At 35.9% G+C, this 59819-nt stretch overlaps 4 protein-coding genes and 1 pseudogene across 5 annotated transcripts; 3 read left to right on the forward strand and 2 right to left on the reverse strand.

The window, feature by feature from the left end:
* The first annotated feature begins 7921 nt into the window (after positions 1 to 7921).
* On the forward strand, positions 7922 to 11909 carry LOC147293465 (uncharacterized). The gene is made up of 2 exons (XM_086231076.1): positions 7922 to 9664; positions 10041 to 11909. The coding sequence occupies exons 1-2, from the start codon at positions 7922 to 7924 to the stop codon at positions 11907 to 11909; spliced, it is 3612 nt and encodes a 1203-aa protein (XP_086087202.1).
* Positions 11910 to 13403: 1494 nt separating this feature from the next.
* On the forward strand, positions 13404 to 19370 carry LOC147293466 ((R)-mandelonitrile lyase 1-like). The gene is made up of 5 exons (XM_086230631.1): positions 13404 to 13533; positions 13833 to 13969; positions 17219 to 17878; positions 18024 to 18870; positions 18998 to 19370. The coding sequence occupies exons 2-5, from the start codon at positions 13870 to 13872 to the stop codon at positions 19050 to 19052; spliced, it is 1662 nt and encodes a 553-aa protein (XP_086086757.1). The 5' UTR covers positions 13404 to 13533; positions 13833 to 13869; the 3' UTR covers positions 19053 to 19370.
* Positions 19371 to 21028: 1658 nt separating this feature from the next.
* On the reverse strand, positions 21029 to 23738 carry LOC147293467 ((R)-mandelonitrile lyase 1 pseudogene; annotated as a pseudogene).
* Positions 23739 to 32438: 8700 nt separating this feature from the next.
* On the reverse strand, positions 32439 to 37217 carry LOC147293468 (1-deoxy-D-xylulose-5-phosphate synthase 2, chloroplastic-like). Of its 2 annotated transcripts, XM_086230418.1 has the most exons (10): positions 36964 to 37217; positions 36326 to 36523; positions 35998 to 36162; positions 35722 to 35872; positions 35133 to 35404; positions 34350 to 34623; positions 33722 to 34029; positions 33320 to 33601; positions 32814 to 33098; positions 32439 to 32720 (listed from the first exon to the last, which is right to left on the reverse strand). In XM_086230418.1, the coding sequence occupies exons 1-10, from the start codon at positions 37078 to 37080 to the stop codon at positions 32568 to 32570; spliced, it is 2205 nt and encodes a 734-aa protein (XP_086086544.1). In that variant the 5' UTR covers positions 37081 to 37217; the 3' UTR covers positions 32439 to 32567. The 2 variants fall into 2 exon arrangements, with proteins under 2 accessions (XP_086086544.1, XP_086086545.1); XM_086230419.1 differs by lacking the exon at positions 36326 to 36523.
* Positions 37218 to 53852: 16635 nt separating this feature from the next.
* LOC147293469 (uncharacterized) lies at positions 53853 to 56008 on the forward strand. Its single transcript, XM_086231077.1, has 2 exons — positions 53853 to 54819; positions 54954 to 56008. The coding sequence occupies exons 1-2, from the start codon at positions 53853 to 53855 to the stop codon at positions 56006 to 56008; spliced, it is 2022 nt and encodes a 673-aa protein (XP_086087203.1).
* Positions 56009 to 59819: the final 3811 nt, after the last annotated feature.

The raw sequence follows: 59819 nt of genomic DNA on the forward strand, positions 1-59819 counted from the left end.
TTTTGACAAAATTGCCCTTGAGGCTTTTATATGATCTTGAAAATTTGCTAATGTAGTCTCAACTTCACATTTAGTTGTGACTGTACGACACTCACAATTTCAAATTTAGTTGTCACTGAACGACAGTCATATCTAAATTGTGAGACAGTCACAGTTAAGTTATGACTTAATTAAATTTTTTTAGAGAAATTATACTACATTATAGTATAAATAGAGGTCAAAACAATACTTTTACTCAAAATAATATATAGTATAGTGGTGTAAGTTGTCTCTTTTAATTTACCAAGACAGTCACAGTTAAGTTGTGACTGGATTGATTTTTTTTTTTTTAATACAATATAGTATAAATTAATGTAATATTTGTGATGTAATATTTTTTTATTTTTTTATTGTAGTGGCATGTGATGTAATATTTGTAATTTCTAATACTTTTTATTTTATTAATTTGTTTGACTTTCAACTAGTACCTAATCTAAAATGCTATTTAATTTTGGTACATAAACTAAAAAGTTATTGAAATTTAGTAGTTAAAATCAATGGACCTAATATTATTTTGTTTTCTCTTGGTTGCCATATGTTTCAGTATCTATGTGACAGTGTCTATTTCAGCATCTGTATCTGTGTGATAATGTATGTTTCTGTATATGTGTGACACTGTCTGTTTCAGTATCAGTGTGACAGTGTCAGTTTCAGTATATGTTTAGGTTTTTACAATTTCCAATATCCAATTTCTTGTTAGTGTTTAACATGTTTCCGAAACTGTGCGACAATTTCCAATTTAAAATCGGCATATTAGACACTGTCTGACAACGTTTAATATGCACACTAGTTGTCTGACAGTGTCTAATATGCACACTGTTTGACAATGTCTAATATGCACATTGTCTGACAGTGTCTAATATGCATATTGTTTGACAGTGGCTAAAATTGATGTTAATTAACTAATTTGGATCGCAATTAGTAAAATATCCCTTTGTGAAGTCAACAATACCCATTGAATTTTTGCTTGAAGTTTTATGCACTAAAATGATAAGTTGACAAATGTCTCCTATATAAAATTGGGGTGTCCAAATTTTCTAATCTTTAATCTATCTAAAATCACAACAACATAATAAGCACTTTTGAATAGGTGATTGTCACACAATTATTGATTTCGAATAAGTGATTGTCGCATAGTATCTGTGTGACAATATCTGTTTCAGTATCTGTGTGACAATATTTATACTGATTTTTAGTATCTGTGTGACAATATCTATACTAATTTCAGTATTTGTGTGATAATATCTATTTCAGTATATGTATGACAGTATTTGTTTAGTATATGTTTGACATTATCAGTTTTAGTATCTGTGTGACAGTATTTGTTTAGGTTTTACATATACTGATTTTCAGTATCTCTCACATAATTATTGATTTCGAATAAGTGACTGTCATACAGTGTCTAATATGTTTTCGAAACTGTGTGACAATTCCAATTTAAAATCGGCATATTAGACACTATCAATATATTTCTGAAACTGTGTGACAATTTCCAAATTAAAATTGGCATATTAGACACTGCCTCTAATATGTTTTTGAAACTATGCGACAATTTTCAATTTAAAATCGGTAACTATGCGACAGTTTTCAATTAAAAAATAGTGTCTAATATGTACATTTTAAACCCAAGATGCAAGGAAAAAAAGGAGAAAAAAAAAAAACCATTACACGTTGCTGCAAGTTAAAAAATAACAGAGAAAAAAAAAATCTTACATGTTCCTGCAAATAAAAAGAGGAGAAATGAGAAAAAAAAATTACACGTTGCTGCAAGTAAGAAAAGGAGAAAGGGAAAAAAAAAAAAGTTACACGTTACTGTAGATAAAAAAAGGAGAAAGGGAAGAAAAATTGTTGTTGACCTTTGCTTTAGACATGTGTCAGCTTCTGGTTAGTTATTGACATTTTTGTAATTTTTAAAATTATGATATATTGTTGACATCATCGATGAGTAAGCATTGATTAACCTTTTTGTAATTTTCAAAATTAGGATATATTGTTGACATCATCAATGGGTAAGCATTGATTGACCTTTTTGTAATTTATTAAAATTTTCATACGTTAATTAGTGATATTAGTGGCAGTAGTTGTAATTTATAGTTTTTGTTATGTCCTCTTTTGTAAAATGCATAATCTCATTTATTACAAATAGGTTAATGGTGACTATTTTGGGATTTCAAAATTATTCATTGACCGATTTTTAATTTTGAAATGTTTTATTGATTTTTTTTTGTAAATAGCCCTTTATTATTTAATCCATTTTTTTTGTAGTACTTTGATTTGTTTATTTATTTATATTTTAACAAATAAGATGCACTTATATTAATACTTTTTACTTGTCAACTTCCCCATAAAATTTCTAGATTTCCCAAACTTCCTCCAACTTCAGTTTCTTTGAATTACAACACCCCAAATCGGTTTCTTAGGCTACTAGAAACATGTTTGAAACCTCCCAATCCATTACCCAACCTCAAAATAATCTAAAATTCAAAATTAAAATCAAGAACACAAATCCCAAAATTGAAATTATTCTCTACACCCAACCGAATTCTCCTTCACTTCTCCTCTAATTGCTTTGGTGCTTGTGCTCCTAAAAAGATCTCTAACAATTATATAAACCTCACCAAAACCAGAAATGATCACCAAAATCAAAGTTTAAGAAAAACATAGAGTATATGAAAAACTATTCACACACACCTCTTCCACCGCCCTCTCACTTAACCCCAGCCACTCACAAGGTTTCCTCCCTAAGGATGAAAGTTAACACACACCAAAAACACACCGCACCGCACATCACCTCTTCCATAAACCAATCAAAAGTTTTACTCTAATACAAACTAAAGAAGTGTAAATGCTTGTGAGTATGTCTCATATGTTGTATACAACAAAGGATATATAGGTAGGTTCTAGCCTTTTTTGAAATATACAATTGTGTTTTACAGTAAATACTCAACTACACCATGACCGGGCCACTACATATGTTGCTCAACATGCCACTAGAGCAACATATGAATAAAAAAGTAAACTGAAATTGAAAATAAATATACCTTTTTAAATATGCGTGAAAAAATATTCTGAATCACAACTAAATTGTAACAGTCACAACTTCAGAGTTAGTTGTGACTACAAGATAGTCGCAACTAAATTGTGAGATAATCACAGTTAAGTTGTGACTAGATTAAATTTTTTTAAAGAATTTATACTACATTGTAGTATAAATAAAGGTCAAAGTAAGAATTTTACACAAAATAATTACTAGTGTGGTGATAGGAAGTGTTTTTTTCAACAATCACAACTAAATTGTGAGACAATCGCAGTTAAGTATAGTACAGTTAATTGTGAGACAGTTACAATTAAGTATTGAATTTTTTTTTTTTAATTGTACTACAATATAGTATAAATAGATGTCAAAGTAGTGCTTTAACATAAAATAATAACTAGTGTACTGGTGGGAGGTGTCTCTTCCTTTTACTTGAGATGGGTTTGAATCCTTTGTATACCAAATTGATTTTCTGTGTGGCTGGCGGCCGGCCATGAAGGTAGGTGGTTGGTTATGTTTTATATTTTTTATTGTAGTGTCTTGTGATGTAATATTTGTGAATTATAGTACCATTTATTGTATTATTATTTTTTTTACTTTTCAACTAGTACCTAATAGAAAATACTATTAAATTTTGGTATTTAAATTAAAAAATTATTAAAATTTAGTTTCTAAAATCAGTGGACCTTAAAATATTTTATTTAATGGACCAAGCATAAAATAAATAAAAGCCTAACCCATTCACTGAACCTATATGGAATAGGGTAGAGCCTAATCTAAGTAAGCTATAGATAATCGCTTTGTCATGAATTATTATACACATGTGGATATCATATCTCTTTCCTCTTCTATCTTTTCTCATATCTTGGTCATTCTGCAATGTAATCTTATGTTCAAAACTGTTCATTTTCTATGTCATGTCTTAAATATTATCTCTACACAAAATTGAAAAATTGTTTAGTGCTCGAGATGAAAAAGCCTCTAGCTAGCCATGTGTCCCAGCTAGGATTCATTCCATTTCATTGGTTTTTTTTATTTTTTATTCAGGCGTGCCACCAAGTAATGTTCATACTTGGACGATTACAAAATAACAACAAGGAAATAAAAATAAAATAAAAGGAAATCAAATGATTGTTAGCCAAGAGAAACCAACTCAGCTAGGGTTCTCTAATCTTGCCTGGGCATTCCAGGACTTTAGTGCTCAGTTCTAATAGTTATGGTGTTCGTGAAGTCAAATACGTGACCCGTTGGACTAATAGTAAAAGGGCTCAAGTAAAAACAATATATCTTGAAAAAAAAGAAGTAAATCTAATTGCATTCATATTTGGCTGATACAAGATGGTAGTTCTTACCACAAATCTAGCCATGAGTATGAATGGAGAATCATGATAAACTGATGATAACTAAAGAGAAGTAATAAATTGCTAGTAATTAATGTAAAGAAACTAGATCTCAACTTGATTAAACTCGGAAATATAGGCAAAAAATACATCTTAAATGGAACTGAATACAAGCATTAAATAAACTCTAAAAAAAACACAAAACACAAGAAAACAACAAACAAGAGGTAGCAGAGCTATAGTCTCACATATGTCAGTGTGTCAAGAGAATGGGCTATTAGAGCCATCCTTGCTTGTCTGGACTTTAAATCTTGAACTGGGCTTGAGTTTAGGGCTCAACACTAGTGCCATGTAGCACGTTTTAAAATGGGGTATAAACATTTAGTAATCTATCAATAAAATCAGAAAGTTGTTTAGTAATCTAACTGTTATCAATAAATACACAATTTTGGTTAATGTCAAATTTACAGTATAGAATAAAAAAATAGTGGGCCCTCCCTAATGGTAACAACAAGGAGAGAGAGAGAGAGAGAGAGAGAGAGAGAGAGAGAGAGAGAGAGAGAGAGGGAAGAGGGGCTGGTTTGGGAGGGGAAGAAGGTGGTGGCTGGGCTGGGGAAGATGGTGGTTTGTTTTAATTTTTAAATTTATTTTTGTTTCTTTTATTTTATTTTATAATTTTTTATGAGAAAATTACATATTTTCCCCTCAAATTAATGATATCTATCTGAAATAGACGGAATGGACCAAAACCGAACAAGTTAGATAATAAGTAGACCAAAATTGAACTTAACAAAAATTATGGAGCAAAACTGAACTAGCTATAAAATAAGTGGACTAAATCTGTAATTTCCTCTAAAATTTATTTATTATACATAGTCACAACACGTTCACATTAAAATTTACTAAACAATTTAATACTAATTGTTAAAGTCAGAGCACTCTGAAAACATAGTTCAACAAATACTAAACTGTTTTGTTTCACAGCTGATTGACAATATCATGCTTTCATGATCATTCAACGAAGGCTATACCGACAAAAACTTTTATGCATACAATATGTTTTTTTTTATGTTGGGCAATACGATATACATGCACAGACCTATTAAGGGGCTGGAGTAAGCTGTTGGTAGTATATTTAGTTCAGCCTTACGACAACAATAGCCCAATAAGGCAATAAGGCAATAGCCCAATGAGTAAACTAAAACCAGCCTTATGACCAGGCACGGACGCACAGCCCCTTGACTTCTTTAGACTTCAGTTCTTCTTCTGCTCGTGAGTTGCTGCCCCCAGCCCGCCGACATTGAAAAAGATCTTATTGATACTATTAGTTATGATTATGTTATTAATAATTTTTATATTATGAAGAATTGTAGGAAACAACTTAAGTAGCTATATTTTTTGTTATTTATTAATATATGAGTGTCGCTATTTGGACCCAATTTTTTAATTAATAACTCTAACATATTCTTTACACCCACATTTATTTTTAAAAATATTAAAATTTATTGGTACACCTAACATCATTTCCTAAACTACCCTTAATTACTAAAACCCAACAACTAAACTCAAAGTAACACCTATCGATCAATTCTAATTAATACACCTAACAAACACACTCCCAACGAATATACACCTAACAAACACACACCCAACGGGTTAGTATTATATCGATCAAATACAACTGTCCCATATGAGTCACGTACGTAGCGGCTCTCCTCCCGCTTTTGTAGGAGTTTTTTCAACCTAACTTCACGTTAGGGTTTCCTGGCTCCTTGTGCCAGTTTTTGTTCCCTCCGGCGGCGGCTTTTCAGTGTTAAGTTCTGAACCCAACCTGTTCTTGGTCATCGGGGAGATCAGTGCCATGGATTCCATTGAGTCTGCCTTCTCCAAACGTTTAACTCTGATTGAAGGGGAAGAGGAGGAGATTCCGATTCGCAAGCTGGGGGCGGAAGTTAACAAAGAGGTTCTCCGGAAGAGCTTGGTGGCGAAGGTCCTAACACCCAAGAGCTTCAATCGGCCTGCCTTCAAAAACACGATGCTGAAACTCTGGGACACTACGAGGAATGTTTCCGCAAAAGACCTTGGACCAAACCTGTTTCTCTTCACCTTTTCTTCCGAGGGGGATAAGCAACGGGTCATTAATCAAGCCCCTTGGACTTTTGACAAAGCTTTGGTTGTTTTGGAGGAACCTAATGGTACAGTTGCCCCGAATGCTATGGCTTTGATACATGCCGATTTCTGGGTTCAAGCACACAATGTGCCACTATTATATATGACGGAGGAAGTGGGGATGCTGATCGGGAATGGCCTGGGGACGTGTCTGGAAGTTGGGGGAGGATATGAGCACCACTTGGTAGGGCAGTTTCTTCGTATTCGGGTGCGACTCGACACCACGAAACCACTACCTCGGATTAAAAGACTAACTCTGGAAGATGGGGAAAGGGTTGGAATACAACTGCTCTACGAACGGCTTCCAATCTTCTGTTATGTTTGTGGAAGGATTGGACACAATTTCAAACAGTGTGATTGTACCACGGATTCTGACCGTGCCGACCCCGGAAAGCAATGGGGGAGTTGGCTGAAAGCGGAACCAGCATTTACAAAGTATCGCCCTGTTGAGGCCAGCGGGCAGGAGGCTGAGGACGAAAGAGAAGAACACACGGTCCAATTGATTGGCAACCAGGGATCCATTATACCAGCTTTTAAAGTGACACAACAAACACGTGTGTCTCGGGAGGAGCTTGCTGCTATTGGGGAACAAAGGAGACAGCAGGAAGAGGCTGCACGGCTGAAACGGATAGACGCTTTTAAGAAAACTGAGGGAAAGCAAATGCGACATGAGGAGGAGGACGTAAGAGGTCCGATGGTCGATGTAGACCTCATTGGGGCACCACCAGGGGGAAAACGAACGGAGAGAGAGGGGGGCTCTTCTACGTCGTTGGGCACGGAGTTGTTGTTAACTCAAATTGAGACCTCTGAGAGCTTAACCCAGAGTGTGGAAAAAGATATTTTCAACCTTGCACCCCTAATCACCTCTAAGGAACCGCAACAAGCCTTGGCGACACGGAACTCGCCCTCCCAGGTACAAGTTCAGGACCTGGGGAATCTTATGCGTGACACTTTGCATGGGGCGACTCCTCGGAAGCAACATTCTAAGGCCAAACCTGGGCCCCGACAAAGAAAAGACAAGAATGATTCCAGTCCAGCTTCTATGGATTATGAGGCGGCTAGTGTCTTGGGGGGTAAAAGGAAAGATATGCATGGGGAAAGAGACATGATGGTGGGGTCACATAAGAAGGGTCGCTCTCTCCAACCGTCTGTTGATACCGGAATTATAGCAGGCTCGCCTAGGAGCAAAGTGGTGGGACCGGGACAGCCGGCCCACCACAAGCAATGAAACTCTTAAGCTGGAATGTTCGAGGTCTCCGGCATCCTCGAACATTCGCCTCTCTCAAGCACGTCTTGAGAGTTAATATGCCGGACGTCATTTTTTTTAATGGAGACAAAAATGACGGAGTTACAAATGGAAAAGCTTCCAATTTTTTTGGGACTGAAAGGTGCTATGCGTGTGGGACGACGGGGGCTGGGTGGTGGTCTAATTATGTTGTGGCGGCATGGCTGGCATCTTAACCTCATGTCTTATTCCGTGGGTCATATTGACATGTTTATTGAACAACCATCTGGCTCCACTTTTCGTCTCACTGGCTTTTATGGGAACCCGGTGACTAATCATAGACATCATTCGTGGGAGTTGCTGAGACGACTGCATGGGATGAGGACGGGTCCTTGGATGGTTTTTGGGGATTTTAATGAAATTGTGACTGACTCAGAAAAAATTGGTGGCTTGGTGAGACCCCCAGGGCAAATGGGGGCCTTCCGGGATGTGCTCCTAGAGTGTGGTTTATCAGAGGTCAGTGTTGCTGGCGATTTATTCACTTGGGAGCGATATCAGAATGGGGAACTTTGTCTTCGGGAACGCCTTGATCGCTGTGTGGTTAACTCCAGTTTCCGGAATTATTTTGAGTATATTATGGAGCATCATCTTCAGATTCCTGGTTCCGATCATCTACCTATTCTTGTTGAGGTGCAATCACAGTGCACTTCGACTAGGGGGCTTCCTCCCCGACGCTTCCATTTTGAGCAGCGGTGGTGTTTAGAGGAGGGCTGTGAAGAGGTCATCCGTGATGCCTGGAATTTCTCTCTCCCACGCAGCAGCTCGGTGCCACAAGGCCTGCATCACTGTGCGTTACAACTTAAAAAATGGAGCTCGAGGCTCTATGGGGGGCGACGGATACAAATTAAAAGGCTACAACTTGAGCTTGAACAACTAAAGAAATTCCCTCAACCCAACGAAGATCCTTCTCGCAAAAAGGAGATCACACGAGAACTTGAATCTCTAATTGAAACCGATGAAATTTATTGGAAGCAACGGTCGCGAATTAAATGGCTACAGGAGGGGGATAGGAATTCACGGTTTTTCCATGAATCAGCAAAAGAGCGGGGGCAGCGAAATTATATTGCAGGTTTGTATAATAATCAACAGGTGTGGGTCACCGACAATGCTCAGCTGGGGGCTCTTTTCTGTGATTTCTTTACTAATTTATTCACCAGTACCGGTGGGGTGGATATGGACAGAATTCTTTCTTTAGTGGAGCCCAAAGTGACGACTGAACAAAATAACAATCTTATCCGGGCGTTCACTCGTGTGGAAATTGAAGCTGCATTGAAGCAAATGTACCCCACCAAAGCCCCGGGTTTTGACGGGATGCCTGCGATTTTTTATCAAAAATACTGGTCAATTGTAGGTGATGAGGTTGCGGACTTCTGTCTCAAAATTCTAAATGGGCACGAGAGTGTCCGCAGTGTCAACCACACTCTCTTGGCCCTTATCCCGAAGGTGGCTCTTCCTCAAAATGTGGGTGATTTTCGGCCTATCAGCCTATGCACCGTTCTTTATAAGTTGGTCGCCAAGACTCTTGCCAATAGACTAAAGCAAATCCTCCCCCAACTCATTTCGGAAAACCAAAGTGCTTTTGTCCCGGGGCGCCTGATTCTGGATAATGTTCTTGTGGCTTTTGAGACGACCCATGCAATTAAGACCTTGCCTGCGGATGGCACCCCGAAAATGGCCCTAAAGCTGGATATGGCTAAGGCGTATGATCGTGTGGAATGGGAATTCTTACGGGCGCTAATGGAAAAACTGGGTTTTCATGAAAAATGGATCTCTCTGATTATGGATTGCTTGACAACGGTGAGTTTCTCAGTCCTTTGGCGGGGTGCCCCGCTGGGGAATATTTTACCTCAAAGGGGGCTACGGCAGGGATGCCCTCTATCCCCATATCTCTTCCTCTTGTGCGCTGAAGGCTTTACCACCCTGCTTAATAATGCAGACCGCCAGGGAGTGATAAAAGGAGTGAAAGTTGCCCCCAATGCCCCAGAACTGACACATTTATTCTATGCAGATGATAGCTTACTCTTTTCTTGAGGCCACACCAGGAAGTGCCTGGGCGATAAAATCCATGCTCAATATCTATGCCGAAGTGTCTGGCCAATTGGTGAATTTCTCTAAATCAGCGGTGTGTTTCAGCAAAAATACTGACCATTTAATTTCCACTATTATCTCTCAGGTTCTGGGGGTGCCGAAAGTGGAATGTCATGAAAAATATCTTGGCCTCCCCAGTGTGGCGGGGCGAGAGCGAAAGATCATTTTCCAATCAGTAAAGGAGCGTATCTGGAGGAAATTAAGTGGCTGGAAAGAAAAGTTTCTCTCTAAGGCGGGGAAGGAAGTTTTACTGAAGGCAGTGGTTCAGGCTATTCCTACCTATTATATGAGTGTTTTTCGCATGCCCAAGGGTGTCTGTAAGGAGATTCGTGCGATGTTCTTTCGGTTTTGGTGGAGTAGTGGTGTAAAGGGGAATGGTATACATTGGCTACGATGGGAGAAATTGTGCACCTCCAAATTGGATGGGGGTTTGGGCTTCCGAAACTTTGAGTATTTTAATAAAGCCCTCATTGCCAAGCAGGGCTGGCGTCTCGTGCACTCCCCTGATTCTCTGGCCAGCCGGGTTTTGAGAAGCAGATATTTCCCTCACGGCTCTTTTATGAATGCCACCATTGGCCAGCGACCCTCACTTATTTGGAGGTCTCTCATTTGGGCCCGTGGTCTGTTAAAGGATGGCATCAGGTGGCGTGTTGGTAATGGGTGCAACATCAAGGTATATCATGACAAATGGCTTCCAACACCTGTCACTCTTTCGGTGCAATCTCCACGGCCCCTTCCCACTGACTGTTTGGTCAACGACCTCATCACTCCGTCAGGTGTCTGGAACAATGAGATGCTTTACAACTATTTTTCGATGGAGGAAGCCGACATAATTGCTAGTATTCCCCTTGGCAGTTTGCATCACCCTGACCGACAAATCTGGCATTATACTAAAAATGGGCTTTGCAGCGTTAAGAGTGGGTACTGGCTTGCCATGAATTCGGCGACCATTTCGACCCTCCCCAGCTGCTCCTCTCATCGGCCCAATCAGCAACTCTGGCGCACTTTATGGAATTTGAGAATCCCGGGCAAGATCAAACTCTTCCTCTGGCGCTGCTGCCAAGAAATCCTTCCATGTAATGTCAATCTCTTCAATCGCAAGATCATCCCTCGGCCTGTCTGTCCTCGGTGTTGGAAAAAACCAGAGACGGTCCTTCATGCTGTTTGGGGATGCAGTGCTGCAAAAAATGTTTGGCACTGCTCTGTTCTTGGTGAGCTAGTGCGCTGGTACAGGGAGGGAACCTTCACTGATTTTTTCCACTCAATTCTACTTGTTCTCTCCAAAGCCGAGCAGGAGGAATTTGCGTTTATCTGTTGGGGCGTTTGGAATATGAGGAATGATTTTGTGCATACTGGCGTGGTTGGAGATGGATTGCATCAGTATACCCGCATGATTACTTTTGCTACTGAATACAAAGAGGCTTGGCTTCGCCTCCAACCGAGCCCCATGATGAACAGACCTGTGGAAAAAGGGCAGAAGCCTGCGGAGGGTGTTTTTAAGATCAATGTGGATGCAGGTGTTTCTACACGAACTCGGGCGTGTGGTCTGGGGGTGGTGGTTCGGGACAGCTGTGGGGAGGCCCTTCTCGCTGCTTCCAAGCATATCCCTGGCACCCATTCGCCACGCGAAGCTGAACTCATGGCGGCTATCATGGGGCTGCAACTTGCTTCAGATCTTGGTCTTCACCATATTGTTTTGGAAATGGATGCACTGGATGCAGTGAACTGCATCAATGAACCTTCTAGCTGCCTGGCAACTGATGGGGTCCTTGTTGAGGATGTCAAACTCCTTTTAATGGGCTTCGCATCGACAACCTGTTGCCACTGCCGACGAACCAGCAACAATGCAGCACATCACCTTGCCAAGTATGCTGTCTCTCATGTTGGCTCTCTTATTAGTCTTAATAACTGGCCAAATTGGCTTGCTGTAATTCTGCATAATGATGCAACTTGAATAAAATTTACAGCCTTCTTCTCTCAAAAAAAAAAAAAAACACACACCCAACGAATATACACCTAACAAACACTCACCCATTGACCAAAAAAAAAATCAAACACACACCCAACACCAACCAACGACACCATCACCGTCACCACCACCTCCAATAGGTGCAAATGAGTGTTTTGGGCAGTGAGTGCTTCTCATTGCATTGAGCTGATGTTAGAGAAGAATATTGGGATGATTGGCTCCAATAGAGAAATATTAGACAAAGCCAAGACTATTACAAAGTTCATTCATGGACATGGAACAGTTTGGGAGCTTTTGAAGAAACATACTGTTGGTAGTGACCTAATTAAGCCCTCCAAGATAAGGTCAGCAATGCCCTTTATGACTTTAGAGAATATTGTATCAGAGAAGCAGAAATTAAAAGACATGTTTTCCTCATCCCAGTGGAAACAGTCAATCTGGGCTTCAAGGGCGGAGGGCAATTAAGAGGGTAATGGATATGGTGGAGGATCAGTCTTTCTGGACTGGAGCTCAGACGGTCTTGAAAGCATCTATGCCGCTGGTCCGTGTTCTAAATTTGATCTTTGAGGCTGATAAGCCACTTGTGGGGTACATATATGAAACCATGGATCAAGTGAAGGAGACCATTAAAGAAGAACTGAAAAGTAAAAAAATCCCAGTACATGCCTATCTGGAAAGCTATTGATGAGATTTAGGACAATCATCTCCATATCCCTTCGATCTCCATGGGGCTAGTTGGTTATTTAATTTTTTATTTAAATATTTATCTTAAATAGTCAATTTATATTAGGATAAATTATAAAATAATAAATCATTAAACTGTTTGAGCTAATAATTAAAAAGTTGGGTTTGAAAAGGGGCACCCTATTTGAATTTGGGAAATGTTATAAAAAAAAATGATATGTTGCCCAAATATATTTTGGTAGTCTTAAAGTTCAGCCCACTCTATTTTAAATTCTTGGATTCATTCTTGACGATATTGAAGTAGGGCTTACAAAATTGACGATTCGGATTTTGAGATTATATTGTGCAGTGAGCCCAACAGGATGATTAGCTTTATATTAGCTTACTAACCATTTAGTTTTAAAGAATTTTTGTATATATATAGTATGTTAGAATTGACAATATGAGATGTAGATCCGTGGTGACAGTTCCCACATCCCGATCATGACTATCTGTCGTTTTACCACATTAGTCATGCACGTTGCTAATTAAATTAAAAGTCATTATTGACGGATTGATATTTTGAATAATTGGTCATGACTATCTGTCGTTTTATCACATTAGTCATGCACGTTGCTAATTAAATTAAAAGTCATTATTGAAGGATTGACACTTTGAATAATCGGGAGACATCAGGCATAATTTTTCCATATATAAATATGCAGCACCAGTTGACTAAGAGGTTTGACAATTATTAACACCAGATGACTAAGAATAGGCACAGACCTTAATTATCTCTAAAATTTTAGAGAACAACTCAGAGCCCTTGGATATTCAGCAACAACTCTTATCTCTTTTGCAGCTCTTTGGCCTCTATATATAAGGTCTTGTTGTTTGTAAGGACCAAGGAGTTCTATACCATACGTACTGTTTAATTTGGTCTAAGGTATACTCGTACTAATTGTTTATTTGCTTTTGATCTCGATCAGATGTGGTCCATAATCAAAAAGAGTTTCCTACTCTTTTATATGCATGTGATCTCTTGTTAATTTATATCTCTACAGATTTAATTCATTTTCGATCTTCTTAAATGGTAGGAAGTACACATTGTGGTCTGCCACAAGAAGAATTTTATTTTGTTTGGTACTCTGGTGCTTGTCCATAGCTTTTCCAAACAAGAGTCTCAGTCCTTCCTGATATCTTATTTCTTACCCTTGGACATGAAAGTGTTTTTCAATTTTTCAGGGAAAAATTGTTTATCCAGCTCTGTGGCTTCAAAAACATGGAGAAATCAACAATTGCTACTATGCTACTGTTCTTGCACCTTTTTGTCTTCAATCCTCAATCAAAGGTTCACTCGTTCGCCACTTCATCTGATCATGGTAAATTACTTTTTGCATAACTAAGAGTAGTGCTAAACATCCCATATTTTTATACCACAATTTCTATGTGGCAACTTATATAACATTCATATATTGGACACTAAAAAATAAAATCAAAAATTCAAAAAAATAAAAAAAAAATTTGTCTAGTAAAATAATGACACGTAAAATGGTATAAAAATATAGTATAAAAATATAGTAAGTATATGATTATTCCATAATTAATGCACCTTAAATTTAGTAGTTCCACCAAATAATGACATGAAAAGTATTAATTTATAGGACTTTTTAGTTTTATTTTTTATAATTATACAACATTTGAGTTACACGACAAAGTGGCAACTCTCCCTCAACAATACCATAATACGTTTCTCTAAAAAAAAAAAATTAAAAAAAAAAAAAACCATAATACTACAGTACAAGAACAGAAAGGGTCATTGAGTTTCTCAGCAACCAAATTAACATAGTACACAAACAAGATCAATCAAATCACCAAAAGAAACCATCTTTACCTTAAATTTCTCATTGCTTACTCGGCTCTTTGAAACTGCAGCTTTAAATTCCCAACCACTTTGAAACTGCAGCAGAATCCTCACCATCGCCCTCCTTTTCCCCAAACAACGATAACAACAAAGCTCCCCGTGGCTTCACCCACTAAGTCTTTCCAGCCTTGACGGGCTCAGTTTCGACCCACACTGACTCCGACTGGGTTGGCTCAGAATTCAGAAAGAGAGTGAGAGAGAGAGAGAGAGAGAGAGAGAGAGAGAGAGATGGGACGGAGATGGGGTGGGGTGGGGTGGAGGGTTGCCGGCAGGGGTCGCCTTCCGGTGGTCGGAGATGGGGAGGGAGGTGAAGGCAGGAGGAGGGTCGGGGGTGGTAGGTGGGGAAGTTTCTAGATCCATTTTGTTTTTTTTTTCGTTTTGTCTGTTTTCTTTGTTTGATTCCTTCTGTTTATTCTTTTTGTTTTATTTGTTTAATTTTATAATTTTTTTTTTAGGACAGGAGAGGGGGATGAGGAGGGTTTAAATTCGGGTGTGTAGGATTGTAGGAATGAGCTATTGTCCTCGGCCAATTAGGCCATCTATGTCAACCCCATTTCACTATAACTTTTTGTTTAATTCATTTTTTTAATTATTTTTTAAGTAAATAGACAATAGTGTCCTTAAAAATTGGTTATATGCGTGCATGTGACCAATTTTTAACAAAAAATGTAACATCATTAGTAAAAAGTTCTTACTTGACACAAAATGAAAGTCGTAATCCTTAATTAACACGACATTAAATTTATATCCTAAATAAGAACATGGGGTAAAATTAAAATCTTTTATCTAAAATTTTCCCTTCATTTCTAACAATTATGCAAGCAGCAATACTTGTATATTTGGTGTGGAACATATATAAAATTTCATATTCCTCTTATATTTTATGGTATTTTGGAATAATTGTTTGATGTGAGTAGGAAAGTTTGTTTAGTGTTCAGCATCATTGACAGTTTCAGATTTTTCCAATATTAATCATGCCAAAATATTGGACAAAATTCATAAATAATTGAATTCATATTTAATTAAATGTATATTATTTAGAATAATAGAATAGTTAAAGAACTAATAAATTGTGAATAGGCAACCTGTTGTCAGCATGACTGTATAAATTTAAAAGAGACTTAGAGTTTAGTCCATTTTATTAGTCTTTTTTAAACTCAGACTGGTAGTGATTTAGAGTTTTTAATTAAATCCTTTTATTTTTCTTCTTTGACAGCTTTATGTTAGGTTTTAACTTCAAGATTTGGGCTCGAAGTTAAAACATAACATGCAGCCTCTACAAAGCCCACTCTACACCCAAGGAGGGGAATTATCCTTGAAATTGGGAAAAGACTTTATTATGAATTAAAATGATTTTCTTAAAAATTAAAAGGACTTTATTATGAATTAAAATGATTTTCTTATAAATTATTATGAATTAAAATGATTTCTTATAAATTTTAAAACACTCTCGGTCTCCATCTAAAAACTGTTTTTCTAAAAGATCTAAGTCTAATTATCTCTAAATTGAATATGGTACTCACACATGTCACTATTTAAGTTTTTGTGGGTTAGGCAGCAACTATAATAGGCTTTAGTTGTAAGGAAGAGAATCACAGTACGTACGCTAGGATGAAATAAATTGCAATAGAAAAATCAACTATTACTGCAAAAATAGTATTAAGCTACCAAATGAAAAATGATTGTCCATCAAAATCTAAGGAGAATTGGCTAAAATTTGTTATGTATAAAAAATGCATCCAAATACATCCAAATCCTTAACTAAATCTATGAATTTTTTAAGACACCTGAATTTCATTGGAATTCATTAAAATTTGAGTTGAAGATACCTAGATTTCATTGAACTTTTAAAATCCAAATAAAATCCAAGTTGGGGACACCCCCCTAAATATACATCTAGTAATAAATATATCAGTAAATGATAAATAAGTTCATTCTACACTCTTTAATGTTAAATCAATCCAGTGATAAATAAAAAATGTTAAATCAACCCCCACTTGTTTTGGAATGTTAAAAAGGTCACAAAATGACAATTAAGCCCATGATTTAAAAAGGAGATGTTGGAATTGACAAAATAAGGAGAAGCTGAATAAACATGAGGCATTGTACTGAGCCGATAATTACTATTCGACAGTAACTCTGCAGTAACATGTCATTAATGTTACTGTTAAAATTAGGGGGAATGTGACCTCACAAACTTGAATTTTTGAGTTTTATGATGGCTGGTTTATAAATTCTTACATTTTATGTAAGAAAATACATAAGGTATATCTGTAAACATCAATTTTTTATGCATCATTTTATAGTCACTGTTGCAAACGACGTGCGTTTGGGTTCCTTGCCAAGCGCATAGACCAGCCTATAACTGTTTTTTGGAGGTGGGCCGGCCTATTAGAACTTTTTTTTTTTTTTTTTTCGGGAATTAGAAAATATAGTTGTAGCTAAAACTTTTAGTCGCAGATGTTGCAGATGTTGTTAAACTAGCATATTTAGCCACGACAGTTGTCATTAGAACTTTTAATTACAGGGTTTTTAGTTACAACACAATCATGACACTTAGTGATTTTACATTTAGCTATAAAATTTTATTCTTACTTACAAATTTTGTTGTGACTAACCTTTTTTTTTTTTTTTTTTTTTGTAGTGGTTGCACAGTTCTTAATGTATATATACTTAAAGTTTCCTTCCTCTCTTCATATTTTTTCAGATTTTAGCTACATGAAATTTGTTTATAATGCCACTGATCTACCGTCAGAAGAAGAATATGATTACATTGTAGTTGGTGGGGGAACAGCAGGCTGCCCATTGGCGGCAACTTTATCAAAAAAATACTCAGTGCTTGTTCTGGAGAGGGGCAGTGTTCCTACTGCATATCCAAATGTGTTACGTGAAGAAGGGTTTCTGACTAGTCTCCTGCAAGAAGATGATGGTAAAATACCAGTTGAAAGGTTCACGTCAAAAGACGGAGTTTCTAATGTAAGAGGCAGGGTCCTAGGTGGGTCAAGCATGATCAACGTTGGATTCTACTCCAAAGCTGATAGAGAATTCTATGAGAAATCAGGAATTGAATGGGACATGGATATGGTTGATAAGGCGTATAAGTGGGTTGAAAATACTGTTGCCTTCCGCCCAAATTTGGCACCTTGGCAATCTATAATGAAAGAAGCATTGTTAGAGGCCGGCGTTGGTCCCGACAATGGTTTTAATTTGAATCACATTCCCGGAACTAAAATTGGTGGTTCAATATTTGACACACATGGAAGGAGACATGGAGCTGTGGAACTACTGAACAGAGGAAACGCAAACAACTTGCGAGTTGGAGTTCATGCCATTGTAGAGAGGATCATTTTCGCCTCAAATGAATCAAGTATGTTCATTTGTGATTAACAATTACATTTGACCTTGCATACTTTAGTGTCAGTTTCAATTTGGTATGACAATTAATGTGACACGACTCAAACATGTTTAGTTCCAATAGTATGTTATTAATTATAAGCTATTCGCAAATGCAGGCTTGTCTGCAAAAGGGATCATATACAGTGATTCTAACGGAAGGTCTCATCGGGCATTTGTACGTGGTAAGGGAGAGGTTATTCTAAGTGCTGGGGCAATTGGGAGCCCTCAACTTCTGCTTCTTAGTGGTGTTGGCCCAGAGTCCTACCTATCATCTCTCAAAATACCAGTTGTTCACCCACAGCCTTACATTGGAAAGTTTATGTATGACAATCCTCGTAATTCCATTAGCATTTTGTCCCCAATTCCGGTGGAGCCATCAACTCAACAGATTGCTGGAATTACAAGAGATTTCTACATAGTGCCCATCTCATATAACATGTCATTTTCTGCTCCACTATTTACTCTTTTTCCCGATCCATACAATCCGCTAAAAATAAATTTTAGTGTGGTAGTGATTTCTTCCAAAGTACCTGGACCCTTATCGCATGGTGCTCTTCGGCTGCAGTCGTCTTTTGACGTGAGAGTCAGTCCAAATGTCAGCTTCAACTACTTTACACACCCAGTGGACCTTGCTCGTTGTGTTAGTGGCATGAAGAAGATTGGTGATTTACTAAACACAAGCTCATTGAAACCATTTCAGGCTAATGCTTTTACGGGCACGAAAGGTTTCAACTTTTTGGGGCCATCTTTACCGGTGAACCAAACAGATGATGAATCCTTGGAAACATTTTGTCGAAGTACAGTATCCACAATTTGGCACTACCATGGAGGATGCGTGGTGGGAAAGGTAGTTGATGGTGATTTTCAAGTTATGGGGATCAAATCATTGCGTGTTGTTGATGGATCCACATTCAATTACTCACCAGGGACCAACCCTCAGGCCACCCTTATGATGTTAGGCAGGTATGTCTATTAAATTGAAATCACAAGAAACTCTTGGTAATTGTTTGGTTTTACTGGCTTGTTTACAATGAGATCTGTGACATATTGTTGTTTATTTTCTCCCTCTAATTTTGTGTTCTTTGGGCAGGTATATTGGCCTTAAGATGCTAAAAGAAAGATCAATTTCCCAAGGACGTTCATAATTAATTCAACATTTTAACTGTAAATGTTGGATGTCTTTAATTAGAATAAGACGAATTCATCAATTTGGTATGTTTATCCAATTTGGTATTGTTCTGTTGTGGAAATAATCATTTCAATTGTGTTGTACGTGATAATATATAATCAACTTTGAAATAATGTAGCTAAATTTGTTTTAAAACTGTATGTGTTTTAAAAAGTACCGAGTATAAAAAGCAATATATGTCTAAGTGTTTGTTAAATTTTAGTATTGAAATATTGTGACTTCTTATAATGACTAAAATAAACATGATGATGTCGAAGGTGCTTTTACAATTTTACTCATTTGTGTTCAATGTACTTCAATTTTCATTTAAGCTTTTTTCTTTTTTGTAACTTTCGCTTGGCCGAAAAGATAAGAGGTTTTCACAAATCGGCTTTAATTACTTAAAAAGCTCCCATGGCTATGTTTTGGGGAATTCAATGAATTCCTGTGGCCGCATGAAAAGGAGGGTGGGAGAATTGGGAGCCTAATAAGTGACGCTTTGTTCCTGGATACATGGATGCAACTGAACTACTGGATATCGGCTTTAAGGGGGAAAAATTTACCTGGAAAAATAATTGGGAAAATTGGGGTTTCAGGAGAGTGGTCAACCAAAGTGGCTGGAACAATGGTCGGATATATAATAGTCTTCACTTCCGCATGTTGGGATCAGACCACTGTCCTTTGGTCATTGATACTGACCCTCCTCTTGTGCGAGGCCCAAAGCCTTTTGATTTGAACCATATTGGGCTGATACGTACTTAGTATAAGAGCTTTATACTAAAGAAGCACCTAAAGCGTTTTCAAGTACATTTACATGAAAGACTTCCACGTATTGTCCAATAAGCTCCCAAAAAACTTAGTTACACATCCCATTTGGTAAAACAGGGGATATATGCTTTTTATGAAAAATCACAGCCAATTCAATGATATGGTTGTGGATGGAAGCAGGGGCTGGCGTAGCCAGGGGTGGCTAACCCGTGCTATATAGCCCACCCAATTTCAGCAGATTGTGGTGTATTTTAGGTAAAATTTGGAATAAATTTCTGCTATATAGCCCACTCAATCCAGAAGAAAAAATCATTTTCCATCATTCCAGCCCACCTTAAATTTTTGGGCTGGCTCCACCACTGGATGGAAAAGGCCTTTCTCTTTGAGATTGGAGCTTATAGGACAATAATATGAGGTGTTGTCATGTTGTAACAATGTAGATCAAGAAGTGTGTTGAGGAGTCTGTAAACAATTATCACTCAGATTAGTAATTAGGAGGATGTAAATTTTAGGAGGAAGGAAACCTAGCATGCAAACCAAGCTATATAAGGTAGCTAATAATATTGTGCATTAATTTGTAGGCATGTTTTGTATAATCAAGATTACTTTCTCTTAATAAAACTCTCTTCCTGTCTTTTTGTTTTGGTTTGGAGTCTTGGTAAAAGGTTCCAAGATTACAAGATTACAAGAATGAACAAATTAAGGGTTTAATTTTGTAGAAGCATGTAGGAATCGGGAAAAAAAAAATATATATATATAATTAATTGATTTTTTTTTGCAATTGTTGGATCAAATTTTTCTTAAAACTTCTTATAATATACGATTTAACAGTTCATTTAGGTTAAGGTGAAGATTGAAGGTCATCAAGAAAAAAAAAATGATGGTTGAAGCAGGCTTATATGATAATTGTGTTGCACAATCTCTATGAACATGGAAATTATGACAAGGACAAATGAGTAAAAACACTTTCCATCATGTCCAGTTTATTCATTACAAACAGCCACAACGTATACTTCAACATTAAAAAACACTTGTTTTTGATACTCTAAACACTTCTATAAATACAGTTTTATCACACAATCAGCTACCTTAAAGCTGCTTATTTTCATAACACAATTGAAAGTTATTATTCCCTCAAATACAGCACAGGAAATACTAAACTTACTGGAATAAACATACTATAAACCAAGAGACGAAATAGTCGGATTTTACAGAAATCCAACATTTACAGTTAAATTTTCAATTAGAACATCCCTCGCAAGTTGATCTTTCTTGCAGAATCTTGAGGCCAATATACCTGCCCAAGAAGACAAAATAAGAGAAGAAAACAGCAATTAATACGTCACAAAGTTCATTATGAACAAGCCGGCCATTAAACCAATCAATTATCATGAATTTCTTGTGATTGCAATTTAAGTCTATATATATAACATACCTGCCTAACATCATAAGGGTGGCCTGAGGATTGGTCCCTGGTGAAAAATTGAATGTGGATCCATCCACAACACGTAAGGCTTTGATTCCTATGACCCGCAAACCACCATCAACCACTTTCCCCACAACGCATCCTCCATGGTAATGCCAAATTGTGGATACAGTACTTCGACAAAATGCTTCAAAGGATGCATCGTCTGTTTGGTTTACTGGTAATGATGGCCCCAAAAAGTTGAAACCTTTTGTTCCCGAAAAAGCATAAGCCTTAAATGGTTTCAATGAGCTTGTGTTCAATAAATCACCAATCTTCTTCACGCCACTAACACAGCGAGCAAGGTCCAATGGATGTGTAAAGTAGTTGAAGTTGACATTTGGACCGACTCTCACGTCAAAAGATGATTGCAGCCAAAGAGAACCATGGGACAAGGGTCCTGGTAATTTCGAAGAAATGTGTGCCACGCTTAAGTTTAATTTTATGGGAATTGATGGGTTAGGAAAAAGACTAAGGAGTGGAGTAGAAAATGACATGTTAGAATATGATTCAAATTAAGTCCATTGTCCGGACCAACGCGAGCCTCTAACAATGCTTCTTTCATAATAGATTGCCAAGGTGCCAAATTTGGGCGGAAGACAAGAGAATTTTCAACCCACTTATATGCCTTATCAACCATATCCATGTCCCATTCAATTCCTGATTTCTCATAGAATTCTCTATCAGCTTTGGAGTAGAAACCAGCATTGATCATGCTTGTCCCACCTAGGACCCTTCCTCTTGCATTAGAAACTCCGTCTTTTGACGTGAACCTTTCAACCGGTGTTTCACCATCATCTTCTTGCATGAGACTAGTCAGAAACCCTTCTTCACTCAACACATTTGGATATGCAGTAGGAACACTGCCCCTTTCCAAAACGAGCACCTTATAGTTTTTCGATAAAGTTGCCGCCAAAGGGCAGCCTGCTGTTCCCCCACCAACTACAATGTAGTCATATTCTTCTTCTGACGGGAGAACAGTGGCATTATACACAAATTTCATGTAGCTAAAATCTGAAAAATATGAAGGGATGAAGAAAATTTAAGTATACATGAAGAATGTACTGTGCATTAAAAAAAAAAAAAAGTTAATTAGCTGAGTTAGTCACAACAAAATTTGTAAGTAAGATCATAAAATTTTGGGATTAATGTCATTTTGCTCCCCAGACTATTACACATGTATCAGTTTGCTCCCCAGATTTCTAATTTGAAAAATTAAAGACCCTGACTTTTTCAATTTTGCCAATTAAGGTTATTCCGTCAATTTATACATTTTTCATCTAAAATGTCGAGATGATCAAGCAAAATTTAGCAAGAAATAAAAGAGAAAAAATGATAAGATCTAATTGGAAGTGACCATTTTGCCCTCAAAGATTTGGATAAAAAATGTGTAAATTGACAAAATAACCTCAATTGGCAAAATTGAAAAAGTCAGAGTCCTTAATTTTCCAAATTAGAAGTCTGGGGAGCAAACTGATACAAGTGTAATAGTCTGGGGAGCAAAATGGTATTAATCTCTAAAATTTTATAGCTAAATGTGTCATGACTGTGTTGTAACTAAAAACCCTGTAATTAATAGTTTTAGGAACAACATCTGAAAAATAATTTTAGCCTTTTAGCTACAACTAAGGTTTTAGTAAAGAAAATATAATTAAGACTTTTTTTTTAGGCCCCAAAATAAAAAAATGGTCAGATATATAGGCCGGTCCACCCCCACAAAACCAGTTATAGGCTGATCTACCTGTAGATTCTATAACTTTGATTCTATAACTTTATTCTCTTTCTTTTTTTTCTACTATTTGTTGCTGGAAGTTTTACCTATTGTAGATTTTTGCCCTAATACAGCAGCAAGACAGCAGCCTTATGGTTGACATGTCTCTCTTTTTTTGAAGGAGCTCTCTGATCCATTATTGATCTGAGTTTCAAACTTTTTGTGGAATGACTCATTTTGATAAAAATATTATGTATGTCCATTATACGGACACATGCTTTAACCAATCCACATATTATAATGAGTGAACAACGAGTTTATAATTGTAGGATATTGTATTAATAAAATAAACTCATATTATAATATGTAAATTGTGATTACACTATGTGTCCGTGTTACGGTATATAAAATAATAATCCATTTTCTTTTCTAATATTGTAAGATGCTTGCTTTGTTTATATATACCTTCAATGCTAAAATATAAAGTTTAATTCTTACTCTATTTTGAAATTCCCTTTTTGATTTTTTAATTTATTTTTCATGTCATTATACCAATTAAGAATGGGTGGCTTTAAGATACATAAACTAAATACTTTACCATGTTCAGTTGGAGTGGCAAACGAGTGAACCTTTGATTGAGGATTAAAGACAAAGAGGTGCAAGAAAAGTAGTATAGCGACACTTGTGGATTCCTTCATGTTTTTGAGATCTGATAGTCGTTTTTCCCTGCAAAATTCAAAACAATAAATGTTAAAAGCCCCCTACCAGACTTCGTAATGAAAAAATCCCACGTTTTGAAAAAATTTAAACCAGTCCGGTTTTGAGTTAAGTGTTCAAACTTCTTGGAAAGTTGGAATTTTTAACGTGATTTTTTGGGAAATCAATTCCTTTGCATTTTTCAGGGGGAAGAAAATGTGAAATTTCTTTTCCTGTGTTTAGTAAGTTTGGGAAGGTAAATTAGGAATTTGAAGCAATAAATGCTGTGTTTGGTCAGTTTTCCAATTGTATCATAATCTATTATTTATTTTAAAATAATAGCAGGGTTAGTTTTGTTCAAAAAGAAGCAATAAATGCTTTCCCGAGAGGGGGAAATCAATTCCATTGCTCCAACAAGGGCATCAGATTAATTTCTTAGGCCAGGAATTGATTTCTCTTCCCTATATTTACCAAACATGGGAATGAAATTGATTTCTCATTCTCAGGTCTCCAAAACTTGAACCAAACAGGCCCTAAGTGTTCAAACTTCTTGGAAAGCTGAAATTTTTAACGTAATTTTGGGGTTTTCCATTGTTTGTTAGTGACAATAAGCTTATCTGCTTATGAAAATTAGGGAATGCTCGTTGCTAACATTCGAATGCTCGATGAAATTGTTCCCCGAACACTTAATTAAAAGTGGACTGGATTGTGCTGTTTTTTAAGGGGTAGACAATTTTTCGTATGGACTCTCTCTTTGGACCTATTTCTCCCTGACCCAATTTAAAAACACTTTCATGTGCTTTTATACATGGTATACCGTATATATGACTTTTTTAATTTTTTTGCTATCCTTCATAGAATTTATAGTGGATGTACATGAGAGTGTAGATATATATAGTAAAGTTTTTTTTTTTCTAAGAAATATACAAACTTGTGACCTATCCAACTAAACCAAAAACTAATTGCTCAGTGAATTTTATTTTGCTATTAATATTTCAACAATCGCATGAATTCCCAAAGTCAACTTTATAAATAGAAGCCTCTTAAAATAGATTACTTCATTTGGTTAGTCTAAAAGAGTGGTTAGTTTTGTATTAACTTATTAATCAGTTAGTTTCAGAAACTCATTTATAAAACAATAATGTATATATATATATATATATTTATATATAGGCCCCTTCAGATGTGGGATCTCACATTTGTGAGATTCCTCATGACCACTCCATATGGTATTTCAACAATCCAAACCGTCTATCTTTAAATATATATTCAAATATCATCCTTACAAAAAATTAAGCAAATCAGAAACTATTAAGCTATCAAACTTAGATCAAATAAATAAACGAACAAAATATTTTCGATAAATACTTGAAATGGTGATCATTTAATCAACGGTCAAATAGTTTCCGATTAACCTAATTTTTTACAAGCACGATCCTTCAATAGAAACCAAAAAAATAGACGGTTCTAATTATCAAAATACAATGTGGAGTGGGGCCCATGAGGGATCCCACAAATAACCCTAAATGTGGGATCCCACACTTGAAGCTCTCTATATACATATATACTTGCTCTTATCAAATGCTTGCAACAAAAAGTCATGAAAAGGAGAAAAGATTGCATCTCAATAATATTGGATTATATTCCTATCCGAAAAAACATATTTTAAAATATTTATGGACCTCAATCGGTGGAGATCATAAGCATATAAAGGAGTTAAGAGTTTACCTTAGACCAAAACAATACGTAAGTGCGTTTTGTATCGTCAAGAACTCCTTACACACAATGACGTAAATCTTGTGCAAGTCTTCAAATACTTATATAAAGGCCAAGTGTACGTAAGAGATAGAGTTCTTGATAAATATCCAAGAGCTCCAAATTGTTCTCCTATGGGTGCCTAAACTTTATGCGTACATATGTACTGGAGATAAGGTCGGTGCCCTGAATTCTAGGCAAAGTCTTGCCTTAATTACCAAAACCATGTGGTCCAACATTTCACATCTCAATCGTTTGGCAAGTGGAAAAGGGAGAACATGAGAAACAATGAGCGCACAATTCATAAATTTATATGTTGATATTTGGGTAACTTACAATTTAATACCTCAACTTTATCTCGAATTTCAAGTTAGTACCTCAAGTTCAAAAAATTGCAATTTCATACCTCAACTTTTATTTTGTTTCAAGTTAATACCTCTGTTAGTCTTGCCGTAAAAAATGCCGTTATTTGATGACGTGACACACCACTAAAAGACTTCATTTCAATTTAGTACTTCAACTTTATCATATTTTTCAAGTTCATACCTCAAGTTCAAAAACTTGCAAATAAATAAATGTTTTCCAGTTTTTATCTCAACTTCACCCCAGTTTTTTATCCATCAAATCTCTACCAAAATTATCAATCTTATACTCATTTTGAAGCTATGAATCTCCTCTTTACAACCATATAAAAATCATGAAAAAAGGAGTTATGAAACCCAAAATAATTGGTCACAAAGTAGGCTACCCGAAAGTGCCAAATTTTCCAAACAAATTGACAATTTTGGGTAGCCTAATTTGTGACTACTTCTTTCGCGTTTCATAGCTCTTTTTTGAATTATTTCTATATAGTTATAAAGAGGAGATTCATAGCTTCAAAATGAGTATAAAATTGTTGATTTTGGTGAAGATTTGATGGGTCAAAAGTTGGGGTGAAGTTGAGATAAAAACTGAAAAACATTTATTTATTTGCAAGTTTTTTAACTTGAGGTATGAACTTGAAAAACATGATAAAGTTGAGGTACTAAATTGAAATGAAGCCTTTTAGTGGTGTGTCACCTCATCATATAACGGTCTTTTTGACGGCAAGACTAATGGAGGTATTAACTTGAAACAAAATGAAAGTTGAGACATAAAATTGCAACTTTTTGAACTTGAGGCACTAACTTGAAATCCGAGGTAAAGTTGAGGTATTAAATTGTAATTTACCCTTAATATTTTTTCTTCGTAATAATATAGTATTAGTAATTTAGTATCAATGAATAACGAAATGATAGCATTTTTCAGTATTTTATGATTTCAAATATAGATCTATTGATTTTAACTACTAAATTTCAATAACTTTTTAGTTTAGGTATCAAAATTAAATAGTATTTTAGATTAGGTACTAATTGAAAAGTCAAACAAAATAATAAAGTAAAAAGTATTAGAGTTTACAAATATTACATACATGCCACTACAATAAAAAAATAAAAATAATATTACATCACAAATATTACATTAATTTATACTATATTGTATTAAAAAAAATATATCAATCCAGTCACAACTTAACTGTGACTATCTTGGTAAATTGAAAGAAACAACTCACACCACAATACTATATATTATTTTAAGTAAAAGTATTGTTTTGACCTCTATTTATACTATATTGTAGTATAATTTCTCTAAAAAAAATTCAATTAAGCCACAACAAAATTTGAAGTTGTGAGTGTCGTACAGTCACAACTAAATGTAAAGTTGAGACTACATTAGCAAATTTTCAAGATAATATAAAAGTCACAAAGCAATTTTGTCAAAACCTTATAAATTTTAACTAACACCTATTATATGTTGGCCAAAAGACAAAAATGTCAAATGAAAAAGGCTCAAATCAAAGGAGCCAACATGTTTGTGACATAATCTAAAAAACTACATTTAAATTTAATAGTTCAATTGAAATATTATATGGTCCTCATGCTATACCAAAAAATTATTAGGATTTGGTATTTAATTCTAATTTTCTATTCAAATATTTGGTTTTCGGATTAAAAAAAAAATGTTTACCGAAACAAAACCAAAAAAGTCGGTCGAAAATCAATCCATTAGATAAAAACAATAAAAAAACAACACCCCTATTTCAAACACATTACAATCAAGCAAGTACCATCTTAAAAGACATGTTGTATATGACAAAAAGGTTGAAGTTGTTTTGCATGACTCACCAAAGTGTACTGCCTAGAGATAAGTTTCAAAACTTAAGGCAATTATTGGGAATCAAACAGGAAGGCATTAAGGGGAAGTGTTAAACTTAATCCCTCTCCTTGTTATTAATTGCTGTTTCGCTTTGCTGTCTATCCAACACTTGGTGGGGTAAATACTACAGCCACATGGTTAGCTGAGATTAACTCTGATCTTGTTGTCCTAAGCAAGTTATCTATTGGAAACTCTATATCTAAGAAACTGGCAGCCCGTATTCGATCTGTATCGTCCTTTTTGACTCTTCATGCAACTCTTCTTCTGTGAATGCATGAATGTTTGAGTTCAAGTGAATGTTCCAAGAGTCTTATGCGCTATTAAGAAAAAATAAAATATGAATAGTAAGATATGGGATCTAGCCAGTCGCATATTATGGGGTTAATAGTAAGAATGTGTGACAGTGGCAATTTGCCCCTTTTAAAAATAAAAAACTCCCGAGCACTCGGCGCAAAAAACAATGAACAAAACATAAAGTGGACTTTATTTTTACAAAGTGAATTTATTCATCATTTTAACTTTTTAGGTGAGTTAGTTTATCATTAAAGGAAGCAGCAGCAACATTGGCCCCAACGTGGAGACATGGGCCTTGCGACAGGATCAAGGGCGAAAAAGGAAAGGCAAGTTCTAAATTGTGGGGGGATGCTGCAAAATTTTAATGTAACTAGGGAATTTAAAATTATGGACCCTAATATTAATGGGGATAAAATGAATAGTTTTGAATTTTTAATGTAACTAGGGAATTTAAAATTATGGACCCTAATTTTAATGGGGATAAAGTGAATAGTTTTGAATTTTTAATGTTCAATTAATGTTTAAGATGGTAAATTTCTTATTTACTCTCAAAATAAACAGAATATTTAACATAATTGACAGAATGGACTTAAGTGAGTAACGTGGAAAAATTCGTGGACTCAAGAATTTAAAAGTAAAATTTGCGGACTCAAGTGTGACTCGGGGTAAAGTTTGCAAACTGTTGCTATATATAATTAAGCCTTATAAGTTCTATTGGAGTTAGAAAAACACTTTGACTGCTTCATGGAGAAGCATCTGATATGATTAGTGCTTTCTCAATAAACACTTTCAGATGGATATATATGAAAGATCGAGTACTAGTACTTATGTTTTTAATGAAATTTTGTATGTAGTTCTAACAAACAGAATTTCTCATAGCCATATGTAGTCCTCATATAATCATATATGGTAATCCTATATTTACTTTTCTAACAAAAGCGCTCTATACATAAGGTTTTCCTACCCTAAAAGAAGTAGTACCTGGTTAATATATCGAAAAGGGGTAATGAATGTGAATAGGGCTGGGTCGGTTTGATCGAAAAACCGAGACCGTACCCGAAACCGCTCTAACCGATGCCGAGAATAACCGTACTGAAGAGAAATCGTACCGAGATATCGGTTTGCCAACCGAACCGGTATGTTAGGTTCCGGTTCCGGTTCTCAGATCCTAGAACCGTCGGTTTATCGAACCGAACTGAGTATATATAACATATAATTTAAATATTACATTTTTATACATTTCTATATCCTAAAATACCTTTCTATATACATTTATGTACATTTCTATAATTTATATAAAAAATATATAAATTTATAAACCCTAAACCCTATGATTAATAATTTATATGTTTTTTAATTTATATAATACATTTCTATGTAAAAACTAATTAAAAATACCCTAAACTAATATTATATCATATCCTAAACAATTTATACCATATAACTATAAACAAAATACTAAACTCTATATCCTATTCCTATATCTCATACCCTAAACCCTATTGTGTATTTTAAAAGTTTTAAATCTTATATCTTATGGCCACGTTTAGTACGCGCGCTGGACTGTGTTGGACTGGATTATTCTTATGGATTATATTGGATAGTGTTGGACTAGAGTAAGCTATATAGACTAAGTATTATCTTGTGTTTGCTGTTGTGTCGGACTATGAACCTGGATAAGCCAAATAATATTGTCCTGTGTTTAGTGCATGGCAAGACTAAGCTATAATAATTTTAATTTTTAATTAGACTGTTGAGTTGAAGATGTTTCCTGGTGATACTTTGAAAGTTTGATCTGGGTTTTTTTTTTTATCGTCAATAAATAAAAATTGATAATCTCTCACATGGGTTATGTTGAGTTTTTGTATAATAGAAATATAGGATTCATTGTTTAGCAGATGTATTTGGGTAGTCTAAAAAAATACAAATAGAAAAAAAAAAAAATAGATTTTACTCTCTCTTCCTCTCCCTCTTCCTCTCCCCTCTCTAATCCCACCCTTTAACTATTGATGTCGACCCTTTCCACTCTTCAAACTATGGGTTATCTTGTTTTCAATTTGTGTTTTTTTTTTCAGAATAACATATTTTACATGAGAATAATAATTGGAGGAAAATAAATGGTCAAATGGGTGTTGGATCAATTTTCTTTTCTTACAGATCTCTGGAAATTGATCTATTTCCTTTGGCCAAATCCTCCCAGCAATCCAAGGCCGTTGGTCGACTCCCTAAGCCGGCGCCAACACAACTCAGCCGCCACCCAGCTCGGCCGGCCTCCCCAAGCGACGGAATTACCGCTCCAAGCCGCGCCTTCCTCACTGGATTTCTTCAAATTCCGGCGGTATTTTCCGTCAACCCAAGTATCAAAGTTTATCCTCTCTTCATTCTCCATCTAATTATATAAATGGATTGGGTTCTTGCTTAAAATTGAAAACCCTTTGTCTCGTTGCCCTCTCGCCACCCTCTCGCCACACCATGTCGGTCAAGGCCCATACCAAGCCGAGCCGACCGAAAATGCCGGTCCAACCGAGTGCCGGTTTACCGGCATTCCGGTTCCAGTCTCGGTAACCAAAAGGGCCATCTGAGGGGGGTTCAGTCGGTTGCCAGTTTGGGGTTCTCGGGTCGGTAACCGGACTGAACCCACCCCTAAATGTGAATATAGGCTTCGTTTGGAATGTGGAACAGAACAAGATAGGACTGTTTCCTATGATGACCTACCCGTCAGTGGGTTAGTAGTCTTGCATTATTTGGAACTTCTGTAAATAATTTTGTAAAAGCCGTCAGAACTCGAGATAAATCTTAAATAATATTTCTTCTTTTTCAATTGTAGGTTCGAATCTTGCTTAAGGCACCCTAAAATTAAGATACGATATAACAATTTATTTAGGTTAAAGTGAAGGTTGAAACTCATCAAGAACAAAAAATAAAGGTGAAGGTTGAAGCACGCTTATGATACTTGGTGTTGCACAATCTCAATGAACATGGTAAATGAGACAAGGACAAATAATTAGAAAACACTTTCAACATCATGTTCGATCAGTTTAGATATTGTAGAGATCTGAGTCACAACACTTTACTACTAACAAACACTTTCTTTTTATACTCTCAATACAGTTTACTAAGCACCCGGCCAGTTACCTTAAAGCTGCTTATTTTAATAACACAATTAAATATGATTATTCTCTCACATGCAACATAGATTATACTAAACTAATTTTTGGATAAAAATAATAAGAACCAAGAATCAAAATAGTCGTTAAACTTTATGAACATCCCTCGCAAGTTGATCTTTCTTGTAGCATCTTAAGGCCAATATACCTGCCCAAGAAAACAAAATAAGAGGAAAAAACAACAATATGTCACAAATTTCATTATGAACAAGCTATAAAACCAATCAATTATAATGATTTTCTTGTGATTCAATTTAATTTGTATATATAGCATATATACCTGCCTAACATCATGAGGGCGGCCTGAGGATTGGTCCCTGGTGATAAATTGAATGTGGATGCATCAACAACACGTAATGCATTGATCCCCATGACCCGCAAATCGCCATCAACCACCTTACCCACAACGCATCCGCCCTGGTAATGCCCAAATGTGGATACTGTACCTCGGCATAATGTTTCAAACGATGCATCATCTGTCTCGTTCATTGGTAAAGATGGTCCCAAAAACTTGAAACCTTCTATACCGGGCAAAGCTTCAGCCTTAAACGGTTTCAATGTGTTTGTCTCTAATGAATCACCAATCTTCCTCATGCCACTAACACAAAGAGCAAGGTCCACCGGATGTGTAAAGTAGTTGAGCATGTGCATTGGTTAGCTATGAGCAATAGCTAAAGCTAAAATTTAGCTAAAAGTCACAAAAATCCTCTACATTGGTTAGCATTTAGGTAAGCTAAAATTGTAATAGTTAAATTTAGCTAAAAATGTAGCTATTGCAAGCTCAAAAGCCAAGAAAAAGCTGGACCTCATGTGCACAGATGTTGTTGGCATGAGAGAGAAACTGAGGATGTGGCGCATGCTGATTGGAGGATGTCCTGTAGCTGGGTCCCATGCTGAAAGCTAAAAGCTAAAAGCTAAATAGGTGGGTTTTAGTTATAGTATTTACCAATGTACAAGTTTGTGGTTTTAACTAAAAGCTATAACTAAATATTGCTTTTAGCTATAGCTAAAACCAATGCACATGCTCTAAGGAGTTGAGTGTCTCCACTCATTGCCAATTAGTTTTAAAATGGATATGTCTAAATTTTTTTATGGTGTCAGTGCAAGTTCACCTACGTGTTGGGCCAAACGGCCACATGTGTTCTACGTTACCCAATATTAGTTGTTCACGTGTTTGGCTGTGAGAATGTGGAGTGTTGTCCCAATTAGACGTGCGGAGATATGTGAGAACGTGGGTGTTGTCCCGTATTGGAAGATATATGTAACCTTGTATAGTGATTTATAATACTAACATTTCTTCAAATACAACATTATTCTCTTGATCATACAATATTATACATTAGGCTCTCACTATTTACACTCAGCTAAGTTTTCCTCACTCAAAATGTCTGTAGTATTCGCCTAAAAGTTGAGAAGTTGAAGGCTATCCCTGTGTTCACCTATGAGTGACAATATAGTTGCTGCAATATGCCTAGAACTCAGCCCTGCTGCTTCAATTTGGTCTGTCTGAGATCCATGGTCAAGATATCTGTCGGGAAGCATCATGGCCCTCCACTGCAACAGCAAAAGAAAACACAAGCTAATTAAGCACAGAAATACAATTAAATCACTCATGAAGGTCTGAATTCAAAATCAAAAGAACATTACCTTGAGGTTGCCATCAAGTAATCCATTCAAGCCCAAGAAGTGTGACACATGGGAGCTGAATCCTCCAATTGATCCTTCCTCAACAGTGATGAGGATCTCATGTTCTTGAGCTAGTTGTCTGATCAAATTTCCATCAAGAGGCTTGCAAAATCGTGCATCCGCCACAGTGGTTGAGATGTTAAGAATTTGAAGCAGCTCTGCTGCTGCCATACAGCTTTGAACTATTGTACCATAACCCAAAATAGCCACCCTACATCCTTCCCTTAACACCCTGCCCTTGCCAACCTATGTTCCAACTTTGAATTAGCATAATACACAACAATCTCATAGTCATAGGTACTGACTTGAGAACATGTATGGTACAAAATTTCACTTATAAGTATAGAAGAGACTGTATTTAAAGATGCGGATGGAAAATGCGAGATAAATACAGGATGTGAGACAGTGTTCAAAAGCTGAACATAGTTGTCTCACATCCTGTATTAGAGAATTCTTGGTATTTGTACCTCCAATGGAGTCCCTTTGTTGTTTGGTGGAAGAATGGTCCCAATGCCGTTTCCTCTGGGGTACCTAAAGCAACTAGGCCTGTCATCTATGGCTGAAGCCGTGGCTACCATGTGCATAAGCTCGGTCTCGGAAGAAGGGGCCATGACCACCATGTTAGGTAAACAAGCCATGAAAGTGGTGTCAAAGGCTCCACAATGGGTTGGACCATCTGCACCTACAAGACCAGCCCTGTCTATTGCAAATCTCACTGGGAGCTTTTGTAGATCTACATCATGAACCACCTGCACCACCAACAACAACCATTATGTACCTTAGATTGATTAGGATACCACAACTTTCTCTAGAAAAAGTTGATAGCAGCCCAAATTAAAGTAACATTTTCTATGTGGTTCTATATTTACCTGATCATAACCTCTCTGAAGAAAAGAAGAGTAAATAGCACAAAAAGGTTTAAGCCCTTCAGTAGCTAGGCCAGCAGCAAAGGTAATGGCATGCTGCTCTGCTATGCCAACATCGAAACATCGGTCTGGAAATTGCTTCTGGAACAAGTTGAGTCCAGTACCACTTCCCATTGCAGCATGGATGGCTACAATTGCATCATCTCTCTCTGCTTCAGCAATTAACGACTCTGCAAAGTACTGGGTGTATGAAGGAGTACTCGATTTCGACTTAAACTGTGTCCCTGACTTAGTGTCAAATTTCACAACACCTGATGATATAACCAAAACTCATTATGCCAGCTTAGACACTGAAGTTGATGTGAAAATAAGAAAGAAAAAAAATAAAAAAAGAACACACACACTTTACAAATTAGAGTCTGAATTCTCTCAACCCCTGAACCCCAAAAATACGCATTTTGAACATAGGCACAAGATTAGCACCAAGAAATCAACAGACAATCCTATCGAATAAAACTATTTAGATCATCGCAACTGACCATTTTACTGAATACCTCTCTAATAGATGTGGGACCTACCCAAGTAGCAATACTCAACCCTATTTCTACAAAGAAAGATTTGTAAATTGTACCATGCATCTTATCAGGGGCGCCTTCAGCTGGAGCATAGCCTTTTCCCTTCTCTGTGATGACATGTATAAGAACAGGCCCTGATGCTGGTATGGCCTTAACATTCTTCAAAATGTAGACAAGGTCTTCCACATTATGACCATCCACTGGACCAATATAGTGTAACCCAAGTTCTTCAAACAGACATGCCCCAGAACCACCCACCATCCCTCTCATATAGGTGTCAATTCTAGCTGCAATTTCATGCGCTTGGGGTCCAATTTGCTTGGTAATACCCTGTTGATGAATCCAAAGACCTCAATTTGTAACATGAAGAAAACAAAACCAATGCAGCTTGGGCTAGCCAAATCCAAATGTAGCATAGATATGTATATTTATTGTTCCACATTTGGTGCTGAATGTAAATAAAGAAGAATATTAGTAAATGAACAACTAACAGGTTATGGCCCATAATTAGCATGGCATGAGGCCCAAAATGACCATGTTGTTCCCAGATGGATTTCAAAATAGAAGGTCAATGCTGAGGCCTGGGCCCAGGCCCATAAATCATTAGAGCACATCTTGTATATGATAATTGTAATTTTTGACAATAGGGTACAAATTGTACAATACCTCATACTGAATGAGTGAGGAATGAGGATGAGTGGAAAATCAATAAAATTATTTGTACATATGACATTTCAGACTATATATATCATTAAGAGGTGCTGAGATAATGTGACATGGTCGCAATGTGATTAAATTAAAAATGTGGTTTCACTAACATTATTTAGTAGAAAATTTACCTTTGCGGCCTCACGAAGCTGAAGAAACTTTTGAGTGGACTGTAACCTTGTGAGTGCTTTGCTTAGAGCTCCGACGGGAGGGGCAGGGCCATCGACAGTGGCAGTGGGCAGAGAAACTTGCTTGTTATCATTCAAGATGATTATAAGATTAGAATCAAGGTAGCCTGCATTGTTCATTGCCTCATATGCTTGTCCCCCTGTCATGGCTCCATCGCCTATCACCGCAACCACATGGTTGTCTTTGCCTTGCAAATCTCTGGCAACTGCCATTCCTGAAATGCAAGCGAATATTACATATTTTCGTTAACAAATAAATTAATCCCAATAGGCCTATAAAATGGAACCATTTCCATCATAGAATAAGTTAACTTATCCTTTTTGTTTGGGAGTGCTTTTGTCAGTGTCAAAGGCACTTTCAAAATGATAAAAACTGTGTTTCCGCTTCATATAGAAAGTTTTGCGACCTTAAAAGGAGTAGTAGTTAATATATTTAAAAGGGGTAGTGAATGTAATTATGTAAACATAGGGTCGTAATAGATAGAGATCTAAGTTGTATTCAGTGATAAAAACAAAATGAGAATCTTTGTACCTAGAGCAGCTGAGATGCTGGTGGAACTGTGGCCAACTCCAAAGGCATCATGCACACTCTCATCCCTCTTGGGGAACCCTGAAAGCCCACAACTCTGTCGAATTGTTTGCATTCTCGACCTCCTGCCTGTCAAAATCTTATGTGGGTAGGTCTGCAAAAAACAACCCACAAATTAATTCAATTAGAAAATGGACTGAAAAATATGAAACCCATGTTACAAATACAACACAACAATAATGTCCTAAATAGAATTATCAATAGATCATCACTACATACCTGGTGCCCAACATCCCAAATAATCTTATCTGCAGGAGTGTTGAATACATGGTGGAGTGCAACTGTTAGCTCAGCCACTCCTAGGCTTGAACTCAGGTGGCCCCCAGTCTTGGACACACTGTAAACAATCTCTTCTCTCAGTTCATTGGCTAACATTCCAAGTTCCTGAAATATATAGAACACCAACAAATTAACTTTAATTACAAAACCAGCTAGCTGAATTAAAGCATAGATATATATATATATATATCTTCAAATTTTAATTTTCTTAATTTCCAATTGTTTTCTGAGCAACCAAATAGGACCCTTGTTCCAAAATTCTCTTTACCTCCACAGAAAGATTCTTCATGTGAATAGGGTAGTTTATGCTGTCCAGAATTGGAGTGGAGGGCCTCTCTCCTGAGAAATTGAGCAATTTTGGGAACTGCCCATTCTGGCTTTCTTGGGGATCATCACCAAGCTTCATGAGAGTAGTGCTCTTGCCATCAATCGCATTATTTTCCCGAGCAGCAATTATCCCATTGAACTAAAAAAGTTAAAAAGGAAAATTGTTATAGAAATATTTTCAATATCAGAAAATTTTTGCAAAAGTTGTTACTTCTCTTTGTTAGAACTACATATATATTAGACCCCCAAATGCTTAAAATTGTTAGAAATTAAATAGGCTAACAACGTATACAATATATCAAGTTAACACTCTCTCACATGCATGCAACATCATCATATATGTACAGAGATAGAGAAATACATATAGAGAAAAATATATAGGTACAGTCTCATGCACCCTTCACCTTACAAACCAACAAAGAGGTAAAGAGTGGGGATCAGAGGTTTTGAACTCATTATCTCTTCCAAATTAACCAGAGTTTGATACTACGTTAACCAACCATTAGAACTCAAATGCTTAAATTGTTAGAGAATGGAACAATAAGGCAGTGCGTAAAGCACAAAATTAGTGAAAGTTACCTTTTTCTGGTTGCTAAGGAGAAGATTAGAAGTGGCAAAATTTGTAATGCAAGAAAAAGAGTGTCCATCTTGAGGATGGAGCATGGGAATGAAACTAGTTCTAAGAACAGAAGCCATATTGATTGGAGTTCAAGGAACAAAGAAGAGCTAGCTAGATGGATATATACTGAACTGAACGTTATATATAGTAAATATTGTGGAGGTTCAATTAAAGTGAGGTTGAACAAGGAAAAAGGAAGGGAAAGAAGTGTAGGCAAAAGTGTGAGATTGAAGTGAGCATTGGATGAATAAAACGCTAGGGGGTTTTATATATAGCAAGCAAAACTGAGTGTTGAATCGCAAGTCAGAGTCTTTTGCGTTGGACGTGGAAAGTTCTCGAGTTTTAAATCATTTTACACACTTTTGCCTTTTGGTGTGAGTATGACGACTGTGGTCATGAGTTACAGAGCATATAATGCATGCATTTAATAATAAAGAGGCCAAATGATATTTTTGGCCCCTATATTTTTGTGAGGTTTTCACTTTAGTTCTTTATTTTTATTTTTGGTGATTTTAGTAATATATTTTCTATACGATAGCAATTAAGTCCAAATAGTTTACATTATTTAAATTGTTGACGGAAAATTCGACTGGAAAGCATGTGCTTCGCACATTAGTGACATTTGAATATTTTAATTCACCTAGATGTTTATTAAGTCTCTACTCATCATTTAATATATTCAGTTTGACGTTAAAACTTCTTAAATTTTCATATATACTGATTGCGTATAAGGGCGGGTATGAGAGTATATAGACATCTAGGTAGAGTAAGATGTCTAAAATGTCACTCACGTGCAATACACGTCGAATTTTTTATCATCAATTTCAATGAGGTTAATAATTTTGATTTAATTGCTATTATATTAGAAGTACATAACTAAACTTGCTAAAATAAAAAATATGTCCAAAGTGAAAATTTCAAGAAAGATTAGGAACTGAAAGTACATGCACTACTACAAATCTTTGCAAAGCCAACCAATTTCCATGGGAATCCTCCCTCCATTAAACAACTAATGCTTAGTTGTTTAAGCTATTAGCCACCAACTACCCTCTAATGTACTGTTAGTTGTACAGATTGAGGTGGCTAATACTCAATACATGCCAATGCAAAAATTTCGGTTGCTGCAAAGATCAAATCTGACATTGATGTAGACAAGGGGACATTGATGTAGACATGGGCTTAATCAACTAACAGGAACTTTTGTTGGTGATTTAGTGAAACTAAATATATAATAAAAAACTGATTAGCCATGCCTTATTAAACCAAAGATGATTGGTTTGACAGTGATCCTCACCATTGCTGCAGTGGTTGGTTAAACATGTCAACTCTTTCACAAATGGTTTGAAATTTATTTCAATTTGGTGGCAACCTGGTTATGTGCTACCAATAATACCAACTAATTCCATATATGGTTTGAACATATTCCACTAATATGGAAATGGTGACATGGAATTACTAATACAATTCAACCCCATCTGTTATGAAAATTATTGGTTGCTTAAAATTGGAAGACACTAATGACAAACAGTGGATTCATTACCTAGATTTGCTGCATTGAAACTATTGTATTTACTGAATTGATTTTGTGGCTAATAAAATCATCATAGAACATACATTCCGAAAAGACCAAATGGGAAGCTAATCAAATGGAACTTGTTTTCCAAACATAAGGATAAACATATATTCATATTGATGAGTGCTAGAGGAATTACACACATTGCTGCTGCAAATGCTATCTCTAAAGCATTTTTCTAATATGCACAACTACTTAAAAAGTCTGCATTCACCAACCATTAATTACAACCTGAAAATGCAAGTTTCATCCCTGATGAAATTAACACAGCAGACTTAACTAACCATACGCTAGGATGCCCAAAAGAAGTACACTTGCTATTATATATTTGGCCAACAAGCTAAGATATATTAGCACAAGTGCTACTATCCAAAATAAGTTTTAAAAACAAAAGTGTTGCAGCAGATATATTGAAGTCTAGCTATCACACACCTCTCTGGCAGTATCACCAACTATTTCACTTCCGAGAGGCAAAGTTCCCCCCACTAGCAGCTGACAGCCTTTCGTGCTGACTTGTTCCTTCATTTGGAGAGGAGGAAGCATTCTGAAAACTACCACGATAGGACCTATTTGCAGCAAAAGGGTTATGAGCATCATGAACTGGAAGTGGTCGTTGAAGCTGTGGTTCGGAACACTCTGCTAAGACTTGTAGTGACGCACCCAAGCTTGCTTGCGTGCGTGCTTCCAGTAGGAGAAACAGCATTCCTGAAGTAATTGTCAAGAGCACTTGTAACACGAGTCTCAAAGTGCATCTCCATGGGCCTGATCATTCTCCTCTTCATCAGCCTGCCCAACATGAACCGCAACCTCTATGGGATTCGGAATGAATTGGTCATTAGCAAGTGCCTGTGCTTGAATAGCATCGAAGGCTGCCTGAACATCTGCTTGGTTTCCCATTGCTTGGGTCTCAGACTCATTCTCCAAACCATACTCACCCCCATCTCCAGTCCCTAATCCTTGCACATCATCGAGTCCCACTGCCAGAGGGTCAGGTACAGCTTCACTGGTTGTTTAAACAAAAAATAGGCACTCATCAGACCATAATTGGACCACATGCAATTATTAAATGTTTTTCATGTAAAAAACAATCACACTGATGTCATATAGGATTTAAACATTTACCTTGTTCCTGCCATTTCTACCAAGTGCAGACACTTAATCGAAAATTAGCTGCACAATCGAAAGATATTTAACTATGTTAGTCCTAAATTCCTTTCAACTGCCACCAACAAACAAATAATGTATTAACATTATGTACTGCTTAGTGAGGTTATTTGAATCCATTAGACATTATGTATAACATCAAAATAATAGCATATATAAATGTCTTTCCATCCAGATTCAAAGCCTTAAAAACAAACATAGTTAAATATAGGTCCGGTCCTCGAAGGAGAGAACCGGTTCTGAAGTCCTGAAATTTCAAAGCGACTTACTGGAGGTCCGGTCCTCAACTGGTGAGGTCTGGTCCTCAAGCCTTAAAACAAACATTGTTGACTAGAGGTCCAGTTCTCAACCCCAGAAATTTGAAAGGGACGTACTGGAGGTCCGGTCCTCAACTGGTGAGGATCGGTCCTCAAGCAGTTAAAATAAACGCAAGTAAACTGTAGGTCCGGTCCTCAAAGGAGAGAACCGGTTCTCTGAAATGTACAATTGTAATGATGCCAAAGACTACAGAGCATTACAATTGACTATTAAAATGTGCTCTTAGTCTTCTAAAAGTAGTCCAATTCTAAAATACATGACATTATTCAAATTCTTTTTTAAAAAAACATTTCAGCATAAACTTCTATTTAAAACATTGTTGGTCCACATGTCATGAATAAACATTTCATCCAATACTTGTTACACCCCTTTCAGTGACATATATTTCTAATAATATTGTTTCATTACTTCTACTGAAGATTCAATCTCACTATTTTAATTTTGTGTTGTCATTTTTGTATATCAATGTGTATAGCATGTATGAATAGGCCCTATTAGGATTTTCAATTTATTCTGTTAGAATAGGCCTTATTATTCCATCCAGATTCATAACCCTAGTAAGAATCCAGGTTTTATGCAATAAACTTAGGCCTTGTGTGTGTGTGTGTGCAGGTTTATAAGAGCATAAAAATATTCGCATTTGGCAAAACACACTTTCACTAGATCATCTTCTAGAGGAAGGCTACAACACAAATGTCCAAGAAATATGAAGTAGGTGCTGTGAAATCTTTAACCTGCAGACTTAAAGTAACATACTGATACAACACAGTAAGGTGGACTGTTACATGTGAGGATTGCCTACAACACAGTAATGAATAAACTAAAATAATAGCATACATACACCACTACCAGCACCAATAGTATTTAATGTACTGAAGAGAATCTTGACTCTACAACCAAACAAAACAAAAACCAGTTGTGTTTTAATTACCTGATGCTTGCTCAAACAAACTTTAACTCTCACCTTCACCTAACACCCACTAGATGCGCAGCTCTTAAGAGAAGACAGTAAAAGAGCAAATAAAGTTATGTATCCCACTGAAGCAGCAGGTCTCTTATATAAAGCCTTCACGTATATGGCCAAATAATGGCTTAGGAATGTGGCCCAAAATAATCCCACTCCTCTTTTATTTTAGAAATCAATTTTTTTTGTTAAAGAAATAATATATTCCCATCACTTTTACAACATTTGGAGGTAAAACATTTGGGCAAATGGATTTGATTCACTTTGAACTTTCAGACATGGCGCCAAGTGGGTAAAAGTTTCCCTCCCACCACTGTTGTTGCACATCCTTCCACACCAAAGAAACCAACAGCTAGGTTAATTTGTATACAAGTACAACAATAGCTGTCTTCCACCTTATCACAAGTACAACAATAGCTGTCTTCCACGTACCTTATCACAAGTACAACAATAGTTGTCTTCCACCTTATTAATAAACCTTACCCATGAAATAGTTGCCAATCAAACCCATGCTGCCAGACGCCTTAAGCCCAGAAATTTCAAAAAGTAGCAAAGGAGAGAACCGGTTCTTAAGCCCATAAATTTCACAGTCAGGTTACTGGAGGTCCGATCCTCAAACCATAAACACAGACACGAGTTTACTGTAGGTCCGGTCCTCAAGAGTGAGGACCGGTCCTCAATCCTAGTTTTCTCAAACACCAATTTTTTTGAATTTTTATAAAATGTAATTCAATCTAACCTCCTACAATATTTGTTTTCACATTGGTACAAATTTCAGCCACAAACAAATTTCAGCCAAAAACAAATTTCACAGGTCAATAATTAAATAAAAGCATAATGACAATAGAGTTTGGGGAAAAACTGGACAAGTCAGAGAACACAGTTACCTTCCCAGTTCCTTGGTTATATTGCACCGAACACAGTTACCTTTCCAGATAGTATGAGGAATTGCTGAAAACAACCAATTTACAATCCATAAATTCCATCAGTTGTGAAAAGATAAAGTTTCTGGTATGGTAGAGCTACACACACAGTAAGCAACTAGTTTAGGAACCAATAATCATCTGTTGATGCTATTAACAAACTTTAGCCATGAAATAGTTGTCAATCAAACCCACGCTGCCAGATGCCTGCAATTAGTTCCTTCATCAGTTACAAGGTGGGCGGCGGCTCATATTGGTGGTAGCATAAGTTGCTATGGATTTTTCTTCTCACTAACCTTGTACCAGTTTGAAATTTGGTTGTTTAACAGGGAAACAAAAGGGGGATCGGTCTGAAAACAATGGTGAGGAAGGAGAGAGTTGTCAGAAAACGTAAGGCTACCAATTCACCAACGGATGAATATTAGCTGGGCCAACATATCAATAGCCAAAATATAAAATGACATATTTACAAATTTAACCATCACAGAAACTATTGTTCATTTTAGTTATAACTGTTGTCCCCTATGTTGTAGTGGAATTAGGTGGCTCATGTCAGGCACAGTAAATAGTGCACTGTTTGGAGAATAACACAAACTAACTTAAACATTAGTTATGATATTAGTTGGCTTTGCTGAGATTTGTAGTAGTGGTATCATCATAAAGCAATTATTTATGAACATGCATTGTATATGACAATATCATGAAGTTACATTTTTTATCAACATGACATGCAAGAAATACATTCAAACTCCAAACTTGGCCTTTCTTCTTGTCCAGTGTTTAATTTATACAATATATGCAGCACATTTAATTAACATGTATTATTAATTAGGCCTGAATGGGGTATCATTAGTGTATGGAGTTCAACATTATTGATCCGACAAGCTAGAAGTCTGAATTAATTTAAGCACATGTTGAAGACTTGAAGGTAGTCACTAATTGACTAACATGGTATCATAGAACATATTACTGCATTATTCAATATTCGTAGATGGAACATGTCTGTCAAGTCATTCTCAAGTCATTTCACAGAAATTAATAATTCGGCCATAGGAATCACAAGCCACACATGATTCTTGTCCTCTAGCTACACTTGGGTTATGTCTCTCCGTGGTTTATATAATATTGCTATGATTTAATCTTTTTTGAATCTTTTTTGTTTTATTTTAAACTTTTAAAATCTCAAGTAGTGGAGGGTATATATATATATATATATATATATATATATATATATATATATCTCATAATTAATTAATTTCCAATCTTCACTTTGAAAGGCAATTAGTGTTGTCTGAGTAAAACAAACATGCATGCAAACAGATTTCTATTTTGCATGTAGACAGTAAGGGACAGACAATTGGATAGAGATCCAGATTAATTAACTCAGAGTAGACAAAAATTACATGCAGCGTGGTAGCTGCATGAGAAACACGTTGCATGTGCAACTGTCCATTATACGCGTTTTTTCTGTCTCATTCTGAGCCTCCCAGTAATGTATAACTGCGCACCAAGATGCTTCCTCATAATCATACATATATATACACATGCGTGTTCCAGTTTTTAAATTTTGAAGGGTGGTCTTAAGGCAACTTCCTTGAACCCGGAAATTTTAACGACCCCAAATTCTATAAATTTATATACTTATATGTTATATTAAGCTCAAATAACGTATATCAAAAGTTGAGAGTTCAATTTTATAGTTTGCTAGGTCTCTAAAATTTAAAGACGGGTCCTGATAGAGAAAAACTTGTGTACTGAGGACCACTTATGACTTATATATGATGAGTACTATAAGGACGTGTCAGGTTTAGTCATTTGCTAATGTTAATTGTTGGACTGCGATTGATTCATACAAAGAAGACATTGCCAATACCCAATAAATGCTCATCTTGTGCATGCATGTCTCCATTCAATACCCAAATAAGAATTTTCATGAAACCATATATGAAATTTGTAACTAAATTTAATCTTAAAGTGAGTTTCTAATTTAAGATTTGTGCAGGATAAATTGTGAAATGATCAGTTCAGTAATATTGTTAGGGTCACCAAGGGCGGATCTACAGAGGAGCAACAGGGGTCAATTGACCCCATTAGTTCAAAATTCTTTCCTTTGATCTTACTCTTGACCCCATAAATGTTAGTTTGATTTTTTACACTAGGGGCAACGTGTTTGTAGAAATTCCAGGCAACTAATTTTGTAAGAAGGGTTTTGTTTTGATTAACAGAAAGTTATATGAGTTTGCATGTTGTTTAAAGAAACAATAAATAAAAAAATGGAACAATTATCCATCAGGAATTTAAAGAAATGCCTAGACCTTAATACGTTATAAATGTTTGGATATTGTAACGTACTTGTCATTGTTGCTGACATTGTGAGCATGGTATCATTAATTTTATCACATCTTTTCCCCTCAAATTTATTGAGAGTTCCATCTAAAATTTGCAACCACATATGGTTAAATTAGAGCTGGTTGAGAGTTTATAGTTTCTATTTCAAGGCACTAACAGTTAATTTTTCTCGCCAACTAATTCGCTAAAGAGAAGAGGAGCAATTAGATATTTTTTTATCTTGCTCTCACATGGAAACATTCTTGGATCCGCCGTCACCAAATCATTTCTCAGATTTTTCTCACCAATTAATATGGCAGCTCAATCATTCGTTGGCATGCACACTTCAATGCGTGATAAATGACACTTAAATTTAAGGTATAAATTCAATTTAGACACATAACTATATAAGCTATTTCAACGGGGTCCGTGAACTTTAAAATATTTCAAATATACACCCGATCTATTATCTAAATTGAAAAATGAATTTCTGTCCATTGATTCATTGAGAGATCAGTTAAATGACAGCTTAGCTTTTGCTGACCGGGATTAATTGGCGACGTGGCGCTATCTCAGCAAATATTTCCCGCCAAATGAGCAACACGAGCCCATAATTTAATAATAATAGAGAGAGAGAGACTTTGTGGGCCCGTGTCAGGAGTTAGGTGGACCCGTGTCGCTCATTTCCCGCCAAATGAGCGACACAAGTCCACCTAACCCCTGACACGGGTCCACAAACTCATCATCTCTTTCTCGCTCGTTGAACACAAGTGAGAGATTTATATTCGAATTTGGGGGAAAACGTAATGTTTTTTAGAGACTAAATGGTCAGGAGAGCGTTCGACGAGGGGGAAAGAGGTGATGGGTGTGTGGGCCCGTGTCAAGTGAACATGTGTTACTCATTTGGCAGGAAATGTATGCTGAGTTGGTGTCACGTTGCCAATTAATCCCCGTTAGCAAAAGGCAAGCTAACATTTAACTGATCTCTCAATAAATTGATGGACGAAATTTCATTTTTCAATTTACATAATAAATCAAGTGTATATTTGAAATATTTGAAAGTTCGTAGACTCCGTTGAAATAGTATATATAGTTATGTGTCTAAATTGAATTTATGCCTAAATTTAAATTCTCTACTTGTTTTGCTTTAAAATGACAATGATTGTTAAGATAAATCAAGACACATGGAGTTAAAGTTTGTATAAAATAAGACTGACTAGCCTCTCCACGTGCTTTCGAGCGCGTCAATTGGCTTTTCCTGTTTCACATGTGTAGCTTCATCTTTTAATTTAATTTGTTAGTCTATCTTTGATTTATCTGTACTAGCTCATATTAATACTTCTTATTTGTCAAAGTGGACCAGCAAATTAAGTTTTAAGTAGGGCTGCTCATTGGTCGATTAGGTTCGATAATTAGGCTTACCAAAATCAAAACAAAAAATTTCCTTATTTTTCAATTTCGGTATTTTTTCGGTTCGATAATTTTTGTAAACTTCGATTTTGGTAATTTTGGTACCTAATACTTTTGCTACATTTTCAATTTAATTATAATAATACTAATTATATATATATATCAATATAAATTTCAATTTAATTAAATATGATGCATAATATATAATATTTGATATATATATTTGTACAAGTAATAGTGGTACGTAGTTTAGTATAATACTAGTATTAAAAGAAATAATATTAAGATTATTTCAAAGAATATATACTAAGTTTAATAATATATATTAGTATCTATCATATTTATTTAGTATATATGTATATATACCGATAAATATGAATATTATGTATGATATATATATATGCATTACGTACATATATACTTACCTAACAATGAGATTCTTATTTTTCTAAAAACTATAACCTTTACTCTGGAGGTACTCTATCGATAGTTACTGTTGGACAGTAGCAATGATTTGTTAATGTTAAAATTAAAAATTTTGACTCCATAAGTTTGAATTTTTGTATTTTATATATGTTGAATTGGTTTATGATTTGTTGACATGTTTATATAAAAAACAAAGGATGTCATGTTTATGTCATTTTAAGTTGGTTATTGCACATTGAGACTAGCCATTGTTCAGTAGTAATTATACATAGCCATTTTTAGACAATGGCAATCCTGTATGACGCAACAACAAAAAAAAAAAAAAAGCTGGGCACACTAATTAGTTGTGGCCCAGCTAGTTTTTTTATGTGATTTCATTAAAATAGACTACATTAGGACCTGATTTTTTTTAGTCGGCCTTAAAAAAAAAACCAATTTTCTATAATGGACTTCAAAAACAAAAAAACTCTTACTGATTTTACCATTTTATCTTTTTTACGTAAATTTTTTCTACATGACAATTTTATTAACAGTCAACAATTTTGGAATTATAAAGGTTTCTTCTAAGGGAATTTCCCTTTATATATAGATGATGCCATATTTGATATCAATTTGCCACAAAATTTATACAATACTTTAGTTAATAATATACAGTTAATGGGAGGCGTCGCTATCCACACTCCTAAAATGTCATTGTGCACTCCTCTTTATTTTTTATTCATTTAATATATTTATTAATTCAATTGCCAAGATCAAGGAATGAAATTTCGTTTTTTTGGGTCACCGAAATTTTATCACATACCCAATTGTTTTCGGTAATTATTTCGGCGAAATTTCGGCGAAATTGGCGAAATTGGCGAAATTTCGCCGAAATTTGGGGGCTGGTTTCGGGAAAATGGCAAAATCTTCGATCCGCCGCCGTGCGGGGTCGTCGGAGCCAGGGAAGCACATGGGCAGACTCACCGTGACGAGAGGAAGACAACCCAGGTGATGGGAGGTCGCGTCGTCGCCGGAAAAGTGAGATCGCCGCCGGAGCTCCAAGGATCGGCCTCAGCTGGTTCGCGACTCGGGGGAGGTTTCTGGGCTGCGCCGCCACCAGGGGGAGGAAGAAGGATGAACGGCGACGAGATCTGGGCCGGTCCCGCTGCCAGCCATGGCTGGACGCGCCGCCACGCGCCGGTGGCAGGCGCGGCGAAGGTGAGGCACGCGAGAGAGAGAGAGAGAGAGAGAGAGAGAGAGAGAGAGAGAGAGAGAGAGAGAGAGAGAGAGAGAACCAGGAGAGAGGAGAGAGAAAGGGATAAAAATCTGATTTTTGGGTTTTAAAACCCCTTTTGTAAAAATTACAAAATTGCCCTTTACTTCAAATGTCCGTAACTTTCAAACCATAACTCCGATCGACGCGTGCTACGTGTCTACGAACTCGTGAACTCGAGACCTATCCAACGTGCCCAAAGTCCGAATCAAAAGTCCACTAAATTTAAAAGTTAACTTTGGGTCAAGCCTAATTTAAAACAAAAATAATTAAATAATTAAAATTAAATTAAAACCTTTTTAAATTCCAAATAAATTCTCAAAATCCTTAAAATAAATTCTCAAAATATTTAAAATAATTATTTGGAAAATACAGGGTCTCACAGAAAAGGGGCTGGGAGGGGCTGGGTGAGGGGGGGTGTGTCGGGGATGGACTGGGTTGGGGGGAGAGAGGCAGGGGCTGGTGCTTGGTGGGGAAGAATACCCTAAAGGGCCTAAATCATAATATCTTATACCATATGGTCCATATCTTAAAGAACATACAGTATATAGAGTTTAGTGCATAGATTATAGAGTATAAAGAGTATTAGAATATATAGAGTATATAGGGTTTAGTATTAGGGTTAGTGTATAAATTATAGAGTATAAAGAATATACTGATTTCATTATTCATTATACTAATTTTGTTTAACAGTTTTTGCCTCCAACGCGCATTATATTCATCTTATATCACATGAAACCTATTATATAATTTGGTTTCTTCAATGTTTTTTATTAATATAGTAGATAATATGTTAAATAAAGATATGGTCAAGTTTCATTCAAAATTTCCATATTTTGATAACAATTTCCGTCGTTTTTATCTAATTTTATCGAAATCGAAATTTTAATCGAAATTTCCACGAAAATTTCCGTCGAAATTTCCATCGAAAATTTCCTCGAAACCGAAATTTTACTCCTTGGCCAAGATTACCCTCAATTAAAAATTAGGGTACAAATTAAATTACATAAACCAGACTTTTGTTAAGCATAATGTTTCCTCCATCTTCTATACGTACCTCTCTCCTATGTTCCTATCCCCTTACCTATTTGTCTCTGAAACTTCTACAAAATTTATCTCTAAAATTTATGAAGAAAAAATTATCCTAAAAGAATTTTATTCCAGAAACTTTTGAGAACCATATTGTAGCCCATCTATAACAACATCTGAAATACCCCATGGGTTGTTGTTTTGCTGCAAGAAAAGGTCCAACCATTTAAATCAGTTTTAGAGATTTTACATTTCGAATTTCGATGACCCAAAACCATATATTTAAATCATTTACTCCAGTCTACAAAATATTATATCCAAAATCATAAAGAATTGAACCTATTAGAAATTTCAGATCTAAGCATTATAGCGGAAATTCTTCTCTGCAAATGACCATGCATCATTTGCTCTATTTTCCATGCAGCCCAGTAAATTCTCTCCTTCCTCCCAGCCACACCATATATCATACCCTCTCTCCCTCAGCTACACAAAAGAATCAAAGTCACCCATTTTTATTTTATTCTGCAAAGAAAAGATATACAGGGTTCAACCCCGTTTTTCCTCCATTAATTGCAACTCACCCATGTTCACATAAACAAATAAATCACAATATATATCCATATATTCCCATTTTTTATCCAACTCCCACTCCATAGGAAGACCCAATTAACTAAAAGAATCCAAAACCTCTCTCTTCTCCCCTGTTGCTTTCTCCTCAATTTTGACTTCTCAAACTTTGTTCTTTTTGGCTTCTCATAGTAGCAGCCATTTCTTCTCTTGTATTTCCAATTGGCCGGTTGCACAGTGGGTTCATCTTCTGTTTGATAAGTAATTAAGGGTAATTTTGGCAATTGAATTAATAAAAATATATTAATGAATTAAAGAATAGGCTTTTTTACCAAAATACCACCTGAACTGTAGGGGATGTACTCCTGTATGACCCAAATTTTTTTTCTTGTCAATTTATCACATGAAATATCAATATTTATCACACTTACAATCAATTTTCTCCTAAATTATTAAATTTTTTGTCTAACTTCCTACTTTGTCCTTAAGTATAATTAAGAAAAATACGATATTTTTTATGTTCCTCACCCCCTCTAAGTCCAGACCCACCCCGACCCAACATCGCTAGTGCCATCGTTGGTCGATGACCGGCCTCCTCATTCTCTCTCCCACTCTCTCTCTCCCCCCCTCTGTCTCTTGCCCTCCGAGCTTCCTCTCTCTCTCTCTCTACATGGCGCCACCTCGGAGCTCCATCAGCTCCGGCCTTCTGGCCGAGCTTCTTCCCGCCGCCATGACCAGCTTCACCGCTGTACGGTCATGCCGAGGAGGATGCACGTGTGCAAGACGCCACCAAGGCCAAGACCAGCCAAGCTCAACGTCGTCGCTACACACCAGCCTGAGGCTTGCCTTGCCACCTCAAGCCCAGCTCGCAGCCAGCACCTACGCCTCTGCCAAGCAGCCCAAGCCTCTGCTCGGCAGTGGGAATGAGGGAGAGAGGAGAGAGTGGGAAGGAGAGGAAGGGGGGCCAGCATAGTCAGGGATGGGTCAGCGTTGGGGGTGTGGGTGGGTTGGCTAGTTTTTTTTTTTTTTTTTTTTTTTAAGTGTATTTGGATATTAGTTTTTTTTTTTTTTTAAGATATTTTATAATATGAATTCACAATATTACCTTCAAGTTAACAGCAAAATTATTAGAAATTGATGGCAGTGCCACATTGGCACATATAGATACTTCAAGTAGTAAATTAGCAAGAAAAAAAGTTTGAGTGGTACAAGAACACACTCCTTATAATTCAAGTTGTATTTAAGTAAAAAAGCCAAAAGAATAAAAAAAAAAGTATTTTAGGAGTGTGAATAGTGCTCCTTAGTTAATTAGTGTTAATTAATTTGATTTGATATTATTATCTTGATGTTCTTTTGGATCTTTCTTTACCTTTCATTATAATTTCTTCTAGGAAGAACAAAATTCTTTCTGGAACTTGTATTAAGTTAGCCAGTAAACATACGACCCACAATTTAAATCAAAAGTCGAAACCATGGGAAGGCCTCTCCTTATCTCTTCTCCAACCAAGCTATAATAGTATCAATAATGCCAAGTGTACTACATTTTGGCATCATCGGTATGACCTACTTGTATTGGTAAGTCTCACGGCCTCACCTCTATTAGACATGTTATGCATAAGATGATATTAAAATGTGATATACAAGATAATACCAAAATATGTACACTTTACATTATTGATACTAGATGTGAAATCAATAGCCCAACGGAGGTTGTAGCAAATCTTTACAAGGAAATCTAGATGTGAAATGGTCGTTCTACAAAAATTATTATATGAGTGTGAATGAAAAAGTACAATAATATGTAACAAATTTGATTGCGGCCATTGGCCAATCAACCCAATTGAGTTGATCTCATATATTGCCAAATTCTATTGTAATCTTAAATTGACTCGTGACATGAGAGATTAGACTGAACTTTTTTGGGAGGGAACCCACACATAAGATATTTTAATTTAAACTCTTTTCTCACTCCTCTTTTTATTGGGAAAAACCAAGGAGTAAAATTTCAAATTTTACAGAAATTTCGATGGAAATTTCGACAAATTTTAAATTTCGACAAAAATTAGACAGAAACGATGAAAATTGTTATCAAAATACGGAAATTTTGAATGAAACTTTACCATATGTTTATTTAATATATTATCAACTATATTGATAAAAAAATATTGAATAAATCAAATTATATAGTAGGTTTCATGTGATATAAAATGAACATTGCGCGCTGGAGACAAATACTGTTAAATAAAATTAGTATAATGAATAAATGAAATTAGTATATTTTTTATACTCTATAATCTATACATTAAACCCTATATACTCTATATATATACCCTATTACTTTTTATACTCTATAATATATACACTAAACCCTATATATTCTATATTCTTTAAAATATAGTATAAGATATTATGGTTTATGCCCTTTAGAGTATTTTTAATTATTTTTTATATAAAAATGTATTATGGTTTAAGGTTTAAAAATAACTAAACGAAACCCTAAAAGAGCCAAACAAAACTCTAAATCCTTTTTTTTCTTTCTAATTGCTCAAAGCCCCAAATCCCAATAAATCCTACACTCAAGGAGTGTAATTTCGATTTCGAGGAAATTTTCGATGGAAATTTAGACGGAAATTTTCGTGGAAATTTCGATTAAAATTTCGATTTCGATAAAATTAGACATAAACGACGGAAATTACTATCAAAATACGAAAATTTTGAATGAAACTTGACCATATGTTTATTTAACATATTATCTACTACATAGATAAAAAATATTGAAAAAACCAAATTATATAGTAGGTTTCATGTGATATAAGATGAATATAATGCGTGCTGGATGTAAATACTATTAGAAAAATGGGTCACTAATTAATAATTATATAAATAACACCTCATACCCTAAACCCTAAACTATATACCCTTTATATACCATATATCATGTAAGGCTATAACCCTCCATATACCCTATACCATGTAAGGCTATACCCTATAAGGCTATACTCTCTATATACCCTATACCGTATATTATTAAATTTACTCAACCCTACCTTCTAAACCATAAACCATCAACAATAAATCACTCCCTAAACCCTAAATTATATTAAACTTATATACTTACAAACTTATATAAAATTATAAACTTAAATACTCCATAGTGATATTTAGTTTATAAACTTATATAAAATTACTAAACTCATATTATAGTTTTTCTAAAAAAAAAAAAAAAAAACATATTATAGTTTATATTGTTTTAAACTTTTAATTAGGTTTTCAGTAGTGCTAGACATCCCACATTTTTATACCATAATTTTATACCACCTTATGTGGCAACTTACATGGCATTCATGCATTGGACACTAAAAATTAAAAACAAAAATCCAAAAATAAAAAGAAAAAGAAAAATTTTGTCCAGTAAAATAATGACACGTAAGATGGTATAAAAATATAGTATAAGAATGTGGTAAATATAGCATTATTCTTAGGTTTTATTACATTTTTAATACCCTAATGTCTGACAAAAAAACATATTTATAGGTAGGCACAAAAAAGAAAGAATTGGTTCCTTTTCCTCCAAACTTAAATTTTTTTTTTTTGGTGCCACTTAATACCCATTTCTTAGCATCCAAATTTTTAAAAACTTCTCATTTATAAAGCACGAGTATTAAACTCCGTATAGCCTCAACCACATTAGCAACCAAAATCCTCACACCTTACAACTTAATTTAGGGACCACCGTTTTGTTGTTTCCTTTTCTGTCACTGCAGAAAATTTTGCTTCACCCTTTTGAAAAATAAAAAAAAGGGTTATATGGGTTTGGCAGAGGTGAACTTAAGTAGATGTGTTAATTAATAATGTATTTATGGGACGTCTAATTCAAATGTGAAATGTCATACCAACTGCAATAGGTTATAGGGGCTTGGATCAGATATTCATATATAGCCATATAGGTGAGCTACTTATAGCCCCTCCCAACACCATTCATCTTATAATTGGATATTAGTAATTACTTCTTGGTTGATATCTTAATATATATGGAAAAAAGAAAAGATAATGATTATAACACCCAATTTTGGGCTTGCGCTTCCTGTGCAGCCCTAGTGATTTTTCTGTTTTCCTGTGCAGCCCAGTTTTCTCTTTGCCGGCCCATTTATTTTTCTTCCGGTCCACTGTTTTCTTTCAAATGCCATTTTTACCCTTACTGTTATAAATCGTTATTTTTGAATGCGCGGGATCATAGTTGCTCTGTGCCTCTGCTCGTAAAACTGAGCTTCGTTACTCGATCGATCAAGCTTTGTGTAGTCGATCTGGTATGGTTTTTGTCTCTCTCTCTCTCTGTCTCTCTCTCTCTCTCTCTCTCTTTATCTCTCTCTTTCTCTCTCTCGGTTTGTGCTTCATCTAGTATGGGTTTTGTATTGTTGTTTGATTTCAATTTCTGTATTTTTTGAATTTTAGATTGATTGATTGAAGATTTTCGATTCAGAATCTGTTTGTTTTTGGCTCTCTGTCTCTCGGTTTGTGCTTCATCTGGTATGGTTTTTGTATTGTTCTTTGATTTTCGATTTTTGTATGTATGGAATTTTACATCGATTGAAGATTTTTACGTTTAGAATCTGTTTGTTTTTTGTTTTGATTAATGATTTTAGGGTGTGGCTTTTGTTTTATTTTTTCATTGTGTTTGTTGTTGTTATTAGAATTGGTACTGTTTGAATTGTTATTGTTATTGTTACTGCATGTTCGTAACTTTTTAGTTTTGGTTATTTTTTTTTTCTTTTTTAGGTATCATGGATTCAAATTTCGTTGCGAGGGTTATTTACTGTTCTCAGACTGTGGTTTTGCCACTGTCTGTTAGTTGGAGTTTTTGTGGTTTGTGCAATTTGATTTGCACAAAGTTTAGTATGTTGAAGATTGGTTCCTTTGTGTTGAAATATGTTCTTGGCGGTCAATCTGGATGTGTATTGGCAGATGATCAGGACTTGAAGATGTTGTTTACTTGTTTGTCATTATTCAATGCTCAAATAGTTGATATTTTTGTTACTGACAGTGGTTCTAGTAGCAATTCTTTGTGTTCTGCTGATAGTGGTGGGATTTCAACAAGTGATTCAGCAATTGTTGAAAATGATTATCTAGGGTGTTATAAGGCTGAGGCGGAGAAGGTTTATTTGACCAAGGCTTGGGAAAGGTATATTGAAGGTGTTGGTCAAAGATTTGAAGGTGGTGTCATCGAGTTTAGGGAGAAGTTGTGCAAGTATGCTATTGAGATGGGTTTTAAGTTTGTGTATATTAAAAATGAAAAAACTCATGTGTATGCTGAGTGCTTTAAGAAGCTTTCTGATGGTTGTCATTGGCATGTAAAGGCGTATCTTTGTAGAGTCAATGGTTGTTTTTACATTAGGCATTTGGATAATGTTCACACATGTCGTGGTGTGATTCGGGAAACAAAGTCTGAAAGATTGGTTTCTCGTATTGTGAAAAGTATTGTCGTTGATGATATTAGGTCTAATCCTGGGAAGAGGCCAATTGATATTGTGAAAGACATTAAAAATAGCTATGGTTTAGATGTGTCATACCGTACTGCCTGGTATGCTAAGGAGTTGGCAAAAGATGTTGTTTATGGTGATGACAAGGAGTCATACAAGCAGCTTGTTTGGTATTTGAAATCTTTGGTATTGAGTAATGATGGTACTGTTGCGAAATTGCAAGTGGATGGTGAGACACAACGTTTTCAGAAGCTGTTTATCTGTTTTGGTGCTTGCAAGAAGGGATTCATGGCATGTAGGCCGATGCTTTTTCTTGATGGTACTTTTTTGAAAAACAAGTTCAAGGGCCAATTGCTTGCTGCTACTGGAAAGAACGGAAATGAAGGTAATTTATTTGCTTTTAATGTGATTGTTTTTTGTGAATTTGTTTTGTTTTCATTGTGATTTGAAGTGTTAAAACTGTCTGATTTAATTGCTACTGTCAGTTAGTAGCTTTCTTATAATGCTTTGTTTTTGCAGGTTTCTATCCTTTTGCCTTTGGAATTGTGGATTCGGAGACTGAAGATAATTGGACATGGTTCATGGAAAGGTTGGCTGATGTTTTGGTTCCTCAAAAGCGGATAGTTACTTTCATTACTGATCGGAATGCTGGTCTCATCAATGCTATTGCTACTGTTTTTCCGGGTTGGCCTCACAGTTTTTGTTTTCAGCATTTGAAACGTAACCTTGCAAATAGGTATCCGACAACAAACAATAAGTATATGCGTGAGAGGGTTTTATTTTTGTTCATGTGTTGTGCTTATGCACGTACTGAGGAGGCATTTAACTTATCTGCTGGGAAGCTGGAGGCAGAGGGTGGTCGTCCTGCTATTGACTTTTTGGCAGAAGCACCATATGAAAAATGGTCTAATGCGTTTTTTAAAGGTAACAGGTATGGGGAAATGTGCAACAATGTGTCCGAGTCATTTAATTTTTGGATTTTGGAGCTGAGGTCCCTCCCCATTTTAGATATGATTGAAGGCATTAGAACCAAAGTGATGGAGAATATGGCAAATCGAAAAATAGAGGCAGAATCGTGGTCTACTGAGCTTTGTCCTAATTTGGAACTGAAGTTGAGAGAGAGATCCAAAGTTGGTTTGCACTGGAAGGTGATTCGATCTTCATCTCATGTCTACCAAGTTGAAGGGAAGGTGACTGTGTGTGTAGATTTGGAAAAGAAGCTTTGTTCATGCCATGAGTGGCGTGTTTCAGGTTTCCCTTGTGCTCATGCTTTTGCTGCCATTCAGAGACATGGAGCTTCAATGTACAGTTTCATTGACAGTTATTTCAAGACGGAGTCTTTTAAGGGTTCTTATGAGTTTCCAATTTTTCCGGTTCCAAATATTTCTCAAGCATTATATGATTTTAGTCAAGATGCTATGATAGTTCAGCCTCCTATTACTAAGAGACCTTGTGGTAGGCCAAAGACAAAGAGGGCGAAGTCTATAGGTGAAGAAGCTGCTCGTGCCAGAAAGTGTAGTCGCTGCGGAAAACCTGATGGTCATAACCGGAAGACATGTAGAGAGCCAATTTAGTTTTATGGTTGCTCTAGGTTTTAGTAATAATGGTACTGCGTGACAGTTTATTGGTTTATAGGTTTTAAACAATTGAGGAAATTTTATGCATTGGCAATATGTGACTTGATTAATAGGAGCCCATTTGTAAATGATATTTTGGATAGATATTTTTTGTTACAGTTGCATAGTAACATTTTGTTACTATGTTGTTTTGGCTTTTGGAAATGATATTTTTTCATCTCTTAATTTTTGTTTATGTTATTCTTATGATTTTAAATTGTTGTGCTTGTTTTAATATGGTGGTTTGTGAAGTCCATGCATGTTTTGTGTTTCCCTTGTTACTGTTTTAATCACGTTTTTTGTTACTGCCTGGCAGTGGCAATTGCATATTGTTACTGCCTGGCAGTGGCAATTGCATATTGTTACTGCCTGGCAGTGGCAATCACATATTGTTCTATCGTTTGGCAGTGTCAACCTGTTAAGCATTTTAAAATTCAATATAAAAAAGACAAAAGAGTTCAACATAGAAATAAAATTCTGCAATATGTTTGAAACAAAAATACATAAACTTGAATTTTAAAACATAAAAAAGCAGTAGGTAAAGTCCTTCTTCGGCACAGCACAGAGTGTGATCAGTCCTTCATCTGGATTTTCTTGAAGGATTGAAGTTGCTGTGAAGTCCAGCTTTATTCATGGTTAATGAACCTTTCAATTACATTTGCTTTGAACTTTTGAATGTCCTTTTTTGTGATTTTGTTGTTATTCAGCTCTTCTTTTGAAACTTTGTCCATATAATACATGACAAAGACCCCACAATCCAATCTGCAAATTATAAAATTGAATGGCATCAGTTTAAGATTATTTTTTTAATAATTTTGTTGAAATTGATCTATATGCATATGGTAGACGACTTACGATGTCTCTGACTGCTGTGGACAAATTTTAGATTGGTGAAGTTCGTAGTCATTGCTGAAGTCTTTCAACCATCTGAGTGTTGCTTCATTGTCATCTGTGAGCTCAACTTCAGTGAATTTGAGCTCTCTTGCAGTGCTTCTTTTGTTTAGCTTTCTTCTTATTCTTGATTCTAGAATACTATCCGCTACTTCCTGCATGACATAGATCCAGCTGTCCACGCGCGCTTTCTGCATTTTAAAGTACATTGTTTTTAAGTCCATAGAATTTAGTTTTATGAAATCTAAACACATTTCATACCAGTCTTTGAGCTTTTTTGTAGCATATATCCATCTCGATCCTTCTTTGCTTCATGGGGTTGAAGTGAAGCCAATTTCCCGCATCCTTGTCCATCACAAGTAGTGTGTGATGAAAAGCTTCAGAAGTGACCATTGGGATGAATATCTTGTCCGACTTCCCCAAGCAATTAAGGAGAGGTTCAAAAAGGAATTATTCTATCCCCAACTGATCATCTTCTGCATCCTTAATCTGTTATTGAATTGCCACTGACTGTCAGTAACAATGATGAAGTCTTGGTTAATTTTGAGTAATGAAGTTTTAAATGAACTTACTGAAGCAAAGGTTGTGAGGAATGTTGACTTTGCAGGTGTTTCAGATTCTATTTTGTCCATTTCCTCTTGCAGTAGTTCTCCAAATGCATCAATCATCTGGTATGCAAGATTTAAACAATGTTAAGTAGTTTACAATAATTTTTACTCTTTAAATTAATTTGAGTTTGTGTAGAAATTGGTCTTACATTGTTTGTCACTGCATTGTCCATGATCAAGTTTAGAACATCTTGTCTAGAGACTGCACTGATTCCACCTTCTCCTTTCTGCCATAGTAAGGTGCTGCATAAACAGTATATTGTAGTCAGTAGCTTAAGCTATTGTTACTGCCTTGCAGTGGCAATCAGGTGTTTTAAAATTCAACATAAAAATGCAATAGTACCTGTGTGGGGCATTTGTCCAAAATTCAATTAGGAGTTGTTGAACTCTTTCATTCAATAATTTGAAGACCGGATACTTTGACCACTTTATGTTTTCGAGATTTGGTCTTTTTGCAGCTTGGAGTGTTAAGTCTGTATCACCTTCCTGGGTCAGGTCATCATCTTCTTGTGTCAGGTCCAGGTCCAAATCAAAGTTTGGTTGTTCACTTTTTCCTTTACCTTTTTCAGCTCTTGTCTTTATCTTTCTTGTTTTGTGTGGCAATTCTGGTACGTCTTTTCTTGCAGCTTTCTTCTTCTTCCTTGGTTCAAAGTTGTATTCATATATATCATCAACCTTCCTAACTCTGTCTTCTCTCTCCTTTAACCTTCCCAGCATTGAGTATTGTACAATTGCAAGGCAGGGAGAAGACTGTTCAGGTTGATTCTGTGCAGGTTGATTGGGAGTTAATTCAACTGATGCAGCATTCTCAAAGGCAAAAGATGGTGAAGGCTCATCTTGATGCTCATAAGAGTCTTCAGCTGTATGCCCTTGTTGAGGAGTCCTTGCAGCTTGAGGCTCATGTTGATGCTCAAAAGAATCTTCAGCTTGATGCTCTCCTTCCATTTGCTCGTCTCTTTCAGGTGAGATAAGTGGGCCTGACCTTTGTGCTTGGCACTCAATGTTCCCACTGTTAACCAACTTCTCTATCATCTCTTTCTGTCTTGAAATTGTTTCTTTCATCTTCTCAATCTCTTCAAAGAGTGATTTTGTTTTGGCCTCTTGGACTTGTTGTTCCTCTATATCACTTCTTCTCTTTTCTTTCTCTTCATTGAGTAATTGCTTAACTTTGTTGTTCATCATTTTCAATTTCTTATTTTCTTGGCTCAGTTCATAATTGTCACTCTTGAGTTTCCCAATTTCTTCCTTTGCAGTGAGAACCATTTGCCAATAACTAGCATTTTTCTCATCAAGTATGGCATTGTAAGTGGTGAGTTGTTTAATCAATTTTTTGCCAATGACTTCATCTTCATCTTCATTGTGATCTTCATCTTCATCTTCATTTACCACTAATGTCTTTAATTCCTTTATGACTTCTTCATAGATGTTACGGAATTCTTCCATGTCCTTCTTATTCCCCCTACTGATTTGCTCACTTTCAAAGCGGTCTAACTGCATGCATAAAAGAAAATGTTAGTGTTTGCCATATTGTTACTTTGATAAAGTGGCATTTTATTACAAACGGAAATGTGAAATTCCAGTTGTTACTACCTGGAAGTAACAATTAGAATCCCACATATTTGACAGTAGGAAATAGGCACACCCCAATATGAGAAATTCCAATTGTTACTACCTGGAAGTAACAATTAGAATCCCACATATTTGACAGTAGGAAATAGGCACACCCCAATATGAGAAATTCCAATTGTTACTACCTGGAAGTAACAATTAGAATCCCACATATTTGACAGTAGGAAATAGGCACACTCCAATATGAGAAATTCCAGTTGTTACTACCTGGAAGTAACAATTAGAATCCCACATATTTGACAGTAGGAAATAGGCACACCCCAATATGAGAAATTCCAATTGTTACTACCTGGAAGTAACAATTAGAAATATGCATAGGCAGTGGCAATTTCTGGTTTGCAGGTGTTTGTTATTGTCTAATAGTGGCAACTTATAGAACAAAAATGCACAATAAATATGCAGTGGCGTTTTGTTATTATTTTTGAATTCTTACCCAAGCTTCGAGTGACGGTGACGGTTCTACTTCCACTTCCTCCTCTTTGTGTTTTTTATCTAACCAATCTTGGAGTGTCGGTTGTGGATCTTTATCTTCTTCTGATTCTTCTGTGTCTCCTAGCCGGCATGTTTCCTCATTAGTTGGTTTCTCCCTTCTTTCTTCATCATCAAACATGTTCTTCACAATTTAAAGTGAAGATTGTTAG

The sequence above is a fragment of the Dryas octopetala genome, chromosome 2 (genome assembly GCF_963921425.1).
Source record: "Dryas octopetala chromosome 2, drDryOcto1.1, whole genome shotgun sequence".
Lineage (NCBI taxonomy): Eukaryota > Viridiplantae > Streptophyta > Magnoliopsida > Rosales > Rosaceae > Dryas > Dryas octopetala.

Excerpts from the sequence above, each read along its gene's own strand:
- LOC147293465 (XM_086231076.1), top strand. The coding sequence starts at position 7,922 with ATGACGGAGTTACAAATGGAAAAGCTTCCAATTTTTTTGGGACTGAAA. Across the intron at positions 9,665-10,040 it reads TTATGGATTGCTTGACAACG|GTTCTGGGGGTGCCGAAAGT; the intron begins GTGAGTTTCTCA and ends ATTATCTCTCAG.
- LOC147293469 (XM_086231077.1), top strand. The coding sequence starts at position 53,853 with ATGTTGAAGATTGGTTCCTTTGTGTTGAAATATGTTCTTGGCGGTCAA. Across the intron at positions 54,820-54,953 it reads TGGAAAGAACGGAAATGAAG|GTTTCTATCCTTTTGCCTTT; the intron begins GTAATTTATTTG and ends TTGTTTTTGCAG.
- LOC147293466 (XM_086230631.1), top strand. The coding sequence starts at position 13,870 with ATGGAGAAATCAACAATTGCTACTATGCTACTGTTCTTGCACCTTTTT. Across the intron at positions 17,879-18,023 it reads TTTCGCCTCAAATGAATCAA|GCTTGTCTGCAAAAGGGATC; the intron begins GTATGTTCATTT and ends TCGCAAATGCAG. Across the intron at positions 18,871-18,997 it reads ACCCTTATGATGTTAGGCAG|GTATATTGGCCTTAAGATGC; the intron begins GTATGTCTATTA and ends TTCTTTGGGCAG.
- LOC147293468 (XM_086230418.1), bottom strand. The coding sequence starts at position 37,080 with ATGGCTTCTGTTCTTAGAACTAGTTTCATTCCCATGCTCCATCCTCAA. Across the intron at positions 33,602-33,721 it reads TTCAGAGAGGTTATGATCAG|GTGGTTCATGATGTAGATCT; the intron begins GTAAATATAGAA and ends TTGGTGGTGCAG. Across the intron at positions 32,721-32,813 it reads TACTTGATGGCAACCTCAAG|TGGAGGGCCATGATGCTTCC; the intron begins GTAATGTTCTTT and ends TTGCTGTTGCAG.